Consider the following 72,089-nt stretch of genomic DNA (forward strand, 5'->3'; position numbering starts at 1 on the left):
GATTGATATAGAAAGAATATGAAACATACAAGATGTTATGCTTGTAGCATGTTTGGGCATATAGCAAAAGAATGCAGGAGAAAATTTTGGCCAACATACAAAAAGGAACAAACATCATCACACTCCAAGGTATGGAAGAAGAAGGAAGGACAATGAGAAATATGTGGCATAGCTTAGTATACAGGAAAAACAGATTTAGAAGGAACTGAAAGTATCAAATTTCAATGACTTAATTCTCATATGCAATTATCATGAATACAAGTCACATATATACGCAAGTTAGAAGATGCACAATCGCATATATGTTGGTTTGATGAAGAAGAAGTGGGACATACTCAGGAAAATAGGTCTGATATGCTTCAGTCAATTATCAATTATCTTTTCTATTATGATTGATGATTATTACAGTCTATTGATGATATGTATAAGCTGTTTATGACTTGATGTATAACTAGTTGATGATGATGCCTTGATGATGTTAGCCTCACTCTCTTTAAAATCATTAATAAATCCAATTATTAAATTAAATCAATAAAATCATGAGAATTCCTCAAACTAAGGAGTGTAGTTTGGATAAGAGATTCTCTCCAACTAGCTCTCCTAAATTAGTGTGTAAGTTGAGAAATTGTCTCAACCAAGTGAGTCTAAGACATATGCACTATCTTAAGACCACTTTCTCATGTATTTAAATGTATTATTAAATTTTTTGAATAATGTGAATTACATGAGCATGAGAGACCACATGATGGCACTCTGCCTTTTCCTCCAATTTATTTTTATGTGTTAATTTGTTGTGCATATGGTTATATGGCTTTGTGATTCTTCTTCAAATGATCCTTACTGATATATGCAATGATAAGATTTGATAGTGAAAAGTTGGCACAAGTTCAGGGGGAGAATATTCTATGCTTCCAATTATGCATTGTTGGCATTATGTTTAGAAGTCTTTGGTACTTATGTTGTTGAAGCGTTTAAATGATACATCATGCTATGTTGTAGTCATGAGTTGCCTATATTGAAATCTCAAATGATACTTATATTGCTTCAGCCACATAGTTGTTATTTAGATCAGATTTATGGATGATTGTGGATAACCGTTTTGATGATGCATACAGTACATATGATATGTTGCTTACATGGTGATATTCATAAGGAAAAGAGAAGTACAAAGCTTGAGTACACAACTTCATTATTTGATGATGAGTCACTCATTTCTTTTATGATGTTGTCATCATGCCTTCAAAGATGCATAAAGTTCACATGGTGCAGTTATGATGCAGGATTCCTATAGTTCTTGGCTCTCACATGGTTGAGGATTGTTGATGTTGATGGTATCAAGAAAGCTTGACAAATGAATATGACCCCATGGTTTGCTAGATACATATTTCTATCTCTTTGATGCATACACATTATGTTGGATACATGAATGATTACTTATGTCACATATTGATAAATATTGTTGTTTGGCCAAGAGAATGGTGTTATTACAGGTCTCATGAAGAAATAGCTATTTCAAGGCATGGATATTCAAAGAAATTGCTTCCTTAGTCACATAATGATGATTCCTTCTTACTTTATGATGATAGGTTTGATACTCACATATGTTGATTATCATGGTTAATGCTTATCAGATGTGGGATGTTCCCTAGTGATGATACATGGTTGATATATTGAGGGTTCTTGTGGAAAGATCATGCAGTTCTTGATGATGATGTTATGATCATAGATGATGACTATGGTGTTTTCACATACATATGATATGATGTGAATGATTTTGTGTTACTACTTGGAGATATGACATATGCTTAGTTGATTCATGGAAGGTTATGATAAGGCTCTTTCTACTAAGGAAACGAAGCAAGTTGATCTTGATGAGATCAAGAGGATGAGTTGATATCTATATGTGGCATACTTTGTCACAGGTTGATGATATTTACTTTTTCATATCTTTGGAACTGATGATGGACATATATAGGTTGCAAGTCTGGATGTTGCTGACAGATGCTTATCATGCAGATCACATATGGTGTATGATAGTTTCTGATGACTATCATGGTCTTGTTTAGATCTTTGGTATTTGTTATAAATGTCATATATATCACTCGATGAAAAAGTCATATAAAGGCCCATGATGTAATAATATGTCTCTGTTTTTCATAGTCTTTTAATGATTCCTTTTGGTCATATGATGTAATTTATACCCCCACTATGCATGGGAAGGATGATGTAATAATTTCTATATTTAAGTCATGTATAAACATTTGGTATATCCCCACTTGGTTGGGAGATTGATGTATGTATGACTCATTGGTGATAGGAAGGTCATACTCACATAGTTAAGTTATAGAGTCATGTTATTCTTTTAGAAAATATATTTACAGACTCTGCATGTGCTCTGGGGGAGCATGGATGGTATAGTGCATCTCAGCATGAACAAAGGGGGAGTTTAATTAGAGAATTCAGCATATGCCTAGGGGGAGAATGATCAATGTTCATATTCAGCTGTTCAGATATGAAAGTCTTCATTTTGGTCAGCCCTTACCCTTGATATCAAAGGGGGAGAGTATCTTGGTCCACCTTTTGCCCTCGATGTCAAAGGGGGAGAGTATTTTGGTGTTGCTTGTTATCTCTAACAATTTCTACAACTTGTAGTAATCAACACCAACATGGTTTCCATCAAGTCCAAAGGGGGAGATTGTTGGCATTATGATAAATGTTTTGTACTTGATGGCAACCCACTTGTAGCAAAACAACTCACTTGTATACGGTAACTAGATGAATCTACAACAGAGATATCAGAAATGACAGAATGTATGGCAGTTGTTTTTACAGATGTGACAAAATGCAGGGCGGTTCAAAGGAATCATTTCAGATGTAATATGGCAAATCACATTATAAAAAGTCTATTCAAAGGGAAAAATTAATTGTACAAAAGAATAGGATGAAGGAACAAAGTACTACAGATCAGAATCAAGAAATTGAAGAAAGAGAATGGTTTAAGAAGTATACGTTGGTTCACCTTGTCTAAGTAGTGTATACATGTGGGCTCATGGAATAGAAGAAGTGTATACATATGCATGCACTTTCATAGAAGGAAAAACATGTATGGGATGGAAAATCAAGGCTTTTGTCCGAGGTATTGGTCTGAGGTTTTGGTCCAAGGTATTCAGTCTGAGGTATTTGGTCTGAAGTATTGGTATGACATTTTGGTCTGAGGTTTTGGTCCGAGGTTTTGGTCCAAGGTATTGGTCTGAGGTATTTCGTCCAAGGTTTTAGTCCGAGGTTTTGGTCTAAGGTATTGGTCTGAGGTATTTGGTCTAAACTATTGGTATAAGGTATTGGTCTTAAGTGGTTTTGGTCCAAGGTATTGAGAAAGGCCTAAAACTATATAAGGAGGAGAAGATCAAAGGGATAAGGGCACAAGTAATGAAGATCTTATGAAGTGTTAGATCAAAAGCAAATATGCATGTTATGGGTTTCTGATGCTTTGCTTGATCTAGACTAAATATGCACCTGACCATTTGATGATGGATCATATCTAATGATGGATCAGGATCATAATGACTTATCATTATGTCATTTGATAATGGATGGGCTAGATCTAATTGCTAACACATGTTTTATCCTTTATATGTGATGATCTATGTTTGTCTGAAATCGGGAATTGCAACGAAGTGATAAGTAAGTATTTTCATATCTATACACTGGTTCTCTTTGGTGAAGGTGCGTATACACACAAGTTCATCTCTTCCAAGTAGTGTATGCAAAAGAAAAGCTTGATGTTCAAGGATAATTGATTTATCAAATCAGCGCTATTGTTTTACTGTTGTTTGTCAATGGAGTCTTCTTAGATCCAAAACTAAAACTTAATGCATAAATTTTTTTTGTCTCATTGATTAATTGATTGAGAAAGAAGAGTGATCCTTATTGCTATCTGTTTAGAACTCTGTAATATGATAGTAGATCTTCAGAATATCACTGATTGGTACAGTGTGTGGTTCTGAGGTTTTATGATTCAGTATCTTTAGAGGTATATGTAGGTTGGGCAAAAGGAAGTAGCATATACATGCAGGTTTGCTTTCATTAAAGGAGCGTATACACTTTGACACGTGCCTTTTGAGAATACAGTTATTTTTGGTTGTTGATGCAGTGTTCTAGGTTTAGATCTATGTATTGGTTACAATGATCTCTCTGTTCTAGTTGATTGGTTGAATTTGATTAAGTTTGAATGAATGGTTGATTCAGTGGTGTCATAGGTTTAGTGATTTTTTGATTCATTTGTTTCGGAGGTTCAGACGTTTCAGTGATTGATTGTTTGATCAGTTATATCAGAGATTGATGATTGGGTTTCAGTGATCGATTAATGAAGATGTATTTGATGGTTATATTAAAGTGTTGATTGATTTTGAGCTTCAATGTTACTAATGGCTCCACTATGAAAATTTTATGAAACGTGGCCTTCATATTGTAGTATTCTGTACCTGGACTATCCAGTGTGAAAATTTATGAAACGTGGTCCCTGGAGGATGCTGAGGGTTGGATCCTTCAGTGAAGAATTCGAAGCTTCCTTCCAGTAGGGGCCAGTGATTTGATCACGGGGTTGGAGCTCCCTTCTAGTAGCAACTGGATAAATGAGTGAAGGTTGGAGCCTTCTGTAGGTCAGAGCCTACATATTAGTAAACATATCGGCTAGTGCAAGAACCAGAGGGTTGTAGATCCCTTCTAGTAGAAGCTAGAGAATGAGAAAAGGTTGTAGCCTTCTGCAGCTGGGTACCTACGTACTGGTATGAGTCTACACCAGTACAAGATTGTAAACAAATTTTCTTATTATTAAATAAGACAGAGACGATAGCAGCAGGTGGTTTTCACCAACATTGGGTTTCCACCTTAAATCTTGGTGTCCATGTGTGTTTCTTATGAGTGATGGTCTATTCTGCTATTTCTGCACATGGTTACTATTTAATGTTTAATAAAGTATTGATGCACTGATTAAAGATCAACATATGATGAATTAAATGAATCATAAGTTCACTGGATATACGTTGGTTGCCTAAAGAACAATTGTGTGCACACGTGAGTTCCCTTCACTGAAGTAGTGTATATAAATTAGAGTAAGAAAAGAAAATTCTATTGAGTCGACTAATACTGATTCACCCCGGTCTTATTATTATTTCCAACAATTGGTATCAGAGAAGGTCCCTTGGCAGAAGCTTGATCGCTTGAAGGAGATCCGTAGTAATAATGGGAAATAAGCTAAAGAAGAAAGCACCTCAAAAGAAGAATACATCTCAAAGGAACTGTGATAGTGGGAGAGACGATTGGCCATTATGTAGAAGCAACTCTTCAAGTTCAAAATCACCTCAAAATGAAGATGAACAAGAAAAAGAACTATCATGTATGAATTTTTTGTCCTCTGGTGATACATTTCTCTGTTCATTTGAAGATAATGAAAGTGACAGTGAAACAATTGAATTTACTTTTATGGGTGAAAGTGAAAGAAATCAAATAGAGGCAGAATTTAAAAAGCTCATAGACATAATTAGAGATCAAAAGGATCTAATTGATAAAATGGAATGTGCCTAAAAAGAATAAGTTACGAGGTTAAAAGCCTAGTTGGAGGAAGGAAACAAAATAAAGGAGCAGTACAAAGAAAAGGAAGATCAAAGTCAAAGGTTGTAGGATGAAGTGACATCATTGTGAATTGAAGTGAATGAAAAGGACACAACAAACAAGGAACTTATAGAAAGAACCAACTATTGTGAAGGTCTTGAAGCTATAGTCGTTTCTCTAAAACAAGATCTCAAAAATTCAAATAAGCAGAATGAAGAAATACTCCAAGCATTTGAAGAAGAAGAAAATGAAGTTCTCAAATTAAGGCAACGAGTGGAAGAAGGAAAAAAGCTGAAGAAATCATGAAGAAGTAATATTTTGGAAAGGAAGAGCAATATCAGGTTGAGGTAAATACCCTAGAAGGTAAATTATAAGAAAATGATAAACGTTTACGATTTCAAGATAGTACAAAGATTTTGGATGATATTCTTAGTAGTCAAAGGTCTTGTGCCATCAAATATGGTCTTGGTTTTCATAAAACTATTAAAGGTGAATCTAGCTCTCAAACTAAAGCAAGGAACTCTAATGAAAAATCTGAAATGCTCAACAAGGAGCTAAGAGGTCAACCCCATCAACAACCAAGGAAAGAAAGTATTCAAAAAAATCATTTACTCCTAAGTATGGAAGTGATAATCGGTTCTTTCATCTAATGAATAATGTTGAATATTTTATATGCCATAATTTTTTACATGTTGTAGCCAGATGCAGAAGTAGAATGATTCAAGCTAATAACTATCACATGGAAAGATCATCAACTTCTAGGGACTTTAAGGGATATTTTTTTTCTTGCAATATGTTTGGTCACAAAGCCATTGATTTCTATAGAAGGAATATGAAACATACAAGATGTTATGCTTGTAACAAGTTTGGGCATATAGCAAAAGAATGCAGGAGAAAATTTCGACCAACATACCAAAATGAACAAACATCATCACACTGCAAGGTATCGAAGAAGAAGGAAGTACAACCAGAAATATGTGGCATAGCTCAGTATACAGACATAACTGATTCATAAGGAACTGAAAGTGTGAAATTTCAGTGTCCTAATTCTCATACGCAGTTATCGTGAAGACAAGTCGCGTATATACATGAGTTAGAAGCTGCACAGTCGCGTATATGTTGGTTTGATGAAGAAGAAGTCGGACAGGCTAAGGAAAAGGGGTTTGATATGGTTCAGTCAATTATCCATTATATTTTATATTATGATTCATGATGATTATAGTTTGTTGATGACATGTATAATTTTTTGATGACTTGATGTATAACTAGTTGATGATGATGCCTTGATGATCCTTACTGATACATGTAATGATCAGACTGACAGTGAATAGTTGGCACAGGTTCACGGGGAGAATATGCTATGCTTCTAATTATGCATTGTTGGCATTATGTTTAGAAGTCTTTGGTACTTATGTTTTTGAAGTTTTTAAATGATACATCATGCTTTGCTGTAGTCATGAGTTGCCTATAACGACATCTTAGATGATACTTATATTGCTTGAGCCACATAGTTGTTATTCAAATCATATTTATGGATGATTGTGGATAACCTTTTTGATGATGCATAGAGTACATATGATATGTTTCTTACATGGTGATATTCATAAGGATAGGAGGAGTACAAAGCTTGAGTGCGCAACTTCATTATTTGATGATGTGTCACTCATTTCTTTTATGATGCTATTGTCATCATGCCTTCAAAGATGCATAAGGTTTATATGGTGCAATTATGATGTAGGATTCCAATAGTTCTTAGCTCTCACATGGTTGAGGATTGCTAATGTTGATGGTATCAAGAAAGATTGACAAATTACTATGACCTCATGGTTTGTTAGATATATATTGCTATCTCTTTGATGCATACACATTATGCTGGATACATGGATGATTACTTAAGTCGCACATTGATAAATATTGTTGGCTGGCCAAGAGAATGGTGTTATTATAGGTCTCATGAAGACATAGCTATTTGAAGACATGGATATTTGGAGACATGGCTTACTTAGTCACATAATGATGATGCCTTCTTACTTTATGATGATAGGTTTGATACTCACATATGTTGATTATCATGGTTAATGCTTATCAGATGTGGGATGTTCCCTAGTGATGATACATGGTTGATATATTGAGGGTTCTTGTGGAAAGATTGTGCAGTTCTTGATGATGATGTTATGATCATAGATGATGACTATGGTGTTTTTACATACATAAAATATGATGTGAATGATTTTTTTACAACTTGGATATATGACATATGCTTAGTTAATTCATGGAAGGTTATGATAAGGTCCTTTCTACTAAGGAAATGAAGCAAGTTGATCTTGATGAGATCAAGAGGATGAGTTGATATCTATATGCGGAATAATTTGTCACAGGTTGATAATATTTACTTTGTCATATCTTCGGAACTGATGATGGACATATACTGGTTGCGGGTCTGGATGTTATTGACAAATGCTTATGGTGCAAATCATATATGGTGTATGATAGTTTCTAATGACTATCATGGTCTTGTTTAGATATTTGGTCTTTGTTATAAATGTCATGTATATCACTTGATGAAGAGGTCATATAAAGGCCCATGATGTAATAATATGTCTATGTCTATCATAGTCTTTTAATGAGTCCTTTTGGTCATATGATGTAATTTATACACCCACTATGCATGGGAAGGATGATGTAATAATTGTTATATTTCAGTCATGTATAAACATTTTGTATACCCCCACTTTGTTGGGTAGATGAGTCAAATTTGGTATATCCCCACTTCGTTGGGAGATTGATGTATGTATGATTCATTCTTGATAGGAATGTCATACTCACATAGTTGAGTTATAGATTCATGTTATTCTTTTAGAAAATATATTTACAGACTCTGCATGTGCTCAGGGGGAGCATGGATGGTATAGTGCATCTCAACATGAACAAAGGGGGAGTTTAATTAGAGAATTCAACATATGCCTAGGGGGAGCTTGATGAATTTTCATGTTCAGTTGTTCAGATATGAAAGTCTTCATTTTGGTCAGCCCTTTACCCTTGATATCAAATGGGGAGAGTATCTTGGTCCACCCTTTGCCCTTGATGTCAAAGGGGGAGGGTATTTTGTTGTTGCTTGTTATCTCTAACAATTTCTACAACTTGCAATAATCAACATCAACATGGTTGCCATCAAGTCCAAAGGGGGAGATTGTTGGAATTACAATACATGTGTTGTACTTGATGGCAACCCACTTGTGGCAGAACAACTCACTTGTATATGGTAACTAGATGAATCTACATAGCTAGGTGAATCTACAAGAGAGATATCAGAAGTGACAGAATGCATGGAATTTGTTTTTATAGATGTGAAAAAATGCAGAACAATTCAAAGGAATCATTTTAGAAGTAATATGGAAAATCACATTATAAAAAGTCTATTCAGAGGGAACAAAGTAATGGTACAAAAGAATAGGATGAAGGAACAAAGGACTATAGATTAGAATCAAGATATTGTAGAAAGAGAATGGTTTAAGAAGTATACGCCGGTTCACCTTGTCCAAGTAGCATATACAGGTGGGCTCATGGAACAGAAGAAGCATATACGTATTCATGCACTTTCACATAATGAAAAGCTCGTATGGGATGGAAAATGAAGGCTTTTTCCTAAGGTATTGGCCCGAGGTTTTGGTCTAAGATATTTAGTCCAAGGTATTTGGTCCGAAGTATTGGTCCGAGGTTTTGGTCCAACGTTTTGGTCCAAGGTATTGGTTCGAGGTATTTGGTCCAAGATATTTGGTCCGAGGTATTTGGTCTGAGTTATTTGGTCCGAGGTTTTAGTCCAACGTTTTGGTCCAAGGTATTGGTCTGAGGTATTTGGTCCAAGGTATTGGTCTGAGGTATTTGGTCTGAGGTATTGGTCCGAGGTATTTGGTCCAAGGTATTGGTCCTAAGTGGTTTTGATCCAAGGTATTGAGAAATGCCTAAAACTATATAAGGAGGAGAAGATCAAAGGGATAAGGGCACAAGTAATGAAGATCTTATGAAGTGTTAGATCAAAAGAAAATATGCATGTTATTGGTTTCTGATGATTTTCTTGATCTAGACTAAATACGCACCTAAGTGTTTGATGATGGATGAGATCTAATGATGGATTAGGATCATATTGACTTATCATTATGTGATATGATAATGGATGGACGAGATATGATTTCTAACACATGTTTTATCCTTTATATGTGATGATCTGGGTATGTTTGAAGTTGAGAATTGTAGCGAAGTTATAAGTAAGTATTTGCAGATCTATATGTTGGTTCACTTTGGTGAAGGTGTGTATACACGTTGGTTCAGCTCTTCCAAGTAGCATATGAAAAAGAAAAGCTTGATTTTCAAGGATGATTGATCTATCAGATCAGTTTTGTTGTTTTACTGATGTCCATCAATGAAGTCTTCTTAGATCTGAAAGTAAAACAGAATGCATAAAGAGTTTGTGTCTCATTGATTAATTGATTGAGAAACAAGGGTAATCGTTGTTGCTATCTGTTTAGAAATCTATAATATGATAGTAGATCTTCAGAATATCACTGATTGGTATAGTTTGTGGTTAATACGTTTTATGATTCAGTATCTTTAGATGTATACACAGGTTGGGAAAAAGGAAGTAGCATATACACCTAGGTTTGCTTCATTAAAGGAGCGTATACATTTTGACACATGCCTTTTTAGGTTACAGTTAGTTCTGATTGTTGATGCAGTGTTCTAGGTTCAGATCTGTGTACTAGTTACAATGATATGCTTGTTCCAGTTGACTGGTTGAATTTAATTAGGTTTGAATGAATGGTTGATTCAGTTGTGTTAGAGGTTTATTGAATGTTTGATTCAGTTGTGTCAAAGGTTTAGAGGTTTCAGTGATTGATTGTTTCAGTTATATCAGAGATTGATGATTTGGTTTCAGTGATTAGTTGATGCATATGTATTTCATGGTTATATTGCAGTGGTGATTGATTTTGAGCTTCAATGTTACTAATAGGTCCAGTATGAAAATTTTATGAAATGTGGCCATCATATTTTAGTATTGTGTACCAGTAGTATCCAGTGTAAAAATTTATGAAACATGGTCCCTGGAGGATGTTGAGGGTTGGAGCCTTTAGTGAGGAAGTCAAAGCTTCCTGCCAGTAGCGGTTAGTGATTTGATCAGGGGGTTGGAGCTCCCTTCCAGTAGCAGCTGGAGAATGAGTGGAGGTTGTATCCTTTTGTAGGGCGGAGCCTACATACTAGTAAACATATCGGCTAGTACAAGAACCAGAGGGTTGTATCTCCCTTCCAGTAGAAGTTGGAGAATGAGAAAAGGTTGTAACTTTCTGTAGGTGGGTGCCTGCATACTGGTATGATTCTGTAGTAGTACAAGATTGTAAACATATTTTCTTATTATTAAAAGAAGACAGAGATGACAGCAGCAGGTGGTTTTCACCCACATTGGGTTTCCACCTTAAATCTTGGTGTTCATGTGTGCTGCTTATGTGTGATGGCCTAGTCTGCTGTTATTGCACATGGTTATTGTTTAATGTTTAATAAATTACTAATACACTAATTAAAGATCAACATATGATGAATTAACTTAATCATAAGTTCACTGGATATGCATTGGTTGTCTTAAGAATAGTTGCGTGCACACGCGAGTTCCCTTCATTGAAGTGGCGTGTATAAATCAGAGTAAGAAAATAAAATGTTATTGAGTTGACTAATACTAATTCACCCCCTTCTCATTATTATTTCCAACACCACCTATTTCAGTTCAACCCCCACCATTATTTCTTTCAGTGTCCTTAATTGTAGCAAAATTTACTATTTTTGGTATTTTTTGGGTTGAAAGTTGTAGTCCTCAAGATATATCTTTCTAATGACATATCATACACATCAAATGGAGATTGTATTCTAAAGTTACAAGATGAGGAAGTTGATGTACGAATTTACCCCAACAAGGCACAAACACGTTTGGCGCTTCATCTCCTAGGGTTAGGTTTTTATATGTTTAGGGTTTTCTATTATTTCTCATTAATAAATAGGCCTTCGAGCTTCATTGTAACATAGTTCAACAGGTTGTAGCATCCACATATCTTCCCAGAGATAAGCTATGATCACCTGAGCTAGTTTATGTCCATTCTACATGTAAACCGTTTTCAGTATTTTGTTATTAATGAATTGGTGTTTCTTTTTGGTTGTATCTCTATGTTTGTGTTCATGTATGTATTTCATTTCATTCCTTCATAAATTTGGATCACATAGGCCTTCTTCTATGCAGTTGGTAGGCTTATAACCGCACTCTTAAGCCTTTCTCCCAGCGGTTATGGCTTGGACTAGGAGAAACCATCTCTACTCATATCACAATTTGCCAAAACAATATCAGATGTTTATTCACGTCTAGAATCCTTCCTTTAACATTCAAGTGTCTTCTTTTCAAATAATGATAGGTGTTGGGATCACATCAAGGTTCTCTCCCTCTGAATGAAAAGCTTCTTCAATCATCATCATTCATGACACCAGCCTCTCTATCATAATATTTCCATGCTACAAAAGAAATTTTAGATCACAAAATATATCAGGTTCTTAGACATATATCATAACAAGTCATCGTCATGTCACCAAACATTCATCAAGGGTTAGTGTCATATAATATTATCTTCATAATTCAAGGATCATAATCATAACATCAAGGCAGGGCATCCAATTCTACCATTTGTTGGAATTACTAAGCTTAATAAAAACTTACCAATATCAACTAGAGTATCAATCTTATTGTCACAATTTCATCATTCTTATCATGAGCATTAACAATAGGATCATGCTACCATATATAAAAATCAACGTATCTAGCTTTCTTTATGAGATCAAGAATTTCACCATGACTAAAATGTAAGATGCTTACCAAATATAAAGAGCACCAATATATCACATGTAATAGAAATCAAAATTTCTTTCATATGCATCCATGAGGGTGATATTGTTATCATACCTCAGGGCTTACCTCGCCATCTGACATTGCAGTTTACATATGTTTTAGTATTCATATACCTTTTCAACTAGTAACACTTATTTGGCATTGGCAGTTGTAGCAGTTTGTGAACTTTCCATTAGCTCTTCTTTTCTTGCACCTAAGTTGATCCTCAATAAGGATATTTTTTTCACATCTCATCTAGAGGTTAGAATTATACATATACTCAAATATTCATGCAAGAAGAAATAATCAAATAAAAAAGAATAATGTCATAAAGAAATAACATAATTCTAAAAGATAGTTATCTTTAATGAGAGGTGATCATCTCCCTCTTAAGCTAGACTTCAAGAGTTATTATTGTCCATAACAATGTTTCCATCCGCTTCCTCAACAACCAAGGCTAGAAAACCTAACATAAGGCTAGAAAATATTCACACTAATCATGTTACAAAGTTTCAAAATACTTACCTTTAATGAGAGGTGATCATCTCCCTCTTAAGCTAGACTTCAAGAGTTAGTATTGTCCATAACAATGTTTCCATCCATATTTCCATCCTCTTCATCAACAACCAAGGATAGAAAACCTAACATAAGGCTAGAAAATATTCACACTGATCATGTTACAAAGTTTCAAAAATCAAGCCATCATCTTATCCAGGGTTTTTTCCAAACCCTAACCTCAGGTCATCCATCTAACCTTAATAACCATATCTCCTAGGGTTTCCTTCAAACCTTAGAATTCTTTTAGGTCTCCCTCATCTTCTCTTGCTTCCATTAAAGGTGTATTCTAACAGGTGATCTCAATGAATTTTCTTCATCCCAACTCTAATTCCATATTAATTTTTCTTAAGGCTATATTGATATTTGCTTTAGATAATTACATTTCATTATTTACACATTGAATTCACCCCACAACATTATAACATTATTCAAAAACATATGTAATTATGTACAAATAATAATATCATCAACAATGCAACAGAACATAAATGAACAATAGAATAAAATAATTCACACATAGAGACACCAGGATTGGCCAGAGACTAGGGAAAAACCCCACAAGGTGGAGAACCCTTTAAACTTTTTCTTCTTATTATATTTTCATTGAACGTTTCAGCAAAGAGAAAGTATAATGATCCATATATTCAATTAGAAAAATATTCAGCAAAATCAACTAAAAATCATCCAAGAGATGAACCCAACAATGCCAATAATCAAAACCCTGATTCAAAAACTTGTAGTCAACTGTCAAATTCTACAGACAACTAAAAAATTAAAACCCTAGTTTCCAACCACACCAAGAGTGTACATGCATGTGGCTAAAACCCTCTAATCTCACTCATTATCTTGCGTGCCTGTGGTTGTGACCAAAAAATGCTTTTCTCATCACTGCAACTAAAAACCAAAACCCTAGATCTCATGTGCAAGCTTCAGACCCTGCAATTTTAAAACTATACGAACTAATCTCTACGATGTACCTTAGACCTATGTGAGCCAAACCAAAGAAAGAAGAATGATCATGATGATTTCCAAATTAGGTTCACTTGATTTGTATTTATAGCAATTCATGGGTGTATAATTTCTCTTTTGGGCCTACCTGTCTTTTTGTGCACATGTGGGCTTTTCTTAAAAAATACACTTTCCCTTGTCCAAATTGAGCTCTTCAATAGTCAAAATTGGTCCCCTTGAAAATAGTAACATAGTCCCATGGTTGGAATTTTCCACTAAACTTCCACAAATTTACAATGGACTTCCAAAAATCACTCCACGTACATCAATGGGAACTACATCTAGTTCTACTTCATTAATAAAATCAGGACTGATAGCAAATCTAACTTTGCACTATTTTGTTACCTTTAAATCTGCATCCTTATTTCCCATCCCAGTGGATATGGAGTTGGATAATCAAAAACTTATAATCCAATTTTTTTTCTAGCTCTACTAGAATGAGATTTGCCTACAATCTTGTCTAAAACGAAGCATCAATCTTTGTCCCCTTGACTTGTATCTTTATGTGGAAGAGTGATGGCTCTATGTATTATAGCAATAATGATGAAACTCCCAAAGGTATCAACTTTAGTTGTCAACCTAGGGTTCATACAAAATAAATATGGGTTGACATTATATGTGCAGCAAGCACTATCTCCTTCTTTAGCTAAATTTTATATAGGTGGAAGTACTAAGATGAAATATAGTTATACAAAGACCATTTAGATTGTTTTATGCTACAGGAAGAACTTGAAATTGTGGGGAATGAAAGAAAAAAGAAAACCTATGCTAATTGAAACGAAGGAAGGAAAACCATTTTAATGGCAATGAAATGAAAGCATACCTATTCTATTGCGCAAGGAAAGAAAACACACTGCTAAAGTAAAAACTTGTAAATAGTAAACCCTAATTCTGAAGGAAAGAAGCAATTTATACAATAATATAGGTCAAGGAATCTACTTGGCATTTGTACTTCAAAATTTAATTCTCGGGGATCTAGGGACAATGTAACACATCAAAGAAGGTGAATCATGAGTTGTATGAAAATATGGGTGAGTTTCGAAGGTGAATTGCAAATAGCTATAGGAGTCTTTGTTTGTTATTGGAAGTTGTCCAATGAGAAGAAAAATATTCTAAAGGAAAGGTTGCAAACAAAAAGAATCTAAAGAAAGGCTAAGAAATGATATGGCAGTCATGTCCAAGTCACCACATCAATGGTAGTAGGGTTTATTCAGTAATATTCATGATTTGAGGGTTTCATGTAGTTGCAAAACATGGAGTGCGCAGACACAACACTACAAGGAAAAGACCTTTTAGCGGAGGTTTTTATGGAATCCCCTATAAAAATAGCCCAAAAATATGTTTGTAGCAGAGGTCACTAGCATAGGTTGGTGGGTGAATGTTTTATCATATATTTTTTGTATGATGCATCTACAATCTACAAATGCATCAGTGCTTTACTATCTCTACAAGCATTAGTGTTGCATATAACATGGTGCACTGTGGAAAATTTATTTTCATAAAATAAAAATAAAAACACAGAGTGCTAAATAACACAATACATTGGTGCTTTAATAATTGATAGCCCTAGTTTCATTCATGTAGTAAAATTCCATGGTCCATATCACGAAGGAGCATCGCTACAATTTTTAAATTTTAGAAAAATGCAGTGTTATTTTCCATCGATGTGTTGGTGCGGTAAATATATTAAAATGCCTTGGGTTGTCTTCTAAAGATCACCTCTAGGTAGTTTTAATTTTTAAAATAGAGTAGTGTTATAGTCAAACAAAGTATCGATGATGTATTTGTATTAGAATGCCACGAGGCATCTTACGAAAAGCACTGCGATATATTTTTTAATTCAAAAAAATGTGATGCTCTTGAATCTATTTTGCATCGCTGCGGTTAGAGTAATGCATAGAGGAGGGTTAAATAAAAGAAATCCCCTGACTATAAATTTCATTTTTACCATATACACTATTCGATAGCTCTGAATAATTGGTGCCACTCTTTCCTCATGCAAGCACCCTGATGTGAATGCTTCTCTTGCTCAGCATCCTTCTATACCATGCTCACTGCCTAACTTTCCAATTTTAAAACTGTGGTGAATTTTTTTTTTCTCAAATACATGTCAACAATGCCTCCCTGATGAGAAAATGTCTAGGTAATATCTATATTTCTGTCTAATTTAATTTTTTATTAGACTATAATTACAAATTAGCTTAAATTTTCCATTCTTTATGAAAAAAAAATTCACTACGTGGTGGTCTCGATATGTTTGGTTCACACCGATAGTGGTGCACGCTATAAATTTATAGGGTGCACTGCATTCCGATGGGTGAACATAACACATTTTATTGTTGTGATGTGTTTTGTAAATTCACTCGAAAAGTCATAAATTGTACATCGATGTGATACTCCTGATGTGTTTATATTTACCAAACGCACTGCAAAAATAATACTTTAAAATATAGCTATAGCTTGGAGCGTTCAATAACATGAATTTTATGTACTGGTGTGAAAAAGTTATACATGTGCACCAGTGCATAAGTGTGACGTACCAAGATGAAAATATAAATTTTTTAACAAGCAGCAGTGTGTCATACTTATGTGTGCACTTATATTGATGCAATTATAATTGAAAGAACACCAGAGCCTATGCATGACTGTATTTTGAGTGCAACGATGATATCTTTTTTTGAATTGAAACTTATATTTCTATATTTATAATTACATGTTTCATTTAAATAAAAAATTTGTATTTTGCGTATGAGGCTAATGTATTTTATATGTCAATCATGTAGCAAAGACGCCAACAGAGGGAGCAACGACAGGAGCAGGAGTAATAGGTGGACCCTACAATATGGTCTGACCATGGGAGGCTATAGAGAAAGATAGGGATTTATACCCTCATCCTATTACTGCAGTGATCTGAGTGATATTAAGGAATGTAGGCCTCCTCAAGTACCATGAGGAGGCTACATCCTTAAAGGTGCACTCTATCTTATTGGCGCATTTGATCCATTGATGGAGTGCCCAATAGAAGGATTTCCATGACGGTGTTGGGGTGTGGTATAGGCCCTCTAAGGAGGACATATACTTTATTTCTAGCCTATCCAAGGGAGGGGAGGATTTTCCATAGTTCCCTGATGTCCCCCATGGGGTTATAGCTAAGACTTAACTTTCCTACACTTCGAGATATGTAGGGCCTCATGCAGTGCATCCAACAGATTTTTAGGTGAGTGGTGAAAATTACATATTTATTCTTTTGCTGTAGAGGAGATTAGGTGCCTCTCATTATTAGTCAGCAACATTGAACACTCTAGTAGTGATGGGTAGCACATTAGTTGCCCTCTTTTGTATTAATTTGATTTCTGATTTAGGAACCACGTTGTATCAAATGGTCACCCATTTTTTTGAGGCATTTTTGTATGGCTTTAAACATATTCCATGCATTGAGACATAGGAGGGTGACCTTCCCTTTCACTTCAGATCTTTTTTGTTTATTTTTTGAAAGGTTTCCAGAGACAAGGCCTACATTTAAATTATTCCCTCCTAGGTTTATCACTGAGGTCCAGATGCACATGTGGGGGAAATTGATGCCCAAGAGGGGCCTGTCAGAGTATCTAGCTAAGATTTCCACTGAGGCACTGGTGCTATTGGCCAATGAGTATGACCATGTGTTTGTCACGTTGGAATTTCCATACCCGAGGATTGATTGGAGACAATGTCCCAACATACTCTTCACAATGGCAGAGCCTCTAGATGATAAAGGTAATATTAATGTTTTCTTTAAATTAATCTAGTTTCATTTTATTGTTTTAATTAATTAGAATAAAATTTATTCTAACACATTCATTAACTTATTTTATTAAATTTCTTAATGAAATTGTCTAATTATTGTTGTGTACTATTTATTTTATAAACTTCAGCACATTCAATGGGGACATGCCTCCTCCTTCACCCGATGCAGCAGATGAGGATATGGGTGAGGCTCAAGAGGGTGAGGCACATCCTCAATGGGTCATGGGCGTCCAGGGCCATAGGGCTGGTCTGCGATTTCGAATGGGCTACTATGGTAGATTGGCCAGAGTTTTGGTCGATAAGGGAGTCTTCCTTTTGAGGGCTCAAGATATCAGCGTAGATTCTAGGTTTGTGGATCTGTATAGGGAATTTATGTGCGAGATGATGTCTCTTATGCATCATATCATCAAAACTAGTCGGTACTGGTAATGATGAGGGATGCAGTTCATGTAGTGATAGATACATCAGATGAGGGTGGTGATCATGATGATGATGATAATGGTGATCATGATAATGATGAGGAGGGTGGTGATCATGATGCTTATGGTAATACCACCCCATCAGATTATGGTTGTTAAGGTGTCAGTGATCCTTTTGTTAGTACACATCCTCGTAAGTCACCTAATGATAATATGCGAGAGCTAGAGGATGTGCCTTATGTATCTCCTGACAGAGTAGACCAACGACCTCCTCCTCCACCTCAAATTTCAATAGACCACGTTGAGTTAGTAGTTTACCATCCACCATCTTCTACCATAGACCGAGCTAGCATTACTACGTATGTTGAATCAGATATTTGATTGTAGTTATTTAACTTGTTTGTATATATATATATATATATATATATATATATATATATATATATATATATATATATATATATATATATAGTGCATTTTTTTGTTCATGTTTATGTACATAGTTTATGTGATGGGGTTGATGTGTATATTGTTAGGTCACATTAGATATGTTCATTTAATGTAGTTGCAGATAGATGTGTATGTAATAGTAGTTATTTTACATGAGATTTATATTAATTTGAGGATGTGTGTGCTGATGATGTTAGATTACAATGTTTGTGTTTTATTAGATGTGATCACAATGGTGATGCCCTGTTAGATTATTAGATTTGTGTGCTAGCTAATGACATTTATATGTGTTAGAGGTGTATATGATTAGATGATGGTAGTTAATTTGAATGTGTATCCTAGATGAAGTTTATGTTTGTTAGATATTTATCATCATGATGTTTATTTTTATGAAATAATATTTATTATAAATTATGTATTGGTGAACTTATATCAAACTTTTATATATGAAATTGCAAGCAAAATGGCTTACATTAAAAAAATGCAAAGACATTTTTATAAATTACAAATTTTAGTATGTTTGAAACTATGATTGTAAAATTACGATAAATATTTTTATATTTCTTAGATAGTTCATTGATATTCAATCTAACTTAATTGGTAAAATATTTCAATACTCACAAGGAAAAAATAATTAAAGGTAAAATAATTTAATTAGTTCTTAATAAGACTAAAATGTGTAACTCATTCAATTTTTAATATAAAATATTAGTAATAATAAATTATTCAATCCTCTTGGGGTAGCTGAATTGGCAATGGCCATGGAAATGAAGTATCACCAAATAGGAAGTGTTGGGTTCAAATATTGTGCTATCCCCCCATTGGGTTGAGAATATGGACATGATAAAGATGTAGCCCTACCAAGCTTATAAAAAAAAAAAAAAAAAATACAATTTAACTAATTCAATATTGGTTATAAAATTCAATCTATTGTTAAATTTTAAAAACTTAAGTCATAATTTTTATAATTAATTTAGACTTAATATAACTTAAAAAAATATATTTTTATAAAATTTAATTTATTACTGAAGTTATGACATTTTCAAGCAATTTAAATTTAATATTTATAGTAAATCTTACCAATTTAAATTAGAAATTTCTCTAAAGATGAGGATCGAGAAATGTAAAATAATGCTTGTGAAGTCACTTGTAGTTAGAGACTTTCTCTATTGAAAGTTCTCCCTTAAAGAGGCAAGTGGACTTTTGTCTAGTAATAAAGATATAACATTTTGGTGCTATTTTGGTTCTTTGCTATTGTACTAGTTTAAACTTAACTCTTTCTAATAATAAATATGAGTTAAATAATACAAAAATGATACTATATTAGATTTAAACTTTGAAAAATAATATATTTGATTATTTCTTAATGAACAACTCCAAAAATATTATTTTTTCCACATACTTATCATGAGATAGTCACTAAAATTCATGTTCTCACATTTTTCCTACATAATATTACATCCTGTTCACAATGATAAAGACATATCTACTTTAAATAATTTACTTATAAATACATAAAAATAGATATCTATTTTACATAATCTAAATAGGAAACAAAAATGCATCAACTATATTTTGAAGTCAAACAAATGCCACTTAATCACCATCACAAATGTGACGCGCTTGATATGTTCGGCTCACACCAGTGCGAAAAGGTTATACGTGCGCACTAGTGCATAAGTGTGACACACCGCGATGAAAATTTAAATTTTTGAACCAACAATAGTGCATCATACGTATGTGCACACAGTTTCCTGTGCGATTGGGTTTTATAGTGCATCGAAGTCAGTGCATGACTATGTTTTGGGCGCACTGGTGATTTTTTTTTTTAATTGAAAGCTATGTTTCTATATTAATAAATTCATTTTTCATTTAATAACAAAAATTGTGTTTCATGTATGAGGTTGGTGTATTTTATATGTCAATCATGTAGCAGAAACATCAACAAAGGGAGCAACAACATGAGAAGGAGAAAATGGCGGACCCATATAATATGGTCTGACCATGGGAGGCCAGAGAGAGGGAGAACACCTTATTTTTTTCCTACAATGCACACTCCAGGCGTCTTAACTGGATCTCAGAGGTCCCTACTACAAACCGCCATGGCACCATGGATTTCAAGAAATGGGACTGTTAAAAGTTTAAATTTTGTTAAATGTTGTCGGTTCAAATGGTAAAATAAGAGTGAAATGTGATGGCAGTGGTATGGAGAAAAGACATCAAATTAGGGTTTCATGGCTAAGGAAAGAATTGAGTAAGGGATATGAGATGAAAAATTTGGGACTTATTCACTACTATTTGGGCATTGAAGTGACCCAACATCCAAAGGACATATTCATCTCCCAAAAGAATTACATTGGAGAATTGTTGAACATGTATGGCTTAGATAAATTCAACCCTCTTTCTACTCCATTGGAATGAAATTTGAAGATTACATCAAAAGAATGGAATGAATTTGAAGGTGTAATCAAGTACAAACAACTTGTGGGAAGTCTGATCTACCTTACTCCCACTAGACCAAATATTTCATTTATTGTTGGGGTTCTTTCTAGGTTTATGCAAAATCCTTGTGAAGGACATTTGTTTGCTACAAAAAGCGTTCTAAAATACATAAAGGGAAATTAAGACTTTGAACCCAAATATTAATAGTAGAATGACTTTAATTTGGTTGGATACTCAAATTCGTACATTGATGGGGATAAATAAAATGTTGTGTTGATTGTAACACCCCAACACACATTTACCCACTTTTACAATCTCTTCTGAGTAAACATGATTTAAGAGTTACGATGCATAACCCAACATCCAAGTTTCAATTATGGAAGTGGGGCCTAATATCTTGGCACTTTATTGCAACCTCCTAGGGACACTTGATCAACCAGATGTCAGAAAACACCCACTGGTGATCCTTCCATAAGCTAGAACATTCTTTTTACCTAACTTTACAACCTAATTACATGCACAAGGAATCTCTTGTGTGGCCACAACTAAAATTCCCCATTTCTGTGGGTGCGGCCAGCGACTTTGTTCCGGATTTTTAGGCTAGTCTTCAGGCCACTACCTAGATCTGCCCAAAACATTCCAAAAGTATATCATTTAGCTACTAGAGCCTCAAGAATCATTTTTTTGGCACTAATCATACTAAAACTTACAAAACACACAAAATTCATTTATGCAAACACTTTTTAGGAAAAATACCTGTAGCTCATAAATGAATATATATTCTGATTCAATACATTCATTATAGAATCATTAAGAAGACTTGTTGTCCTCTATTAATAGCTGCATCAACACCCAATAGCTCATGTATTCATATAAGATAACTAAGACCCCATCAAACCATTAGTGGATACATAATAAGAACATATCATATAATGATAAATATACCATGCATGTAACCAACATTTAACCAGAATAGAACCATGACAAACCAGTCATAAAATCATACATAAAATCAGAACTTGTGCTCATTAATCTCAATAAGAATCAACACATAATAACATATGCAAATGCCAACCAAGTTAGGGATTTCAGCCTACCTCCCGACCATAGATTAGGTTGTACCAAATATTTCTTTCAGCCAAACACCCTTATGCCATATTCCAAGCATGAATGTGGGATCTCATGGGATAAACCAAATATAACCAAATAGGAACTCTGAAGGTTAAACCACCTCCACCCTCAAGCCACAGTGATCTCACCTAAATCGATCCAGAGATCACCAAACCAACACAATCTTGGATGCCTCAAAATTTCTTCACCATACCCAAAGGAATTTTCCTGTCTCCACCCACTTGTCAAGGGCTTCCCGGAGAAAACCATAGCCACCCCCAAACCTTGGGATTTTCTTGAGAGAACCTCACCTGGATCCAAAATCTTCTCACAATCCAAAGATTAATAAAAAATGAATCCCAACACACCATGGATATATAGGAAGTGGAAAGGCAAGGCTATAACCACTGTGAATTCACAAAAATCCCATGCCAATGACAACAAAATAATCATGTAAACCAAAAGTATGAATCATTCATTCAAATACCAGTAAGGAAATCACACTGCAACCTATTATGTGCAAAATCCTTGTTGTAGATTCTCTTCCAACCTTCTCCTTCCGCTCCTTTACTTTCCTTTTCTTTTAATGTCTAAGTGAAAGATAAAATGTCCAAGTGTAAAAAAGAGTGATTAAGATATATCAAGAGTAGCTAAGAGTGACTAAGAGACTCATAGTATTTTCTCCCTCTCCTTTTATTTTATTTTCCTTCATTTTCCTTCATTTTCCCTTACATGCATATTATTGTCTCTTCATCTTATTTTTCTCCTATTTTCCTTTATTTCTTTCATTAATTTCCATTTATTGTCCTTTGCCTTTTTTCAATTCCAATGCCAATTTCCATAGCCAATAATTAACCACAAGTGATGCCCTCTTTAATTTTTCTCCCCTCATTCAACTTGGAATATGTGTATGATGACCTTAGTCTTATATTTCCTTCCATTTACATGTAAAATAAACCTGAGGTTGATACAAACCCCCCCCCCCGCCCCCCCTCTTGGGGGAACACCGTCCTTGATGTTTTTATGACTCTTATGACTAGAAAACCATTGAACCTGACAAGCGTACTTCTTGTGGAGATTTATAACAAAAATTGATGAGGTATTTACAATGACCAACATACTAAAAAAATTACCATCATATTTCTTATTGGAACTTTATAACACAACTTGATACAATATTTTAAATATACTACTTATTGGATCTTTATAACACAACTCGTTGCAATATTTATAATACACACATATACACCAAAAACATTTGCTTCAACCAATCATCTCCCATGTAGGTTCATCAAGCCAAAAGTTCTTCCACTACACTCTAACTTTTTCTACTTCTCGACGCTAGTGAATGAGTTGTTTCCACTACAATATGCATTGTGGCTCTAGCCGGAACTCTCCCTCTAGTTCCACCTGCAATACAAACCAATAAATCAAATGATCAACATCTTGTACATATATTTTAAGCAATGAAACATGGAAAACATCATGGAATTTCACTGATGGAGGTAGAGCAAGTTTGTTGGCCACTAGTCCAATTGTTTCAAGGATCCTAAAAGCCCACAATACCAAGGATCCAACTTGGCACATGACCCAATACTCAAGGAGATATTCTTGGGATTGATGCATAAGTACACATTATCCCTAACCTAAAACTCCTTGAATGCCATATGTTGATCCGCATAACACTTATGCCTATCTTGTGTTTCCTTTAAATTCCTTTTAATATCATTCATCTCCTGCTCCATATCTACCAACATAGTCGGTCTAATCAACACCCTGTTCACTGGATCACTCTAGTCAATTGGAGTATTACAACTATGCCCGTAGAGAGCCTCAAATGGACTCACCTTCGAGGATTCCTGACACCCATTTTTATAAGCAAACTCTACTAGTGGAAGACACTGCTACCACTTCCTTTGTTGAGGCATGACTACATCCTCAACATATCCTCATGAATCCGATTAATACTCTCTGTATGCCCATCTTTCTATGGATAATAAGTTGTACTAAAAGCTAGCTCTATCCCCAAGACTGCAAACAACTACTTCCAAACCTTGTAATTAAACTTGGCATCTTTATTTGATATAATCCTCTTGTTAACTCCATGCAACTTCACTATCTCCCTGATGAAGATTTGAGCAACCTCACTAGCTCAATTAATAGACTTTACTGCAATGAAGTGAGATACCTTTCTCAACTTGTCAACCACAACCATGATGGAGTCGTGATGCCTCAATGTCCCAGGTAATCTTGTAATGATGTCCATGGAAATGACCTCCCATTTCCATTCTAGAATCAAAATATGATGCATTAGACTAGTTGGATGCTTGCATTCAGCTTTCATCTGCTGACAGTCCAAATACTTAGCAACAAAATCAACTACTTCTTTCTTCAAATTCGGCAAGTAGTGGAACTTCTTAACAGTTTTTAAAGTCTTTTGGTATCTTGGGTGGCCTGAATATGGCTTGACATAAAACTCTCTTAAAATAATCTTCTTCAACTCACTATTATCTAGCACATAAATCTTGCTCCTAAATCTGACCAAGTTGTCGAGCAGTAAAAAGGGTCTTTTTCACCTCTATTTACCCTACATTAACTGTCAATCCAGGAATGATTTGTTATCTCAAAGAGTGTACTCAGTTTGAGGTGGCCATTTTTTAGAGTAATGCTAGTAGTATAGTGCTCTAAATACAAGAGTAAATGGATGCTTGGGATAAGATCTACTTATAAAAAGCAACTTAAAATTCAAATCATGCATTCAAAAACTATAGCAATTTATCAGTCAAGGGTACAGTAATGGTAACTCCTCCCTCTATAAACTGATGCAATTTAAAGGAAATCAAGGAAAAGATCATCAATCTGGGAACTAGACAACATATGTCAATGTTCACTATAGTCTCAGATTGTTCAGCACACCAAAGTAATGACAATTCAAATGACAGGAAATGGAACAACAACTACTCTTATGAACAGGGTTGAACAACAAAACCTTAACCTACAGAAATGAATGCAACAGTCGTTATATCCTACAGGAATTAAGTAACAATCCTTACTCTAAAGATGAATTGGACAACAAATGGAAATAGAATGGAAAACTAACAGAAATGAAATATAGAACAACAACTTGAATCAAATATAAATGTACAGCAAACCAGGTCGAATATTACACACGGCACACTTAATATTGAAAGGAACAGTAATCTGAGCTTTGATATAATGAGTATACATCATAGTTATAAAGGAACAACAATTGTGATCATGATGGAACAATAATCCCAAATGAACAACAATCGCATTTAAGTGTAAACCATAGATAAATACAGTAATACCGATTTATGAATGTACAACACGGTTAGTCTGTAATTGAACAACAATGGAAATCTGTAAGGAACAACAATGTTATATCAATGGTTAAAGGAACAACAATGCGATATAAAGTTAGAATGAACAACACAACATTCCTATTACAGAGAAAAACATTACTTAGTCGAGTATAAACGAAATATAATAGAACCATTATGTAAAATAGCAAGGCACATCAGATTACTGAACAGAGCTAATAAAGAAGATCAAACCACACACGAATTGGAAATAATGGTACAGGAGCAAGTGTTCCACCAGGGCTGGGCCCTTAGCCTCCAAGGACACACTGCTTGAGATTACTCCAGAATCAAAGATGGAACGGCAACCAGATTTATATATTAAAGCATCAAAATAGAGTTACAGCGAATCGCTCTTCAAAGAGAGTTGATGATCAAAGTTTTAGATACAAAGGAGAATTTCATAAAAAGCAACAACAGTTCATCCCCGAGCTAGCAGTGTTGCCCCTTCTTATAACAGTCGAGCAGAGATATCAACGATACAAAAAATCATTAAGATAGAGATCCCTCAAGATCAAAGGATCCTGAGGGATTCACCAAACTATTAGTTATTAGTTATCTTCTTGTTCTCTTGCATCAATTTGGAATCTCCTTTTCCTTTTCCTGGCTGATATGCTCCAATTTGGATCACCTTGTTTGCATGCGATTCCTTATCAAAGGGACAACAGTTAACTTTGTCTTGCCTTTTCCCTTGGGATGTTAATCTTCTGTTTTCTCCTTTTTCTACATAAGAAAAGGGGAATTATTAGTTATTTCGTGTTACATACAAATCTTCTAGATTTTATCATAATTTCTTATTATCTACCTAGTTCATGATGTAAAGAGATTATGATTTTTAAAGAAAAGATGAAAAAAAAAATGATATTAACATACCTTCTCCAATGCTCAACACACACCCCTGCTTACCCTTTTTCATGCCCTCATGAAAACATTGTAGTTGACATGCAAGGCAGTAAGGGAGTAGGTTGGAGACGGGATCTCATGAGGTGGTCTACAACCATGATGCCTAGCTAGGTGTTCAAAAAGATGTCATGACTAACTCTCAGGCGTTTCATACAAGGCTTGGTATCCTGGTGCAGGGCGCCAAATAACCGAACTTTGGAACCTACAGCCTAACCAAGATGGGCCTTCTCTCAAAATAAGGTCACCATAGAGACCCAAGCAATCAACAGCTACCTTAAAGTACTCATAGTTAAACGGTTCCCTAAGTTGGATATTCGGGTTAGAAGTCTGATATCGGAATTTGGCAGCTGCAATGGCAAGGTCCTTGATGGTAAAGAAGTATTCTATCCCTTGTTGATTGATTTTTGTATGAATAGGTCCTAATTCCTTAATCATGCCTAGAGTCCTCATTAGGTTCCTATATTTATTCCACAACTGTAATGGGTCTCTAGGGTCAGCTCGCACCCATAAGTCTAATCCATTTTCTTGTCTTTGAAAGGCATTGTAGGCTTTAAGCCATTTTATTTGATTAACACCAAAAGAAATGAATGCCTGCAGTTAGACATCCCCAACGAAAGCGCTCGGATTCTGCTCTGTTTCTTGATCTAACACAAGGTTGTGCAAATAGAATTCACATAATAATCTTTGAACCTTCACCCCATAGTGCTTACAACAATTTATGAAATCATCAATAGTGTTTATTTATATTGGGGCTCCTGCTTTGACAGATTTAATTTTCAATTGCAAATATCTTTCCATTAAAAACAAGGCATAGTTCCTAGCAGGTGCTCTACATGCTAGGATGTCGGTATACAAAGAGCATAAGGTATCCATTTGTTTGATGACTACATCTAGTCTATGAGTTACCTTTTTGACCCTTTCTTCTTCCTTTCTCCATCCTTGAAAGGCCTGGCTTTCGGATAAGTTGACGTTCCTCAGTTTTTGTTGTAATTTCTCATACTTTTCTCAAGAGACAGTCTATTATGTAAGTTTCTCTACTGTTTGTTGGGCTTGCACCAGATCTTTTTGTAGAGTTACTATCCTTGGATCACTATCTCGTATAGTAGTTGTAAGCAGGAGGTTTACTTGAATCTTCTTATTGCATCGTCCTGTATTCATGATTCAAATTTCCTCAGAGGACTGTGCCTCTGTCTAAACTTCTTTGTCACAGGCCAATATATTATTTGTTTGTACTTCGACATGGGTGACAGCCGAATGCTTTTCATTTTGGTTTTGAATGGTAGGATGGACTTGAGTCCTCCTAATCTTTTTCTTAAGGGGTTTTGCTAGAGTGGTTGCATGCTTTACCACCAAGGTCCTTTTTGCTTTATTCATTTTCAAAACCCTAATTTGTTGTCGAAGTCGTGCTATCATGTTAAGTAGCCTTTGTTGTTCTTTTCGTAATCTTTTAATTTCTTCTGTTTTCTTGGAAGGAACAACTGTTCGTTTACTCGGGCCTGGACTTTTGCCTTGACCAATTTCCTGGTTTTCTTCTTGGGGTGCTTCCTCATTATTCTGATCGGGTTGTTCAGGAGTAGAAACCCTAGCTTGTTCTGTTATTTCTTGGGTAACTTCTTCTTCCACCCCTTCTCCTTCATGAAATTCTTCTAGTGTAGTCTAACTAGGAACAGATTGTTCCTCTTCTTTATCTTCATCATTTTTCTCTCCCCATATACTTTCATCATGGGCAGAGTTATTCTCTTCTTCTTCTCCCTCATCACATAATTCTTCGGATGCACTCTTATCATGAATAGAGTGCTGCTGTAGTCTTTCTTTCTCATCGCATAGTTTCTCGGATGCATTTTTGTCATGAGCAGAATGCTCCTTTGGTTCTTCTTCGATGTGGAGGTTTAATGGGCTGAGCGGTTGAGCATAATCACCCAGATTGGCCAGAATTTGGGCCAATTCATCCTCTTGCAAGGATTTTGCAATGGGCTTCCTTCACATTGCTCTATTTCTTCCTCCGCCTACCCAAACTACTCAGTATCTTCCTCTGTTTCTCCTTCATCATTTTCCTCCAATTATTTTTCGTTTTCCTCTCCTTCCAATTGTGGGGGTTTCTCATCCCCTAAATCATATATTTCCACTATTTGACTAGTATTCCCTTGGGAATTTTCCAGCCTCCCTCTGATCCATGCCAATCTAATGGATTTCCTTCATTTCAGCGGTCTATTCGATGTACTAGCAGCATGTTTTCATTTTGGGGCTGGCAAAGACAATCCCCCATCTATTGTGAAGATTAGTTCTTCCCAACTGCCCTGTGGCTTACTACTGATTCTACGTGGTGAGATTTCTTCATGCTTCGGGCAACATCGTGTAATAAAGAATTTAAAAACGTAGGAAAATTCACAGTGCATTTTTGTTTTAATACGGCTAAAGTTTAAGGTGGTGTGGTCTTACCACATATTTCCTGCCTTCAAAGGTGATGTAACTCTAGATGATTCTTACCAATTCTACCCTTGGCTCTCCTAGTGCTGCTGGTAGAACTCCCTTTCCTCTTACATTCAGGTTTTGGCCTTCATCTTGGAAGATTTTTATGACGTTTTGCAGTCTCTCCTTCTTTGGAGTCCACATAGGTCCAGTGGCTGGCAATCCCAAGACCTCTACAATTATGTCGTCGGTGACTATTATCTGTCTCCCTCTTACCATGGAGTGATGTTCTTGCAAGTTCTGCAAAAATTCAATTGCTACGGTCTCGTTGGATTGTTGTAGACGACTGAGATAAACTATCCATCCTGCCCTTGTTAGGATTTCTCGTGTAGCATCAGAGACTGTCAATACCTGTGGTTCTCTACAAATTGATCTTCCTCCCATGCTTAGGACACTGTAAAAATGTAGAGATAGTAATGGAACAACAGGTTGTTCAAGTTATTAGTAAAAACAAAGAAAATGACGAAACAACAAGCTTGTTCAAATTTCGAATTACTTCTAATTGTTGCAGAGCATAGCACAGAGATAGCTTTGGAATAGCAAGCCATGCAAATTGGAAAGAAATATACCATTAAGCCTTTCTATTCTCGAGTGAGAATTCTCTGAATAATAGTCTGACACGTATGCCAGCAAATTATGAGGTCACCTGCTCCCCCCTGTAATGTGATAGGCCATCCTCGGCCATCAAATGAGGGAGCGACATGCTGAACTACCATGGTATAGAGTCATAAAGGAACAACGTATACCGAGATGCCATGTTTACAAGAACGAGCAGATTGCCAAAATCGAGGTGTATAATAGAATCTCTCAATAAATAAGAGAATGTCGTGATATGATACGAGATTCAAAGGATAGGACAGCTGACGTGCACAAAAATCTAATGTGATCATTATCAAATTTTTCCATCTTAATTGATTGTAATAGATTTTGATGTATTAAAGGTTTGGAGGGATTATGTGCATAATCTTATTTCGACTGATTACTAAGATATAAGAAGAATAATGGTTTTATAATTACTATTGGTGTATAAGGAATGTCACTTCAATACCATCAATAGAGCTTTGTTGCTCACAGGTGTCCATAACCTTGACAGAGTTGTTTATTTCACCCATGGAACCATGATCCTTTGTGTATTCTTAGAAAAGTGTTGTACAATGTCAAAATGGAGGCCATTATGCTGGCTTGGTAACCAGATAAATCATAATGACATTCACTAGGAAGGAGTGAAACGTGGGCAAGCTGGCTCATGATGAGACCTCCTGTTCCAAGGACTCTTTATTTTTTCTGATGTGCCTCTTGGATCATATCCCTAGTGTGGTGGACATAGTGGGAATGCCACTTCACTTTCTTCCTTATGATCATGGTAGGCTGGCTCTTGATGAGACCCCCTATCCTTCATTTGACAAACCATGTTAGCAAATCATATAAATATTTTTCTCTCTTTTTTCTCTCTATAAAGTAGTTTTCCTATTTATACACAAAGGGTGGTTCAGCACTTCTTAAGAGTAGGAATGGTGGAAGAAGTCTTAACATCTCAATAGAAAAATGTACCCTTTGTTCTTATTCCTTAATAATGATCAAAGAGGACTATGGGGATTTAGAAAAGAACCATCATGATAAAGATAACTAATCATATCAGTATTAGTAGAATAATGATAGCAAAGTGATCAACAGTTGTGTCCTTTCCTCTCTTTTTTTTATCAACTGAAAGCAATTTCTTGTAAAGATAGCAATTTTATGTAATTTTCTGATTTTAGTATCCTCTAGTTTTGTATTCATTACATAGGTGTATAGTTGTTCTTTAAAAATGGCCTAAATGATAAAACACAAAAAGAAGAAAAAGATAAAGCAGGTACTATGCACAAAATCACAAGCAAAAGGAAGAAAAATACTTGAAACGGTTGTGCATTGAGAGGAACAACAATTGTCCCTTAATTGGAACAACAAAGAAAACAAGCGCAAGTAAAAGAAATGCTAAAATGATAGCCTTTCAAAAAGGAACAACAGCAAAATGAAGGTGTTGTTCCTTTGAAAAGGAATAGCAGAGAACACAAGTGTTTTTCCTTCAGAAAAGGAACAACAGAAATGAAAGTGTTTTTTCTTCGGAGAAAGGAACAGCAAAAACAAAAGTGTCATTCCTTCGAAAAAGGAACAGCAAAAACAAAAGTGTTGTTCCTTCGGAAAAAGGAACAGAAAAAAAAAAAAGTGTTGTTCCTTCGAAAAAAAGGAACAGTAGAAAACAAAAGTGTTGTCCCTTCGAAAAAAGGAACAACAAAAAATGCAAGTGTCGTTCCTTTGGAAAAAGGAACAGCAAAAACGAAAGTGTTGTTCCTTCAGAAAAAGGAACAACAAAAAATGCAATTGTTATTCCTTCAGAAAAGGAACAGCAGAAAGTGAAAGTGTTGTTCGTTCAGAAAGAGGAACAAAAAAAAACAAAAGTGTTGTTCCTTCGGAAAAAGAACATAAAAAACAAAACTGTTGTTCCTTCGGAAAAAGGAACAGCAAACAATGCAAGTGTTGTTCCTTCTGAAAAGGAACAACAAAACAGCGAAAATGTTGTTCCTTCTGAAAGGAATAGCAGAATGCAAAAGTGTTGTTCCTTCGAAAAGGAACAACAAAATGGTGGAACTGTTGTTCCTTCGGAAAGGAACAGCAAAATGCAGAGGTGTTGTTCCTTGAAAAAGGAACAACAAAGTGGTGAGAATGTTGTTCCTTCCTAAAAGGAACAGCAAAATGCAAATACAAAAATATGTACAGAAAATAATTTACGCTAACAAAACAAAGGAATTATGTACAGAATGTAAGAACAATCAAATCACTTAATGAACCAGAGGTGAGGAAGATTTCTCTTCCTCCACTAGAATCTACATGTTGGAGTCTTCGCGGAGTTGCTGATAAAAGGATTCCCGAGTAAGTGGTTTGCGGTATAATCGAACTCGGTGGCTGTTTTCCTTAAAGGTATGTCCGGATCCATCAATGGTGGTTAGAGTAATGGTGCCATTATCATGTACCTTTTGGATTTCGTATGGTCCCAGCCAGTGAGCCTAAAGTTTCCACGGAAAATCCTGAAATCTGGAATCGTATAGGAGCACCCAATCTCCTTTGCAGAAGACTTTCTTTTTAATGAGGGCACCATGCCATTGCCTCGCTGTTGTTGGATCAACATAGTATGTTGAAGGGAAGAGAGCTTGATTTCATCTAGCTCATTGATCTATTGTAATCTATTAATCTGGGCCTCATTTAAATCTAGACCGACTTCTTGTGCTGTTCGCAGTGTTTGTATTTCAAATTCTATTGGAAAGATGGGTTCCTTTCCAAATACTAGCTGGTATGGTGAATAACCGGTAGTACTTCTCCATGTTGTTCTGTAAGCCCACAAGGCTTCCGGCAATCTTGTAGCCCAATCGCATCTGTGTGACGCAATGGTTTTTGTCAGGATTGCTTCTATTATTTTATTCGTGCTTTCTACTTGACCATTTTCCTATGGGTGGTATGGAGTAGTAATTTTATGCTGGATATGATAGTTTTTTAGTGTTGCAGCAAATTTATTACCAACAAACTGTGGTCCTCCATCCATAATTATATCTCTTGGGAGGCCATATTGCACAAATATGTGGAACATGAACTACATGACGGAATCCTCTATAGCTCTCAGCAATGCCTCTGCTTCAACCCATTTGGTGACATATTCTGTTGCTACCAAAATATATGTTTTCTGGTTCAATGATGGGTTAATTGGACCAACAAAAGCGAGGGCCCATTGTTCGAAGGGTTTAATGACTAGCTGTGGGTTTAGGGGAATTTCATCGGACTGTGCAGGGTGTGCTGCTCTTTTGCAGCTATCATAACCTTGAACGAACTTCTTTGCATCTTTGAAGATCATGGGCCAATAACACCCAGTTTACAGCACCTTGTGACCAATTCTCCGATCCGCAAAATGTCCATCACATGGTCCGTTGTGACAAGCTTTCAAAATTTCAAAAATTTCATCTTCACGGATGCATCTCCTAATGTGCATATCTGCCCCTGTATGGAACAGGTATCCCCCAATCCAAGAAAAATGAGTACTACGCTGGACAATCTGCTTCCGTTCATTGCGGGTCAGATGTTTTGGTAATTTGCCTACTGCTAAATAATTTGCAATATAAGCATACCAAGGTGTTTTAACAGTGACAGCGAAAAAATGTTCATCTGGAAATTGATCTTCAACCACTACTACATCCACTGGTTTTGGCATTCGTGAGAGAAAGTCAGCTACATGATTTTCTTTTCTAGGTCGGTCCTTTATTGTGATGTCAAATTCCTACAATAAAATCAGCTATTTGGTTACTCTACCATTTTTGATTGGTTTATTTGCTAAATATTTTATGGCAGAGTGATCTGTATATAAGATAATAGGATATCCAGTGATATAATACCTAAATTTATTGACAGCATGTATTATAGATAAAAATTCGTTTTCAGTAACAATATAGTTCAATTCAACAGGAGATAAATTCTTGATAATATAATAAATTGCATATGGTTTTTTATCTTCTTCCTGCCCAAGGACTGCTCCAATAGTTGTGTCTAAAGCATCTGATGAAATTTGAAATGGCAGGTCCCAATTTGGACCTCTGAGTACTGGGGTTGTTGACACAAGCTTTTTCAGATCCTCAAAATCACAGTCACATTTATATGTCAAAAAAAGTCAACATTGCCTGTTAGTGGATATAAAGGTGCAGCAATATGAGAAAAATGTTCTATAAATCTTCTACAATAACCAGAAAATCCAAGAAAGCTATGTACCTCTGTCTGAGTGGTAGGAGTGGGAATTAACAAAATTATTTGAATTTTGGCCAGATCTACTTGTATTCTAGCTGCTGAGATATAATGGCCTAAAATAAGTCCTTCAGTCATCATCATATAGCATTTTTCATGGCTCAAGCAGAGCCTGGTGGCAATGCATCGCTACAGCACTTTTTCCAGTGTGTCCAACGCTGGGTCGAAATCATCTCCATATGGTGTAAAATCATCCATGTATACTTCGAGCGCTTCGTTTATTAAATCTGAAAAGATGCTGAGGATAGCCCTTTGAAATGTGGCAGGGGCGTTGCATAGGCCAAAAGGTAAAACTTTGTAGGCAAATGTTCCCCACGGACAAGTGAAAGTAGTTTTGTCTTGGTCTTCAAGGGAAATCTGAATTTGATTGTATCCACTGAAGCCATCTATGAAAGAAAAGAATTTCTTTCCTGCTAAAGTATCTAATACCTGGTCGATGAATGGAAGGAGAAAGTGGTCTTTTTGTGTTGCTTTATTTAGCTCTCTGTAATCTACAAAAATCCTCCATTTTCCATTCTTCTTTAGCACCACAACAAGTGGAGAGACCCATTTGCTATCAGAGATAGGGTAAATGAAGTTTACATCTAAATTTTTTTGAAGTTTAGCTTTTACAATGTCTTTTAGATGAGGATTAAGTCTCCTTTGTGGTTGGCGAACAGGTCTTGCATCCTTTTCTATGTAGATGTGGTGTGTAAATAACTGGGGATCGATTCCTTTCATGTCAGGATAATCCCATGCAAATGATTATTTGTATTTTTTCAGTAGTTGGATTAGCTTCTCTTCTTGTTCAAGAGTCAAGTTGCCATTAATGTTTAAAGTTTTTCCTGGCTCAATTTCTACAGTTTTGCTATTTGAGACAGAGGTAGTAGGTATTGTTTGATCATGAGTGTCTTTGAGAGTATCTTCTTCTAATTCATTATCAAATGCTGCTTCTATGATGTGACATTGTATGTGGGATGTAGATTCGGCTTAGCTAATAAAGTTGTTAATGAGATCATCCTCCATTTGATCTTTGAAATCGAGGGCATATTCTATGGTTAATGGGGATCTAATATTTTCAGTGAGGTATGATACAGGATGTTTGTTAGTTGTTATTATTGTGACACTTGGCTAGGCTGGAGGGTATAAAGCTAGATTTTTGATATTAGTGCCTCTAGTTATGGTCATATTGCCTTGTCGGCAGCCAATATAAGCATCAGTAGTTGCAAGCCAAGGTCTGACTAAAATAAATGGATGTCCATCAAGTCAGTTTTTGGGGTTTATTATCATAAAGTCAGCAGGATACTCCCAGGAATCAACAAATACCATGACATCATGCAGTGTGCCTTCTGGCCTAACCACGGATCGGTCAGCCAGTTCTAATAAAGTGGAAGTTGATTCTACTGATGTAATGCCCAGTTTTTGACAAGTGGTGGTTGTTAGGATATTGATTGCAGCTCCTAGATTGACTAAGGCATTTGAAAAGGTTTGTCCATTGATTTGTATTATTAGTATTGGATTTGCTGGGTCTTCATATTTAACGGGTGTTTCTTTTCCTGATAATAGATCGGATAAGGTGCCAACTACTTGGACTTTTGGGTTATTTTTTGTTCTCCTCCTTGGTTTCTTTATACATAGTTCTTTGATGGTCTTGGCATATATTGGGATGTCTTGGATGGCTTGGAGGAGTGGGATTTTTACGTACAGATTTTTAAGTTCTCCCAGAATGTCAAAATCAGGATGTTGTATAGGTCGAGGTATAATTAATCATTCTATGAATGGGGGAGAAGATGTGGTTGCTTAATCATGAGTTTGCTATCTGATCACATCCTCTTCTTGTGGTGGTTGTTCTATAAGTAACTGATTTTCAACTTGAGCAGTTTTGTCTCCCTATGTTTCTATAATGCACCCAGATCTTAATTGAAGGTCATTACACTCCTTTAAATAGGTTTATGGTTCTGGTGTTTCAATTATTTGGATAGACTGAACAAGTCTATTATTTGGATTAGGGTTGGGCTAGGCCAGGAGTTGCGGGCTTAAGTTAGACTGGGGGTTTTGTTATAATGCTGGCAGTGTAGGTTGAGGGAGCGGAATGGTTCCTACTAGCTAATTCATCAGTCTTTGCCAATTTGTCTGCTGGTCTTGACTCTGTGAAGTAGGAGGGGACCATTGTGTTGGGTATACATTGTTTTGCCAATATGGTGGGGCATAGGGAAAATTTGGCCAATTGGGTTGACTTGCTTGATTTGGCCATGGTGATGATGAAGGAAATGGTTGTTGTGACCAATTTGAGAGGGGAGGTTGACTTTGCCACATTGTATTATATTGCTGAGCATGATAGTGTGGAGGCTGAAAAGAAGAAGCTAGATCGGGGAACATACCTGACTATCGTGGCTGCCATTGGCGGCACTGATTGAGTAGGTACACCGGTTCTGGCTCTTCTTCCGCTTCCTTATATACTTCTTTCAATCCAGGAAGTGAGGGACAGCTCTCTGTAGAATGGTACTTTGTACAAATGGTGCAAACTTGAACCACATCTAATGGACACTCTTTGTGGCTGTGTTTCATTCTGCATCTGGGACAGAAGATTGCCAAATTCTGTTCTGCTTCTACTTGGCCTGCATAATATCAAGTTGCATTGTGAAAGTCCCCAATATGTCAGTTTTAAAATTTTCTAATAAATTTCCAATTTCTGCGTGAGTTACTCCTTCTACAGAGATTTTGTTGTCTCTTGTAAACCTGTCATGTTCCCCTGGTTTTATTCTTCTGCTACCTCTCAAACTCCTGATACATAAATCCATAATGTCAGCAAAATTTTCCTGATAAATATCCCCTTTTCCCATAATATTTAGTGTTTCAATCCATTGTTCCTTCATTCCTCTAATTAATGCTATTTTTAATACATTATCAAGTAAGGGTAATGATGCATAAGGAGACCTTTGAAGATTATACTGAAAACGTTCAACATACTCTTCTAATGTTTCATTTGGTTTAGCTACCATCTGAAATATTTCATCTTTTAACTCTGTAGACCTACAATAGTCCTGATATTTTTTTAGAAAGGCATCTTTCATTTGATCCCAGTTATTTATAACACCACCACCCAATCCCATAAACCATCTTAAAGTAGCCCCTTTTAATGTAGAGGGAAATAATTTCAATTTCTATGGATTGGTGGTATAGTCATATCCTCTACACAACACATCAAATTCAAACAAGAATGCATCTGGATCTTCTGATATAAGGCCATGGAATGTAGGGATATGCTGGAGAGGAATTTCTTTCATAGGTGCATTAGCTACAGTATCCACAATGGGATATTGCAGTGTAGAGGTTTGGGTGTTTGGCTGGTTCTCGGCCATTTGGTCAAATATATGCTAATAATCTTCTGGTATGTCTAGGAGGGTATTCCTAGGTTGACGAGGGGGAATGGCTTCAACAAGAATGGCCTTAACAGTACTTCCTTTATTTGGGATGATGAGAGTGCCTAATATCTAGGGGGGGATTCTGATTCTTGAGGTTCTTCAACTTCGTTATAAATGATTTTTGCAAAACTTCCCTTATCTGGGCTACTTAATGGCTGAATTATCCGAAGAGGAGATCTTGGTTCTTTAGTTTCCCCTGTTTCTCCTCTCCCTTCACAGAAGTTGCTAAGGTTCCCCTCTTGCAAATATTTTGGGCTAGAATTCTCAATTTCTTGAAAATCTTGCTCTTCGGTTTGACTATGCACCTCAGCAAAGGCTACAGATGGTGATCCTGTGGCCTAAAGGGAACTAGTAGGTTGTCTAGAAGCAACTTTTCTAGTTCCTACTGAAGGCTAAGATTTTTCTTTCTTAAGGATTTCATCTATAAAGGTCGATCGGCCAAGGGTCACCAGCCCCTTAGCTTTATCAAACTTGGGTAGTGGTTTAGGATTCTTTTCAAGCTTTTTCTGCTTAGTCATGCACACAAATCAAATGATAATTTCTACCCAAAAAAACAGCAACAAATTTTCAGGAAAGCAGGTAGGGGAGTAGGACTATTACATGATCCATACGCAGGTTCTTACCTTCAATTTTTAAAACCTAATTCTCTCCTAGCAGGTTCTTACATTACTTTGGAAAAGAAACAAATGGCTACACTCTTCCCTGGCAACGGCGCCAAAATGTCGAGCAGTAAAAAGGGTCTTTTTCACCTCTATTTACCCTACATTAACTGTCAATCCAGGAACGATTTGTTATCTCAAATAGTGTACTCAGTTTGAGGCAGTCATTTGTCAGAGTAATGCTAGTAGCATAGTGCTCTAAATACAAGAGTAAACAGATGCTTGGGATGAGATCTACTTATAAAAAGCAACTTAAAATTCAAATCATGCATTCAAAAACTATAGCAATTTATTAGTCAAGGGTACAGTAATGGTAGCTTCTCCCTCTGTAAACTGATGCAATGGAAAGGCAATCAAGGAAAAGATCATCAATTTGGGAACTAGACAACATATGTCAATGTTCACTATAGTCTCATATCGTTCAGCACACCAAAGCAATGACAACTCGAATGAAAAGAAATGGAACAACAACTACGCTTATGAACATGGTTGAACAACAAAACCATAACCTATAGAAATGAATGCAATAGCCATTATATCCTACAAGAATTAAGTAACAATCCTTACTCTAAGGATGAATTGGACAGCAAACGGAAATAGAACGGTAAACTAACAGAAATGAAATATAGAATAACAACTTGAATCAAATATAAATGTATAGCAAACCAGGTCAAATATTACACACGGCACACTTAATATTGAAAGGAACAGTAATCTGAGCTTTGATACAATGAGTATAAATCACAGTTATAAAGGAACAACAATTGTGATCATGATGGAATACCAATCCCAAATGAACAATAATCGCATTTAAGTCTAAACCATAGATAAATACAGTAATACCGATTTATGAATGTACAACACAGTTACTCTGTAATCAAACAACAATGGAAATCTATAAGGAATAGCAATGTTATATCAATGGTTAAAGGAATAGCAATGCGATATAAAGTCAGAATGAAAAACACAACATTCCTATTACAGAGAACAACATTACTTAGTTGAGTATAAACAAAATATAACAGAACCGTTATGTAAAACAACAAGGCACATCAGATTACTGAACAGAGCTAATAAAGAAGATCAAACCACACACAAATTGGAAATAATGGTACAGGAGCAAGTGTTCCACCAGGGCTGGGCCCTTAGCCTCCAGGGACACACTGCTTGAGATTACTCCAGAATCAAAGATGGAATGGCAACCAAATTTATATATTAAAGCATCAAAATAGAGTTACAATGAATCGCTCTTCAAAGAGATTCGATGATCAAAGTTTCAGATACAAAGGAAAATTTCATAAAAAACAACAACAGTTTTTCCGCAGGCTAGTAGTGCTCCCTGATGAGCCCCAAAAATGGATAATTATTTGGGCTCATTCAACCTCCTAATTTGAATTAATCCACCATTCTCATTATTTTATTGCATGTTTTTGATTATATTTATGCTAATAGAGTGAATTGGATTAGTCATTATGCCAACAAGTCTAATGGGTGCTTTGTGTAGCCTTTTTGGTCAATTTGGAGACAAAATTGAAGGTCTTAATGAGCACTTGGAAGCCAAATTCGTGGAGAGTATTTTTAGGAAGGTGTTCCCTTCATTTATGGGCCCTTACATCAAATTCTCCACCATCAGCTCGGAGTTAAAGGGCCACCAAATCAATTAGCACAAGGGCAGCCAAGCAAGTCAAGTAGGACTGCTGTTAACTACAAGTTTTGGGCAGCCGAGCCCCTAAAGTTTAGGAGGACTGTTGGGGTCCTCAATTTGTATAAATAAGAAGGCTTAGGGCCTCATTTTGGTTAGCTGGTAGTTGTCCAATGGTTATTCATTTTGTAGGCAGAAGTTAGCTAGTCTGTAGTTCGATTTTTAGGCAGTAGATTAGCTTTGCTTTCAGCACATTTTCAAGTTTCCCTTATGGACAGTTTTGATGTAACTCTTCTTTTCTTGCTCAATAAAGATGAATCCAGCTTTGCACCAGCTCTAAATCTCTCTTAGGAGGCTGTAGCTCTTGGGGTTGGGCCCATCTGAAGTGCCTAGTACCTCCTTTGTTTATCTTTATGTGTTTTTGCTGCATTCTTAGAATAAAATCTGCTATTTATATTTAAATCTTGCTTTGTTATTTAGATTTCTTTTGATGGTTAAAGTAGCTTCTCATGTTTAGAATAAATTGGTAGGATAATAAAAAGAAAAAGGCTCCAAAAAAGGGTCAGCAAACACTTTTGGTTTCACCTCTTCCTTATTGGATCAGGGGCTGGAGTTGGAATAACCGTGCTGTCCCAAACAAAAACACTAGTTTGCTTTACCATGCAATCCTTAGTGTGTTGTTTTCATTTGCAGAGGTTGGTTACATGTTCAGATCTTTGAATTCTTCATTTCATAGTTAATATACATGGTTTCCTTGCAAATAAAGCTGCTGTCCATTCTTGTTACTGTTAGCCAGATCATATTAGGGTAGCATAGCTAGATCTTTGTTTTCTTGCATGTCTTTGTTGGTTCAGTTGGAAACACAAATTGCAGAGCACCTATACCACTTCTCTATCTGCCCAGAATCCCTCAAACCCATCTTATCCATCTCCTAACTTGGTTTCTTGCCTCACGTTGCCACATTGCCCTCATAACCCTACCTTTTGTGCAGTATTATTCCAGCCTTCTTGGAACAAGTCCAGCCATCTACACCTTCTCCTCAACTCCATCCTCCAAGTCTTGAACTCCCCTACACCCCTATTTAACCTCCATACTCATTCCTCCACCTTTTTCCCTCCATCCATGCTCTAAAATTCCATTATTAAACATCCCGTAGAAAAATTACAGAAGATCCTGTAGAAATCCCAGAACATCCTGTAGAACCCCTGCAGACTTCCTGTAGAAGCTCATAAACGCGGTTTCTTGGCAGCCAAACTTTGTGAAACTCTCTGGAAGGGTGTTAGGGACCCCTTAGACCCTCTCTGAACCTTCCCAACCTTTCCCAATCATTTCTCCCCTTGATCTACCCCTGCACAGTAAAAAGCCAGTTAGAAGCACATGCATTATAATTCCAACAACTTGAAAAAAAATACAAAAAGATGTTTTCTTCAGATAGAGGTAGTCTAGACATATGTATTTTACCTTCATAGAAGTAATGGCATCTCTTTCAGTAGTTTTCATGCTCTCCTTTGCATCAGGAGCACTAGCTGGTAGAATTAGGGTTTGCTAGGGTTTGTTTCTTTTTGGCTTTAAGTTTTTTTCCGCAAGTAGATTAGCTTCCTTTGAGTTAGCTTTCATGCATCAGTTAAAAAGCTTCTTCTAAGAGCTCATAGAGGTTGGCTTAAGCCCCTAGTAGACTTGTGCCAGCTGACCAAGTGACAGCTGCGGCAAGAGCTAGTACTTGTGCATACAGCACCGTCGCTTCCAAGTTTGTTACGAACTACCAGGTTGATAAAATTAAAGAAGGGAGTTCCAGGAGTTGTAGCATTATTGCTACAATACTGGGGCCCACCACTCCCCCTTCCTATAATAGTCAAGCGGAGATATCAATGATACAAAAAATCGTTAAGATAGTGATCCCTCAGGATCAAAGGATCCTGAGGGATTTGCCAAACTATTAGTTCTCAGTTATCTTCTTGTTCTCTTGACTGATTTGGTATCTCCTTTTCCTTTTCCTGGCTGATACGCTCCAATTTGGATCGCCTTATTTGCAGGAAGTTCCCTGTCAAAGGGACAACAGTTAACTTTGTCTTGTCTTTTCCCTTGGGATGGCAATCTTCTGTTTTCTCCTTTTTCTACATAAGAAAATGGGAATTATTAGTTATTTCATGTTACATACAAATCTTCTAGATTTTATCATAATTTATTATTATCTACCTAGTTCATGATGTAAAGAGATTATGAGTTTTAAAGAAAATATGACAAAATAAATGATAATAACATACCTTCTCCAGTGCTCAACACAAACCATATGTTGTGAGGTGATACTCCTAATCCCGGTCAACCTCGGCTTGTTGTTGCAATATCTTCTTTAGGAGATGATACTTCTCATCGCGTTGCACTACATGCAAGATCTGCTACTATAAATCTATCACATAGGAGCTCACAACTAAAATATGATTCACATGTACTCTCCTATTGATAGCATCTGCAACTCGATTCTCTTTGCCTTTGATGTACCTAATATCAAAATCAAACGCATTAAGAGTATCCAACCATCTATATTTCATTGCATTCATGCTGGTTCAGTCAAATCAGTACCTCAGTCAACTGCGATCACTCATAAAGATCAACCTCCCGCCAAGGAGATAATGTCTCCACATCTTCAATGCATGAATGATAGCCACCAACTCAAGATCATGAGTCACGTGATTTTTTTCATGCTCTTTCAACTTCCTTGATTCATAGAAAAAAACCTACCCTTCCTACATAAGGACTCCACCAAGTCCTTCCTTACATGCATATGTACAAACCACAAACTCCTTATCAAGATATGAAATATTAAAAACTGGACCATTTGTAAGAAAACTATTCAACTTATCGAAGCTAGTTGCACACTCAGTAGTCCATTCAAACTTGGTTCCCTTCCTCTACAAGTATGTGATATGATAACCAATCTTGGAAAAGTTCTTGATGAACCACCTATAATAACCTGATAGTCCCATGAATGATCTGACCTCATCCACAATCCTTGGAGTTGGCCATACCACGATAACTTTAATCTTTTCTGGATCCACTATTATCCTTTCCTTGGAAACAACATGTCCCAAGTAATGAATCTAAGACTAAAAGAAACTGCACTTATTGAGCTTGGCATATAGCTTATGCTCTCTCAACGATCTCAACATTGTTGTTAGGTGCTTTGAATTATATTATTCATTCTTTGAATATACCAATATATCATCAACAAATAATATCAAACTTAACCATAAAAGGATGTGACACATTGTTCATCAAACACATGAAGGTGGTTGGAGCATTAGTAAGACCAAAAGGAACCACGGAAAACTCATAGTGTCAAAACTTATACAGAATGCAATATTTTAGATGCCTTTTTATTTGATGTTCACATGATGATATCCTGATGTGAAACCAACCTTTGAAAATATTGTTGCTCCCTTCAGCTAATCAAACAAATCATCAATCCATAGCAATGGATACCTATTCTTGATAGTTGACTTCTTTAGGTGCCTATAATCAATGCACAATCTGAGAGTGTCATCCTTCTTATTTACAAACAACATTGGTGCACCCCATGGAGACACACTTTTCCTTATGTATCCTTTATCAAGCATCTCTTTAAGCTACAACTTCATTTCCACCAAATCTGAAGTGCTCATCCTATACAATGCCTTAAATGTCGGTGTTACTGTTGGTACCAACTCAATAGAGAAATCCACCTATTTATGAGGAGGTAGCACTGGAATCTCTACAGGAAACACATCCTGAAGATGTTGTAAGACATGATACTTCCTCAGGACTTCCTCAGGACTTCATCATCCTCATTTCCCTTCCCTTTTTCATTGGAAACATGAACTGCAAGAAACACACACCCCTTCCTGCCGCTGCACTTAGCTTGCATAATTGTAACCATTACTACTAATGTAGACTTCTTCTTTCCCTGAAAGACTCTCTTTTCTCCATCTTCATCCAGGCACTCAATGGTATTCTCATACCAATCTACCATGGTCCTATGAATAAACTGCTAGTCCATGCCCAAAAGCAGGTTATATGCACCCAAAGGAAGCATATTTAGGTGTGTTGTTGTAGGAATACCATTAAGCTCAAATACATAAGACCTCACCCAATGATGAACTCTTCTCTTGGTCCTTGTAGCCAACTGCACCAACCACGATTCTACATGCGCTTGTTTATTCAAATGACACTGATCCACCAGGTCAATACTAACATAGCTATAATTAGATCCAGGATCAATCAAAATGCAAATAAATTGATAACGAAGCTTACCTTCCATCTTGATAATAGATGCTTGATGGTCTTCCTGCATGTTATTAAGTTTTGCATAGATCCAAGTAATGCTTTGACCTACATCCCCAACTGTCTATGCCACTTGAGCACTATATATTTGTGGCATGTCACCCTAGTACAATGGACAATCCTTCTTGTGATGGTATTTACCATAGATTCAACACTTCAACGATTCCCTACTGTTGTCATTATTCTACTGTTGTACAAGCTAACATCCATGTCTTTTCTAAGTTTCACTAAACTTCTTATGGAGGGCTATATTTTCCTTCTCACCTGCATCTTGAGATCTTCTTTTCTTCTTGCGCCATTTTCCTTTAGACTTCTCATTACCCTTCCAATCATGCTTGAGCTCAAGCTTGAGGTTTGAATACTCATAATAATGCTTCAACTTTCTGATGGCTTCTTCCAATTACTAAGGCTCATCAAACTCAATATGATCTTTGAATGACAATGGAAATCCAGTGATGAACCTTTGGATCTTCGCTTTCTCATCCTTGAGATAGGGAACATATCTCAACATCTCTAGACATTTAGTTATATAATCTTCATCTTTCATGGAATTCATCCTAAGCTCATAGAATTCCTTGGCCTTTCCATCATAATACCTATCACATAGGTGCATCTTCCTAAAGAGTCTTTCAAACTCACCCCAAGTCAACTTCTCTTCTCTGATACCTCTAACATTCTTAACATCTTCCCACCATATATATTCTTTTCCTTTGAGACTGAAGGTACTTATCTTGGCTTTCATGCTCTTTTAGTAATAATCCAATCTAAAAAATTTCTTCATCCCAAACAATCATTCTTCTACATCTTCTGATTTCTTCATTTCCCCATGAAAAGTTGGAGGCTTGGATTTCTTGAATTCCTTTGGAAAATACTCGCTCCTCCTATGATGTCGATGGTGATGGGAATGATATCTCCAGGAATAAGAGCTAGAATAAAATCCATATGTACTCAAGGATCTTCCGCCCTTTACTATATCATCTTTGTCCATCATGTACCTTTTCAGAGACCTACAGCCATCCACCCCATTAGTCTTTTCCTCTTTCCTATCTCCATGACTAATCCCTAGTTGTCCCTGCTTTTGCAACTCTGAAAGGCTCTGAAGGATAACTGGGTTGACTTCATCTTGCTTTTCTTGAGCTTTTGCAAGTATTTACTGTGCCTTAATCAACCTATCATTATCTACTTTAAAAATTCTAATATATTCCCTCAGACTCCTCAGTGTATCTGCTAGATCAGGAGAATATTCCTCTCCTTTTTGCTCAACTGACTTCTCCCATTCCATTGATTTCACTTCGAGCTTGTATGGGGAGTCATGTGAATTATAATCCACCATTTTTTTCTTCATATTTGGTCATCTATTTTCCTGTAAACATACCATGTTAGATCAACCAAATATAATACATAATCAAAACCATGCCTCAATGTATCCAAGGGGAGGCTATTTCATCTCCACAAGTCAATCCAAATTAGTACAATATATAATAATAGAAACAACATATCAACATAATACATGAATCAAGATGATAATACAAAATTGTAACAATAACATCATGCATGATAACCATAACCATCTGCATTTATCCTAAGGTCCAATGTTGTAAACCTCACCATGATACCTCTCTATAACACTGGTATCAAAGAAAGGTTTAAAGGGAATGGAACTACTTTGATACCACCCTGTAACCACCGCACCCCACATTTACCCTCTTTTACAATATATCCAAGGTAAACATGAGCTAATAGTTACTATACATGACCCAACATCCAAGTTCTAGTTATGGAAGTGGGGCCTAATATCCTAACACTTTACAACAACCTCCTAGGGACACCTGATCACTGAGATGTCATACAACACCCAATGGTGATCCTCCCCTGAGTTGTAACTTTTTTTTTACCTAACTTTATATCCCATTCGTACACGTGCAGGATAGTGCACGCAGATAGAAGGCTCTAGGCTCATTGCTAAAGCATATTTCATGCACCTACAGTTGAAATTCCCCAGTTCTAAGGGTGTGACCACGAAATATGTTCTAGATGTTTAGGATAGTCTTCAAGCCACTACCTAGATCTACCTATATTCTTTCATAATTATGTCATCCAACTCATGCTTTCATATAAGATAACTAAGATATGATCAAACCTTGGAGTGGATCAATAACAAGATCACATCATATAATGATAAATATACTATGCATGTAACCAACATTTATCCAGAATAGAACCATGAAAAACTAGTCAGAAAATCATACATAGAATTAGAAATTGTGCTCATTAATCTCAATAAGGTTCAACACATAATAACATATGAAAATTTCATCCAAGTCGTGGACTTCCATGTACCACCTGACCATAGATTGGGCTGGAACAAATCTTTCTTTCAGCAAAACACCCCCTGTGCCATATTCCAAGCATCAATGTGGGATCTCATTGGACAAAAAAAATATAACCAAATAGGGACTCCAAAGTTTAAACCACCTCCAACCTCAAGCCAAAGTGATCTCACCTAAACTAGTCTAGTGATCACCAAACCAACACAACCTTGGATGTCTCAGAATTTCTTAGACATACCTAAAGGAATTTTCCTGTCTCCACCCACCTATCAAGGGCTTCTCGGAGAAAACCATCTCCACCCCCAACCCTCGATATTTTCTTGAGACCACCTCACCCATATCCAAAATCTTCAGGCAATCCAAAGCTCAATAAAAAATGAATCCCAACACACCATGGCTATCCAAGAAATGGCTAGGCAAGGTTGCAAAAACTATCAATCCAGGTAAAACCAATGTCAATGACAACAAAATAATCATGTAAACCAAATTCATGCATCATGTTTTAAAATCCTAGCAAGGAAATCACACATGGAAAATGTTATCTACAAAATCCTCCTATTCTAGCTGCTCTTCCAACCATTTCATTGCGCTCCTTTGCTTTCCTTTGCTTGCTTGTATCCAAGTGCTCTTTTCCTCCAAGTCCAAGTGACAATACCTCAATGTCCAAGTGAATTCTAGAATGTCCAAGAGTAACGAATAGTGATCAAGAGAGATCAAGAGTAACTAAGAGTGACTAAGAGAGTCATAGAATGTTCTCCCTCTCCTTTTATCTTCTTTTCCCTTTTGTTTTCCTTAATTTTTCTTCATTTTCTATTGCATGCATATTATTGTCTCTTCATCTTCTTTTTCTCCTATTTTCATTTATTTCTTTAATTAATTACCATTTATTTACCTTTTCCTTTTGCAAATGTGAATGCCAATTTCCATAGCCAATAATTAACCACAAGTGATTCCCACTTTAATTTTTTCCCCCTCATTCAGCTTGGAATACGTGTCCCATGACCTTGGTCTTATTTTTCCTTTATAATGTCCTTCCATTTACATGGAAAATCAAACTAGGGTTGTTACATTGACTTTAGGCTATCTCATGAGTCTTGGATCATCAACTATCTCCTATAGATCATGTAAACAACTAGTTCCATCAAATTCCACAACAAAGGTAGAATGTGTGGAAATTGTAGAAGCAATAAACAAGATAATAGCTAAGGAAAATATTTGAATATTTGGAAAAGAAACAAGTGAATTCTTCTCCTCTTCTAGTTGACAATATTTTTATAATCACATGCCCCAGAATCCAAGTTTCCATGATCAAACCAAACACATCAAAACTTATATCATGTATATGCCAAAACTATTCATTTAAGACATTTCTCCACAAATGACCAAAGTGCAAACATCTTCACGAAAGCACTTGGAAGAGAAAAGTTTGACAATTACATAATGATGCTTGGAGACCCCTTTGGCCTGGGGGGTAATGTTGGATTCAATCCTTAGGGATTTTATATTAATTGTAAATATTGTAAATAATAGAAAATGAAGAGTCATAGGTGGATAGGAAGAGCCAATTGACCTTAGGATATGAAACCAAAGCTCCCATGAATTGTTTTATATAGGATATTTCTCATTAATGTGAATCATCCAACATTTAAGATATTCCTTTTTCACCACTAAGGCTTAATCAAATTAGCACAAGTTGATGTCGATCGTAGCCTTAATAAAGCAAGTGTTTGGAGTTTCAGGGTTTTTTGAAATAAATTATAGGGGATATGAATATCAATGTAAATATACTACTATGGCTATGAAGTCAAGAGGAACCAAGTGGAAAGATAAGATCAAGAAGAAAATACTCTTAAGGTCAACTATATGGTACTTGTGAATTCAGGAAAGAGGTTAGAAACCTATAAGCTAAATTAATTCCTTCTCTAATCAAGGGAAATAATGAAATCATTGTTTCACTAGAATATACCCCTCCAATGAGAAATCCCTCAATCACAACATCAACTATGGCATGAAATGATTCAAAACCCTTGATAAGGAACTAACAAAGAGGATTAAAACTTTCCCCGAGCCAACAAAGGAGAAAGTGTGAGAACAACCTCTAGACATCCATGCTCCAACTAACAAAGTTTCCCTTCAAACGGATCAATCTTAGTAGCCTTGTGGTCATCTTGAAGAATCATAATGATTCCTTTAATGATGTAGAAAAAATAACTAAGAAATAAAAGCTTCTAAGTCGAAATAATCGACCACACAAATAAGCCTTTAACACCAAAACTACTCCAATAAATATATTTCCATTAAGGTCCAAGGAGAGGAATTCTCTAGAAATATAGTCATGGGTGAAAATAAGGGAGTGCATCTTTATAGGTGATGCTACTCTCCCTTTATAATAAAATAATAGTTCTTTGAGTGATTCCTTAAATCAAGCTAAGCAAATCAGAATGCCAACTAACTAGGTTATCACAACAATAAAATAAAAGGTTGTCAAGCCACATGTACAATGATAAGATGAGTCAAAGAACCAAAACGGGGGTTGGTCCACCAAAGAACAACACAAATAGTCCAAATTGCCACGTATAACCTCAAAATCGTCCAAATTTGGTCTAGATATTCAACACCCAACATGGAAGATGGATCAAAGAGTGGTGAAGGGTACTTTCAAGTCAACAAGATTCCAACATCCCTCCTCCTTTGATGCAACAACCTTAAAAGTGTTGTATGATATTTATTTAAAGGGATCAACATTAAAAGAACAACCCCATAAGTTATGCTAAATAAAGGTCAAACAAGTCCAAACAGTGTCCCAAATGAAGCCCCATGGTCATACCTTGTGTCAAGGCACTCCTTGAAGCATGGGAGATGCCCCTACAAGTCAAAATTGGGTCATTAAATCTTCATCTAGCCAAGTGACGTCACAATATAATGAAATTAATCCTTATTCTACCTCATTTTTTCTTCAATTCAATACTTTAAGGAAATTCCACATCATCCAATCCATATCAAGAGAGTGCTACCTTGTCCTAATCACCTCTTCAACTCATCAAGTGTTGGAACAATACCTCACAATTGACACGTGTGAAAATTGGTCCTTTTCCCTCTACATCAGCCCATAAGGTGAAAAATGAGGAAAACACTCAATAGTGTTCCACGTGGCATGGATAGGTGTTCTCCAATTTTCCATAAATAGTTCCAAAACTACCTCAAGAGGTGCGACCTAATATAGGTGAAATGCGTTAGAAAATGTAAAAGTACCCAAAACACAGAATGTAACGACAACCCATATAGGAGGGCTATGCCTTTCCACAAACTGCTTTGTTCACCAAAAATGTACTAGGGGAGGGCCTACTAAAAGGATGGATAACAAGTGGCTCCAATTGTGGGACATGTTCTCTTCTTGGGAGTGTGTGAGAACCTTTGAATATTGTCAATGTACATGTAAGCTCCACATAAACACACCAATAAGAAAATTGTTATGCTGCTGTCTGAGTGGACTTATTTTGATTTCTACGAATTGATGAGCCTCATTGCTGCGTAATTATATGGGCCTTAATTCACCTCCTAGCTTAGTCAAACAAAATTTTCTCACAACTTATTACATGTTTTTGATTATATTTTGTTTATGAGATGAGTTAGAGTTGGATATTATGCCTAGTGGACTAATATGCATTGAATGCAAGATTGAAGGAGAAAATCAAGGAATTTTTGCAAATACTAAGGTTAAAACTCGAATGGGACAAGTGAGATGGATTATAATAGGTAAATCCTCCTCATTTACTTATCCCCCATTCAAATATTCCTCCATCCATCACACCAGCTCGAAGTGAAAGCAGCCAAGCCATGAGGATTAGAAGGTAACCAAGCAAGTAAGAGACAAAGAGCTATTTTATCTCGAGTTCAGGAGCTGGGCCTCCCTAATTTTAAGGAATTCGTTGGGGACTTTAGTTCTATAAGTAGAGAGGCCTAGAGCCTCATTAGGATTCATATTTTTATTGTAAAACTCTAAGCTATTTTTGAGCTCCAGACTTGTGAAAGTTCTATGGATGTAATTTGTTGTTTCGATAATAATAATGAGTTTTGTTTTGAGCCAGCATTGAGTCAACTCAGAGGGTTGAAGCTCTTGGGTTAGGGCCAAACCCTAGCAGCCAAGGCTCCTCTTTCTTGTATATGTATGTTTAGTATAGTTTCATAGCTTCATTGTTAATTTGCTTTTAGATGCATTTCCATTACAAGTAGTGTAAATTAGATTGGTTGTTTATTAGTTTGCTTGCATTTATGTCTTACTTCAGTAGCAGGTTAGCAGGGATGAAAGGATCACCATAAGGTTATCATCAGGTGTCTCGGCCTCACCTCCTCCCTCTGGGATCATGACTTGAGGAAGGGACCCTTAAGTAGCCCCAAAAACACAAATTTCTAGTTCTTTTATGAGCTTTGGATTTTGATGTCTTTAAATTAGTATTTGGTTAGTTTTGCAAGGTAGGATTCCATTGTCATATTTTTCATCTTCATTTTTGCAGTAGATATCGTCCATGCTTTCTTTCCTTTCAGCAACTTTCCTCATGCATAATGTAGGCAGTTAGTTCATTAATTTTTCTTTTCTAGTTTATGAGAATGTTTCTTGTTTACATAGCTTTTTGGAAAATATACATGTTTTATACAGAGCAGGTGCTTTAAGAGGAGACTAAGACATCATAGCCAGTAGCCATCTTCCACTCCATCCACCTTAGCCATCCCTTGTGTTCACCGTCACCTTCACTAGTTTTCACCATTTTTCATAGAAATTCTTCCAAGCACTTTGAGCGAATCCAGCCATATACTATCTTTGATGTTGACTTCTAAGTGAGCCTAGACCTTCTTCCACTCCATTCCACCCATCACACACCTTTCCTAGGCCTTCAATCACCTCCAACACCTCACATTTTTCTCTCGGTTGTATCCTATAGGTTTACAGGGAATCCTGTAGGTTTTCTTGAAATGGCTTGTTTTGAGGCCAAATTGATGGAAAACCTCTAGGAAGTCACCAAAAGCCTCCCAAGGGTCTTCCACACCATCCCACCATCTCATAACCCATCCAGCCATCCTCAAACATCCTTAATTCACCTGCCACATCAACAGAAGAAATTAGTTTGCATACTTGATTTTGCATACACAGACAAAAAGGAAAAAATAGATTTAGGTCAGTCTCTTTACTTGCACATTAGTGACGTTTGATGCTTCTTACTTCTATAACTTAGATAGTAGCATTTGGTTAATGTTTATTTATCATTTCTGCAAAGCATAGTTTCTTAGCAGTTAATTAGGAAATGGTGTGATTTAGCATTAAATGTCGACCTTCTCCATTATTGCAGTAGAGTAGCTCTCTCTCTTAGAGTAGATTTGCCTTTCTTCCATAAAGAAATCAAGTTTCTTCTGACTCCATGGAAGTCTGGCTTGAAACCCCAGTGGTCTCTCGCCAGCTAAAAAGTAACAACAGGCAGAACCATCACATTTACTTGTGTATATAGCACTGTCACCTCCAAGTTTGTACGAACCCAGGTTGATAAAGTAGAGCTAGTAGCCCAGGAGTTGCAACATCCTTGTTGCAATACTGGTGCTCATCACTTTTTGGCGCCATTGCCATGGAGGTTTCTAAGTAAAATGTGATTACTTCTTTCTTTTCTTCTATTTCTTGTCTTCAATATTCTACCATTAGCTTATTTCTGCAAAAGTAATCTAGTTGTTTCATTTCTTCTATTTTGCATTTTCTTCTTTCCTTTGCATTTCGCAAGAAAGTTTTCAATTCAGTAAGTAGCTTTTTCATTCAGTCGATAGTTTTCATTCAATCAGCAATTTCAATTTTGCAAAGTACTTTCCAAGTCTGAAAAAAATACAAAAGCAAACCAAAAACATTTGCTTTCATGCCTCGTAGGAATAGGGAGAACATAGGGAAATTTTTGCTAAATACCCCCACTGCATCAAACAAATAGGCTTCCCTCTTCTTCGGTGGCTGCGAACTAGAGGAACCCTTAGGTGAGAAACCTGACATATTTGAAGAACCTACAGGGGGAGAAGAGGAAGAACCCATTCCTACTTAACCAATGGTTGAAAACAGAAATGACAGAGGGAATAGAGAGAGAGTTGAGGGTGCCTTCCCCATCAGGGAAACCAATGGGGACACTAAAATGAAAAATATAAGCCCCTCTTCCCTACCTCATTTCCATGGCTTGACCACAGAGGACCCCGTCACTTTCCTATTTGAGTTTGTTCTTATATGGCGAACCTATGACTATACAGATGATGAGCAGAAGTTAAAAATATTTCCATATACCCCCAAGGATGCAACATTATTCTGGCTCATGGGTTTAACTGGGGATAACACCACAACTTGGGCTCAGATGCAACAAGCCTTTAATAAAAAATATCAGGACTACTATCAATCAAAGGATACTAAAGAGGAAATTTTCAGTATGACCATAGGCAATGATGAATCTCTAGAGGATTACGAAGAAAGGTTCCAGCTTAGTTACAAAAGGGCCAGGTGCACACTTGAGCTTGAGTCACTAAAGTTGGTCCTACTTAGGGGAGTACTAGAAAATCTTCTGGATACCCTACATTTGTTAGCAGGAGGAGATATCTACCAATTACCCTATGAGGATATCAAGACTATCTTTAGAAACCATTCTAAGGCAACTAGGAAAAAGGGTAGGGGTAGTCAACCTATGGTTAGTACATCCTCTTCCAACTCATCCATAAAGGGTGAAATTGGAAACATGTTGGAAGATTTCAAAAGTGAAATGCTCCAAGCCCTTTCCTTGTAAATGGACACCATGCACATTAAGTGAAAGCAGGAGGAAGCAAAGAAAGCCTTGGCCATTTTTTGTCCTAGATGCACCAAGAGGCAAACTAGAAATGAATGTCCATTGAATTCTATTGAAAGTTGATCAGTCTATGAAGAAAACCACTCCATAGAGAAGTTCCCTTCTTTGCCTGGACTCAAAGTTGTATATCAACGAGATGAAGGGGTCAGTGGGCAGCTCTTCTCCATAAACCAAAGGAGACCTCATGGGCCTCGATCATACTAGCAGGGAATGCAAGGGTTGTTCCATGCATATTACAACCCCAACCAAACCACAACCATGCCTTCTTGGGGACACCCTACTCATCCTTTTCAGTCTACACCCCCTCCTTGGTCCTTTGTATCTCAGTATCACTCCCAGCCATCCAGCCAATCATTTCAACCTTATGCTCTACCACAACCTCAGTGGAATTCACCACCCCAGGGGTGGAGGCCCAAATACAACAATTCTCTAGCTCTATTCCCTCCACCACCTGCCCAAACACAGCTGTTGCACTTTTCTCCACCCAAGAAACCCCAAATTCTTTCCCAGCCAAATCTGAACCCGAAAAACAAGTAGGCTTAACAAGTATATGTTGGAGAGACATCATATCCAGCTTATTGTGTGGAAATCCAGGAGATTAACCTGAGATCTGGGAGAGTTCTCCTGGATAACCAACCTCCACTTCCACCCAGGGAGGTTGAGGAAGAAATAGAGGAAATAAATCTTAAAGTGAATCCACCCTTTCCTAAGAGATTAACCCAACCACTCTATCCTACCCCAGAATAGACTGAACTTCTAGGAGAATTGAAAGATCTATGTGTAAAGATTCCACTTCTCCAACCGATAAAATATGTTCCTATTTACAATAAGTTTATTAAGCAGAAGTGCTTCAAGCATCCAGGGAGGCAAAGAAGGGATTCCCCTACCATTTATGTCATTGGAGAATTGTCCGATTTAATGCTGGGGTAGGTAATTTGTTCAAAATATTTAGACCCTAGAAGCCCTGTAGTAGATGTGCACATTAATCGCACCATTGTCCCACACACTTTGATCGATCTTGGGGCTTCCATTAATGTGATGACCAAGGACACCATGCTCAAGCTCAACCTCCAAGGTTCATTGAGGAAGACCAAAATAGTTCTACAATGTACAAACCACTCCATAGTAACCCCTAAGGGGATTATGGAGGATGTGATGGTCTCCATTGACTCTTGGGAGTACCTTGTAGATTTCATAGTTCTCCAGCCAAAGTTTAGGCTTACTGGTTACCCTCTCATCCTTGGGAAACCATGGTTGGCCACTGCCGATGCTTACATTAGCTGTAGAGCTGGGAATATGACCATCAAGAATGGGAATATGTCCAAGCAGTTAGTCATGTACCCTCCTGCTCAGCCTTCTCTAGAGCATGCTTTACCTTTATGGTTGGAGGAGGAGGAAGAAGATGAAGTTTATTACACCCAACTTTATACTTTAGAAACAACCATGGGAGGAGGACAGCAGGATGAGGATGGTTTGATTGAACACCTACTCCAAAGTCCAACTCCCAATTCATTTCCCTTAGAAGATGTAGTAAAGGAAACCCAGAACAATCATCCAATTGACTTATGCTTGGCTGATTCCAACCCACTCCATGTCAAAACCATAGAATTCAGCCCGGAGAGAACCTTGAAAATCAATCCATCTCTTTCTACTCTCCAAGAAGAGAAGTTATGCAACATGCTAAAGGAAAATATAGAATCCTTCACTTTGAGTTACAAAGAAATGAAGGGAGTAAGCCCCTTAGTTTGTACTCACCACAGATACATCAAAGAAGGTTGCAATCTGGCCTGGAAACCCCAAAGGAGGATGAATCCAACTCTTAAATATGTAGTCAAAGAAGAACTGCAAAAACTGCTAGATGCAGGATTCATTTACCCTATCTCCGACAGTGAGTGGGTCTCTCCTTTGGTGTTAGTTCCAAAGAAAAATGGTAAGTGGAGAATTTGTGCTAATTACAGGGATTTGAACAAAGCCACAAAGAAGGACCATTTCCCTCTACCCTTCATTGACTAAGTGCTAGATGAGCTGGCAGGGAAAATATTTTTCTCTTTCCTAGATGGATTCAGCGGGTGCAACCAAATCCAGATCAGCCCGAAATACCATGATAAAACCACCTTCACTTGTTCTTGGGGTGCTTTTGCCTATAGGGTCCTTCCTTTTGGCCTATGCAATGCTCCTGCCACTTTCTAGAGAGCAGTCCTGAGTATTTTCACCGAATTAGTCCATGATGCGGTGGAAATTTATATGGATGATTTTACACATTATGGCTATGATTTTCAAGAAGCTTTGTCTAACCTAGGCAAAGTATTACACAAATGCATTAAAATGAACCCGTCTCTCAATTGTGAAAAATGTGAATTCTTGATGACTAAAGGGACCATGCTAGGTCATTCAATATCTCAACAAGGACTATAGGTGGACCAAAACAAAATAGCTATCATCCAAAGGGTCCCACCTCCTTAAAAACATAGATATGTTAGGAGTTTCCTAGGGTTAACTGGATACTATCAAAGGTTCATAAAGGACTTCAGCAAGTTGGCCTCTCCTTTATTTGGTTTGTTGTCCAAGGAATCTGAGTTTATATGGTCAAAAAGTTGTCAAGAGGCCTTAGACATCCTAAAGGACAAGTTAACCACTACACCAATTCTCTGAGGCCCAAATTGGGCCCTCCCCTTTCATATTCATGTTGATGCCTCACACAAAGGAGCAGCCCTAGGTCAGATAGATGAAAAGTTGCATTATGCTATCTATTTTATCAGTAAGAATATGTCAAAGGATGAACTATATTACACAGTGACCGAAAAGGAACTCTTAGATGTTGTGCATTCATTGAACAAATTCAGGAATTATATTATAGGTTATAAAACATTTGTGCATACTAACCATGCTGAAATCAAATATTTAATGAATAAACCAGATGTGAACGCTCGGATTATAAGATGGTTACATTTATGAAAGTAGTTTGATCTAACTATTATTCATAAGCCTGGTACAGAAAATGTTGTTGCAGACTTTTTGTCTAGAGTAAAGTAACCTGCAGGTGAAGAAGGAATGGTTGATGACTAGTTACCGGATGAGCACTTATTTTCTATTTCATTTCTCTCTCCATGGTTTGTTGATATAGAAAAATATTTGGTATTAGTACAGTTCCCACCGAACTTTTCCTCCAAAGAAAAGAGCAAGATAGTAAGGAAGAGCTCCCCCTTCACTTGGATTGGGGGCAATCTATTCAAACTTGGCCCAGATCAAATCTTGAGAAGGTGTACCAGGGAGAAGGAAGTCTTTGACATCCTTCTGACCTATCATGATGGGCCTTGTGGAGGTCACTTTGCAACAAAGAGGACATCATTAAAAGTATTACAAGTAGGCTATTATTGGCCCACTCTTCATTAGGATGTCAAAAGATATACTAGTTAGTGTGATCAGTGCCAAAGGATGGGAAGGCTTACTCGAAGAGATGAAATGCCTCTGTGGCCTCAAGTGACTTTCAAGCCATTTCACAAGTGGGGCATGGAATTGATTGGGCCTATTGACCCTCCTTCCAAGCAAAAATAGTGCATCATTGTGTGCACTGACTATTTGACTAAGTGGGTTGAAAACAAGGCAATTAAGGCAACAACATAGGAGAAGGTGGTTGAGTTCCTAAGGGAGAATGTATTCTACAAATTTGGGTACCCTAGAGAGCTGGTCACAGACCAAGGCAGCCAGGTTACCTCCAACATGATGGAGGACTTGCTTAGCCAGCACAAGATCAAGCATAGAACCTACACTCCCTATCATCCACGAGCTAATGGGCAAGTGGAGGTGACCAATAGAGCACTGGAGGGCATCTTGACCAAAGTGGTAAGTAGCAGCAGGAAGGATTGGGCAAATAAACTATTGAGGCCACCTAGGCCTATAATACCACATGGAAGACCACCACTGGATTCACACCCTATGAGCTGGTCTATGGGAAAAAGGCCCTGTTGTCCATTGAATTTGAGTATAACACATTAAGGATGGCAACCCAACTAGATCTAGATCTCAACAGTGCACAAAAGTATATATTGCTTTAGTTGATTGGTTTGGATAAGTTCATATTGCAAGCCCTCCTACATACAGAGGTAGTTCAACTTAAGAGGAATATCTGGCATGATAAAAACATCAAGGAGAGAAAATTTCAGGAAGGTGATTGGGCATTTTTATATTATTCCAGGTATAAAGACTTCAAGCGAAAGTTAAGGACGGGATGGCTAGGAAATTTTTTTGTGGAAATATGCCATGATAATGGTTCAGTGCAAATCAAAACCATAAATGAAGAGGCCATTCCTTTACTTGTTAATGAACACCAATTGAAAATTTACAAGAGACATTTATCAAAACAAGAGTTCATTAACGATATCAATAAAATAGTAATGATAGTGGAACAAGTTTCAGCTCCTGCCTCATCAATTCACTGAGAAAATAAAAAAAGAAAAATAAGGACTCGAGTGAAAACCTCCATGAGGCACGTGAGTCCGACCATTGGGTTGAAAACCTCTTGGGGCGGCCCAATGGTGTCAAAAAAAAAAAAAGAATAAAGAAAGGTCCCTAGGTGAAAACCTCTCTTGAGGTGCCCAAGGCAAACATCTAGGGTGAAAACCTCTCAGAGGTAGCCCAATTGTTTTCAAAAAAAAAAATCACGAAATTTCCATTCGCAGGTCAGAAAGAAGGACGGTCAAAAAGAAAAGGAGGATTAGAAAGAGACCACTGTCACTCACATTTTTATTTTACCACTCATTACCATTCATTCCTCCACCATTCCTATCATTTTTTCCCACTCCTTTACTTCAGTTTACAAAGGGACTGTGTTTTCTACAGGATCCCTTGAAAACCTACGGGATCCTGTAGGAATTACAGTGACCCAGAAATCCTACAGGAGGTAGTCCTAAGGAAAATAAATGACTTTATATGCCAACAAATTGCACCCCCTTCATCATCATTCCATTACCATACTGTACTCACCATAATTCCATCACCCCTGAATTCACCCTTAGTAACAAAATCAGTTTCATTTTTTTTTCATTCTTCGAGAAGAAGGGAAGTGGGGAGGAATAGAGAGCATCACCTAAGTATTCCTTCTTCTCCACATTCCTAGTCTTTCTTTCCATCCATGTCACCATCTCAGAAAAGTGTATGATTAAGAGTTATAATGGAGAAGCAACTACAGGACATCCTATAGGAAATCCTGTAGCAGCCTATCCCACATAATACAAATCATAATAGTAACAAGCCTCCAACATGATGATCCAAGAGCAAAAGGAGATCCAAAGCAGCACCACCACTACCATCTTCAACCACAGGTACTTGCACAAAAAAAGGAGTCATCAGAAAACAACAAGAAAGGGAAGAAGAATAGCATGCAACCATACACACAGCAAGCACCTCCAGTATTCAACAATTGCAGTAAGGTATTGGCACCACATGTAAGTATCCCGCTCACTCTCTCACATGCATCATGTAGTCAAAAAAATGTTAAAGTTACAAGTGAGTTGGTTTATAAGAAAAAAGGTGGCCAGTTAACTTGGCCACCTTTTCTTAGTCAACAAAGACAGCACAAGATGTTCTCTCACACGTGGCAGCAGTCAACTCAAAAACAGAGAAGGAGAAGGACAAAAGCAGTTAAAGCTACGCATGCATAAGGTGGGAGTTGATTACAAGGAGTGGGGAGTTATAAGGTGGTAGTGGGGACCAATGGTCCAAAAATGGAAACGTACCTCTGCTGCCAGCACACCACCTCACCCTGAATGACCATAAGAGGAAATAATCATCATCCCCATGCATTCATGCATTCACTTCCTCGAAGCTCACTCTCACAGGTCACTGTCATACCCAAGAAGCCTACCAAAAGAAAAACTCCATTGTTTTACTGCATAGAAATTCCTACAAGATTGCACAGGAATTCCTACAGGATCATGCATAGGAATTCCTACAGGATCATGCATAGAGACTGTCTACAAGATTGGCTGAGAGGTTTTTCAGAGGGGAAAACACAGAAGTTGGCCACTGCAAACACTATGAAGAGGTAGGCTCTATAATTACATCCCTCTTTACAATTAATTGAACCAAAAATCCTCTAATTTTGAGTGAATTTAGCGGCTGTGTAAGTGAATTACACATAGTCATTTCAGTTTTGGTTCTGCATTTGAAAATTGTGTCAACCATCTCATCTCCTCAAAACCTCACCAACCAAGATGACATAAGGGTTTAATAAGAGGGAGCCCACAAAAACTATGAGAATCTACCAACACCCTCAGGTACTAGAAATATGCACCAAGAATAATTGGATGGGGTATTTCAAAAAATTCAGAGGGTATGATGATGAGGTGGCCTGAGATTTTGCTCTCTTCCTCATTCCACTCACCAGAATCCATGCCACTATTGTGGTAAGAGGCCTCTCCAAAGAACTCACTCCTGAGCTCATCAGCAGAGTCACCACACTTTCCCTAGGAATACCATTGAGGAAGGAAGACAAAGGAGATAGCCAGGTTTCCAAAAGGAAATTCTTTTTAGAAGGTGAGGAACCCACTTAGGACAAAAATGGAGTAAGGAGAGAAAGTCTGCCATATCATTGGAATGAGGTAAGATACCAACTTATCAAGTACATTTCATGTGAGGGTAGGTATAATGTAATTTATGGCTATCATTTTAGGCTTCTTGAAGAATAGTGGTTGTAGTTCTAGATCAAGACCCTAGCACAGAGAGGCACCATGCCATTTCAGAACTACAGGCAGTTCATTGATCTTTGTGATCATAGCACACTAGAAGATAGGGCCAAGATGGTTTAGTTTTATTTACACAACATGGCCCTAATAGACATGAATTTATGGGACCCTAATTCCAAGCTAGGATATTTACAGTTGATGGCTTTGGCATCATGAATGAACCATCAGGAGTCAAGGGCCGCAGAGATGAAGAAGATATTGGAAAGAGAGAAAATTGAACCTCTTATGATCAAGGCTGAACAATCAGATCCGATGGCCCTCATCCATACCCATTATTTGATTGCAAATGATCCTCATCTTGCACCTAGAGATCTTGCTGCCCAAGAGCAAGCAATTTCACATTTTGAGGACATGTTCAGGCTATTAGGGGATGATATCATACATGCTCGCCTAAGGAGATGGAACACATTGCCATACAACTTAAAGTTAAGAGAGTACCACTCTCCACAAAGATTGAGAGAAGCACTAAACAGGGCACCCATGTACAAGAAATCTATGGAAAGGCTGAAAGTCAATTGGATTGGCCTGAAACTTAGTCCACCACTACTCTTAGGAATAATAGAAGGAAGGAAAGAAGAAGAAGAAAGGAGGCAGTGGGAGGAGGTAGAAAGGAAAGCAGGCTTCTATGAACAAGAAGAGGAGACCACAGCAGAGGCATGGGATGTCATGGAGGCCACTAGAGCTATGAAGGATATCGATATTGATTGAGCTGCTCAAAGGATGAGCAACACTTTCAGTAGGGGGTGATGATGAGCCTCATCATTGGGTAATTATATGGGCCTTAATTCACCTCCTAACTTAGTCAAACCAAATTTTCTCACAATTTATTACATGTTTTTTATTATATTTTGTTTATGAGATGAGTTAGAGTTGGATATTATGCCTAGGACTAATGTGCATTGAATGTAGGATTGAAGGAGAAAATCAAGGAATTTTTGCAAATACTAAGGTTAAAACTCAAATGGGACAAGGGAGAGGGATTGTAGGAGATAAATCCTCCTCATTTACTTATCCCCCATTTGAATATTCCTCCATCCAACACACCAGCTCGGAGTCCAAGCAGCGAAGCCATGAGGATTAGAAGGCAGCCGAGAAAGTAAGAGACAAAGAGCTAGTTTATCTTGAGTTCAGGAGCCGATACTCCCTGATTTTAAGGAAGTCATTGGGGACTTCAGTTGTATAAGTAGAGAGGCCTAGAGACTCATTAGGATTTAGATTTTCATTGTAAAACTTTAAGCTATTTTCGAGCTCCAGACTTGTGAAAGTTCTATTGATGTAATTTGTGTTTTTGGTAATAAGAATGAGTTTTGTTTTGAGCCAGCTCTGAGTTAACTCAGAGGGTTGAAGCTCTTGGGTTAGGGCCAAACCCTAGCAGCAAAGGCTCCTCTTTCTTGTATATGTATGTTTAGTATAATTTCATAGCTTCATTGTTAATTTGCTTTTAGATGCATTTCCATTACAAGTAGTGTAGATTAGATTGGTTGCTTATTAGTTTGCTTCCATTTGTGTCTTACTTTAGTAGCAAGTTAGCAAGGATAAAAGGAGCACCATAAGGTTGTCAGTAGGTGTCTCAGCCTCACCTCCTCCCTCTAGGATCATGACTTGAGGAAGGGACCCTTAAGCAGCCCTAGAAACACAGATTTCCAGTTATTTCATGAGCTTTGGAGTTTATTGTCTTTAAATTAGTATTTGGTTAGTTTTGCAAGGTAGGATTCCAATGTCATATTTTTCGTCTTCATTTTTGCAGCAGATCTAATCCATGCTTTCATTCCTTTCAGCAACTTTCCTCATGCATAATGTAGGCAGTTAGTTCATTAATTATGCTTTTCTAGTTTATGAGAATGTTTCTTGTTTCCATAGCTTTTTGGAAGATATACATGTTTTATGTAGAGCACGTGCTTCGGGAGGAGACTAAGACTTCATAGCCAAAAATCACCTTCCACTTCATCCACCTTAGCCATCCTGTGTGTTCACCATCAACTTCACTAGCTTTCATCATTTTTCATAGAAATTCTTCCAAGCACATTGAGCGAATCCAGCCATCTACTATCTTTGATGTTGACTTCTGAGTGATCCTAGACCTTCTCCCACTCCATTCCACCCATCACACACCTTTCCTAGGCCTTCCATCACCTCCAACACCTCACATTTTTCTCTTAGCTGTATCTTCTAGGTTTATAGGGAATCCTGTAGGTTTCTAGTACATCCTGTAGGTTTTCCTAAAATGACCTATTTTGAGGCCGAATTGATGGAAAACCTCTAGGAAGTCACCAGAAGCCTCCCACGGGTCTTCCACACCATCCAACAATCTCATAACCATTCCATCCATCCTCAAACATCCTTAATTCACCTGCCATGTCAACAGAAGAAATTAGTTTGCATACTTGATTTTGCATAAAAAGAAATAAAGGCAAAAGCAAATTTAGTTCAATCTCTTTATTTGCACATTAGTGATGTTTGATGCTTCTTACTTCTATAACTTAGATAGTATCATTTGGTTCATTTGTATTTAGTATTTCTGCAAAGCATAGTTTCTTAGTAGTTAATTAGGAAATGGTGTGGTTTAGAATTAAATGTCGACCTTCTCCATTATTGCAGTAGAGTAGCTCTCTCTCTTAGAGTAGATTTACCTTTCTTCCATCAGGAATTCAAGCTTCTTCAGTGAATCCATAGAAGTATGGCTTGAAACCCCAGCGGTCTCTCACCAGCTGAACAGTGACAACAGATAGAACCATCACTTTTACTTGTGTATACAACACTGTCACCTCCAAGTTTGTACGAACCCCGAGTTGATAAAGTAAATCTGGTAGCCTAGAAGTTGCAGCATCCTTGCTGCAATACTGGTGCTCATCACCAATTTGTATTATCTTGGTGAGGGGGCTACTAGGTAAAGTGAGTGATCCAATGCAACCATATTATCATATCCAAGGTATAGTGACATCTTCCTATGTTTTTTTCATCATGTAAAATAAGGAAATGTCAAAATCTGGATGATTGTAGGTTGGTCTCTCCACCATTTCTAAGTTGATTACAAAATTGTGCCACTACAGATCAAGATTAACTCCCATAATATGTTGATAGTGATGAGGGTTGCTACCATATTCTTCTATCCAAACCTATAGAGGGTTGTTGTACATTTCACTTATCGAAGACTACACAAAATTTCAACAATCATTACCAATGCATCCACTATCTTCCAACTTCGATACTTATCCTTTGTTGCCACCAAAGGTTCCTTTTTGTTGTTTGAACTATTGCTCCTAGATTGCTTAATGGAATGAACGAAACTAATGATATTTTTTTTTAAGAAAAACAAATACCTGCCTCAAAGGCCACCAACTTCAAACCCTGACAAAGCTATTCTTCTACGTTATATTGCAAAGTATACATTTGGATAGCCTAACATAAGCGTGGAGACTAAACAACTAACTCAACTATATCCTAGAATACCTTAGTATATTGGTTTACACATACCTGAAGAAGGTTATTATAGTTGTTATCATCCCATGGTGTAGCCTCATACCTTCTAAGAAATTCCAGGATTTGTGCTTGGTGATTTTAACCCTCTTTAAACAGGGGTATCTATAGACTCATTACAACATCTTTAAGAACCATTGTAAGCCTAAGGTCACAAGTCAAAATCCATGTAACAACCATATGAGGCCTTGTAGGCATCCTAGACCCTGTGTCATGTTGAGTCAATATTGTTTTGGTTAGAGCATTCCCTGTCCCTTTGAGTTTGCAATAGTTTTATTTCATCCCTAATAGGATTGGATGGCTTGAGTTAAGCTTATAAGTGGACTCATGGTTTTGTGGAATCTTTGCAGTGTAGGGGTTATCACCAGTGTAGGGGCCAGTCTAGCCCATGTTGGGTGCACCTATATCTTTCTACATGGTTATAAGTCTATGAATATAGCAGTCTCATAGTCAATGACATTGTCATGCTTCCAAATGAAATTCACATTTCCTAAGGAAAAGTGATCCTAGAAGTCCAAAATTCAACAAGGTCCTAGAACGTAGAGCTCAGTGAGAGGATGACATGCCACGTAAAATCTTTACATTCAGATAAGGAATTTTTGAGATATGGGTGGTCAAAGGAAGCCAAATAGGGGTGTGAAACTTTCCAAGGGCATAACATCTAGAGCATTGCATTATTTTGGACAATTGTTATGTCCAAAATTATCTACTCACCAAGGGTAATAAAACCAATGTTATAGAAACAAATATTTTTAATGATTTGGAGATGCTAATTTTGACCAAATTATTTAAGAGTTTGGCCCAACTTATGTGTCAGTGATGTGGACCTTTTTGAGTTGGCTCATATTGTAATGTGGCATTATGAATGAGCATTTAAATAGAATGGAACACTTGGCTTGATAGGCTAACACATTTGAGAAATTGAGGGATGAAAATACACTTATTAATGCATAGAAACTCAAGAAAATATAAAAAATAGTGGTTGGAAAGTCAATATAGCTATTGGAATGCATTATTTATGAAAATATGAAGATAGGGATGAAGAAATTGTTGTTATAAGTCAAATTGATTAGTTTTCTCTAGTGGAGCGAATTACTAAGGGAGAATATTTCAATTTCCAAGGAAAGATAAATAGTAAGAGAAACATTGGGCATTTATAGAAGGATGTTGAGGATAAATGGACATTATTTTGACTTTAAAACTCTTTCCAAGGGGAATGTTGAATTCTTTGGGATTGATCAAGTCAATTCAACCTACTATGTTAGCAAACTCATCAAAATAATTTATTTATTTATTTATTTATTTATTGTTTTTATTTTTTTTACTATTTTCTTTTTATATCTTGAGTCGACTTAGTCTCCAAGGTTATTGTGGATGAAAAGTCAAATAATATTATTTTATTGGAAGGAGAAAACTAGCCGTTATCAATGAGATCTATAAATTGCTACCTTCTCCCTTCCATTAGTTGTTTTTGTCATTTATGCTATGTAATAAAGAAATCAATTGGAAAAATACTCTCTTATGTGTATTGGATTTATTTTTTCTATTCCCATTTTCCTTATTTTCAGCCTTTAATTTGTGCTTAATATACTAACTTGTAGGTATAAGTTTAATTAACACAAAATTGAGATAGTTAAGTGTTTGAAACTAATTCCACAGTGGCCATTTAGAATCATCGATGTTTCGAGTCTATAGTAAGACTCATTAACACAAAATTGTGTTTAATTAACACAAAATTGTTGCAAGGATCCTTTGAGTGGCCTTGTCATGTGGAAGGAGAGGTTCTCTCACCCTTATCTCTCACCAAGAAGATATATTTTCAAGCATTGGACAATCCCTTTTAGGAGGAATCCTCAACCAAATTTGTGGGATATTGGTGAAATTATTTTTTTAGCAACTGGGGCATCTAGAAGGACTAGATAATTCTAGTGGAATTAGAATTTTCTTGCAAGTTATTCTACACTAGTGTGAGTGGGATAGTTTCACCCCCAGCTCCTCACTCATTCCTAGTCCTCAAGATGGAGTTGACTTAAGGAGGGTTGTGATCGAAACTCGACAAATTGGTTAGCTTTAGAAAAAAACTAATGTCTTTCATCTCAACCATTTCATTCATAAAAAATCTTAATAAACTCTCTTTATTTTCCATTTTTTATTTTCTATTTTATTTATACTAGCTTACTATAATTTCCATATCCTTTTAGCTAGTAAACCCTTAGAGAGAAAGTGCAGAGTTTTAAAGCTTGACCAAGGGATAGATATATTTGGTTTTATTGAGATATTTTGCATATTTTTCATCGGTATATCAATTTTTATGTGTATATATTTGCAAATACATGTTGTTATTCTAAATTTGAAATTACAGATTTCACCAAAATGATACTTTACAAGTCTCCAAATACAAAGTACCTTATTGTTCCTTTTTGTAGCTCAGATTAGTTTATATTGATTATTTTTGCATCCAAATCTAAATTTCAAGTTATTTTAGAACTAATATTCATTATTGATAATTGGAATATTTTTTGTATTATTTACCCAAGGGGTCTTGACCCCAATACCTCCAAAAAAGAATTTTCAACTAGCCAAAATTTTCATTTTAGTATTGGTCCAATTTAAAATTGGCCTTAACTGACCAAATTTTAGTTTTTCAACTTTCCCACCCTTAGATGTGACATCTGGGAGTATTTCGAGCTCTTTTGGTTGACTCTTCAAGGGTTTTACTTACTGATTTATGCATTTTTTGCATAAAATGTAGACCTGACAAACAACGTAGTGAGAAAACTTTACGCAGAAACTCACCTAACCAATCATTTAAATTCACAATAATTTATATATTTGGTTATGATATTTTAGATACACCAAACTATATTACTCATACACTATATTTTATTTTGAGGCTCAACCTACTATTAGAAGTTTTATATGCAAATTTACAAACATGTTAAAACATAGAAGCAAGCCTTCATGTTTAAAAATTTGTCTTACTAGGTATTCATTTATAGAATAAACATTTTTTCTCATTAGCATATTTTTTGTAAGCCAATTTCCATCATTTACTTGCTAAGTTCTACAAATTTTCATGTTACTTGTGTGTTGGTTTAGCTAATCTATTGTTGTAAAGTTATATATCAAGCCAACAAGACAAAAGATATTAAATTCCTCCCTTTGGTTGTTAGATGCCATTATAAGGCACTAGAATTCTATTGGTTTGTTGAAGTTACATTTAAATCCTTTGGCCTTGTGGGGGAAGTTGAGGCCTAAAGACTAGAGATTTAGGTCGAGATGACAGTGGGCCTTTATCCTATGTGTGATGGCCATAGTGTGTTGAATAATATTTTGTAGTCTACTAGACAGAGTTGTAACATCTTTTGTAGTCATTGTCGAGGAAGGAATATTTTGATACCCTCGTTATAAACAACAATACCATGGTCTTTTTTTGATATGTGTATTATTACTTTTTGATATTATTGCATTCCTAGCTAACTTGCAGGGTTTCATCTAGTGGTACCACTCGAAACATATTTTACACAAAGGTATGATACAATATCATCATCCCAAGGTATACACATCCATTTTCCCAAGTCTGAGTTTGTTTACAAAAAAATAAAATTTACATTAAAGGCTAGGGTAGAAAATCATCTTGTATTCTTAGATTCATTATATCTTATGAGATCCTTTTGGCAAACCTGATTTGAGAAAAATGGTTGCCCCATGGTTAAACAATATATATAACCCTTTTGATTTCACCAATATACCTAGAAAACCCTATATGTTTCTTGACACATTTAAGAATATTCCCACATTCAATGGGGATCAATCCCAAGGGATAAGGGAGTTTTGGGACAAGTTTGAGCATAGTGTGAAATCTCTTAGAATAATTCATGTTAGTGTTGTTTTAAAAAAAAATTCTTTCTATCATGAGTGATGCTTCAATATGGTTTGAAAATTTTCCAAATAATAAGAGAAATTATATTCAAAAATTTTGTTTTTTGATTGATGGACAAATAAGAAAGATGTTAAGTTTTATTTGAAAGCTTTAACAGGAATAAAAATGAAGGATAATGAAACTATTGATGAATTTAACATTAGATTTGACAAGGCTATGCTGGATATTCCAGAGACACATACACAACCTTGACAAGGTTGTGATGCATGCCAAGGCACTTTTAGTTTCTTATTACATCAATCAAAACCTATTACCTTGGAAAATGCAATAGAAAATCTAAAACAATCAATGATAGTTGGGCCTCATCAATACATGATCCATTAAATATCATGGATATTTCACTGGACATCTCATCACAACATATCTGATAAAATTATAATTAAAAGTTACAAAATATACACTATTACAGTTTTATATCTCTTTAGATTGATAGATTTGTAGAGAATTGTTAAAATCATATGCATGTGAATTAAAACTATGCAGAAAATAGATAACGGAAAAATAAATTCTCACAAACACATTTGACACACAATATGACCTGGGAAATCATTTTGGGATAAAAACCCAGCTGGAAGGTGAGATCGCTCTGATTTGTTTTCTAAATGGAAATATGATTGCGAGTATGCATAAGTATGGCTTGTGTCCCATGGGTTACTATAGTGTACAAACCCTCTCTATGTGCTCTACCTCATATCCCTTTTGGTTATTGTTTCTTAGCTATCAAAAAAAATCACTTGAAAAAATAGAACCCCTTTTCCTCCTAGTGGCCCAGTTATAGCATAGCGTGATAGCCTATTAGTGGTTAGGTTTTACTACATCAACTCTTAATCAGAGTTACAATATATGCTATTTTAGAATATTCTACATCGTAATCACACGACTAGCCCCTTTTACATGAATAATGGGGGTTGGCATGGCATCCTCTCGAATTATGGTGGTGAAAATAGGAAGGTTAACTTCAAAGTGGAATTAATTCTTCATATGGACTTTGATAGACACATTTTGTGTGTCGTTGCAAATGTATCTGTGTGTAGAATAGGAAAAAAAACGTTCCACACCAATGAAGCAAAGTTTTACCGCAAAAAACAACATTTGATGCCTCAAAATTCTACTGGAAGGTTTCAAACCCAAATTTTCCAAATTGGGTCCTTGCGATACAAATGACCTTGAGAATTGATTCCTCCACTTTTTCCACTCTAAAAGCATCAATATGGATGAAAAACAATATAGAAATATAATATGTTTCACAGCTCCCCATTTTTGGAGGTTGTTGGGCCCCAAAAGATTCTACTAAATGAGGTGAGTAAATGTGTCCTCCACCTTCTCTTGGATGTACCATTTAGATTTTCCTAGAATTTTTTGCTTCCAACCCAATCTACCAAGGTCATGTTTCCCCTATATTGTAATTCTAGACCTATTTTTCAAAATTGTATCTTATGTCAACTCTACCTAAGCATCTGGTGCCAAATCCTCCATTAGAGGTACGATCTGATCCTCTTCTTGATATAGCATGGAAGGCTCTTGAAGTTTCAAATTTTCTACATTAACAACTAAGTAAATGTGTATATATGGTGGTAAATTGAGTTAATAAGAATTATCAACCACCTTCTCTAGTATCTCTAAGGGACTATACCACAAAGCCTTGATTTTCTTACCAAGCCCTTGTAGCCTCTCCTTCTTCCACTATAGCCATACTCTACTCCCCACCTCAAATGATTTCTCTATTCTATGTTGATCATGCCTGGCCTTATACTTTTCTTGTAACTTTTGCAGTGTCTCATGTACCTATAGATGGATCTTCCTAATCTTCTCTATAAATATTTTAGCCCTCAAGGTGTCTCCTATAAGATATTCCCTTGCTTCTTGTTTCCCATTTGCAATTTCCAAAGGTGAAGGAATCAAATATATGAAAAATGTTTCAAATGGGGACTTTTCTATAGAAGTGTGGACTGCTATGTTGTAAGAATGTTGTTTATATACCATATTGTCATCTCGAGTCTTCAGATGCTTCTAGTTGTATCCCATCAGAACTTGTACCAAAGTCTTATTGAATACTTCTATCTATCCATTTGTATGTGGATTGAATATTATAGATCTCTTCAACTTTTGTCCATATTCTACCATAATGTAGTCCATAATGCACTCAGTGATCTTATGTCCCTATTTGAAACGATGCTCCTTGGTATCGCAAAGTGCACCTAGACTTGTTCAAAGAACAAGCTTATTGCTTCTTGCTCACTAATGGTATTTTTATAGGGAATCAAAACACACATCTTGCTGAACCTATAAACTCCCATGAATAAGTAGTCATATCCCTTCCTGGTTGTTGGTAAACCTCCCACAAGATCCATGGAAATTATTTCCCAAGTATGGCTAGGTACAATTACAGGATGATATAGACCTTATTTCTTATTTCTTGGATTACTGGTACAACAGAGCATGCATCCTCTTATGAACCTAGATACTTGTTCTTGCATCTTGGGCTAATACACATACCTTTTTAGGTTGGTCATTATCTTAAACCTACACCAAAGTGTCATGCAGACTTGGAGGTGTGAGCCTCTCTAATTAGCTGCAATTGCTCACCTTTAGGAACACATAGTGTATCCAACCTATAGAGTAACCAATCCTAGATATGGTAGTCAACAACGTTGTCACCATTGTGCACATGACTTTGACTTTGTAACTAGTGAAACACCTCCTTGAATTCCTCATCCTCTAAATATGTCTCTCTATATGCGTCGTGGGTGAATGGCTCCATGTGAAAAAGAGTTCCCAAGATGTAATATTTGATGTGGGTGGTCTTGAGAGCATTTTGGCCAACCTGTTTGTGTTTCCCTTCTTCTACTTAATCACTAAATGAAACTATTTTAGAAACCCCATCCACTTGTAATGCCTAGTCTATTGTAGCTTACTCGAGGCTTGTAGGTACTATAATGGTTGGTAATCTGTGTGGATTACTATCTCCTTTCCGATAAAATAGTTCTTCCACTCCTTTATAGCTTGCACGAGGGCATAAAAATCCTTTTCATAGGTAGGTGTTGGCTTAGTGGGCTGTAACCCAGGTTCAGAGTTAGCTGCAGTGACCAACAAAATCCTGCACTACTGGCCCTTTCGGCAACAACCCGCATAGTGCAGGCTGTAGTCTCACCCAAGGCAGTATGGGGGGATGCAAGAACCAAGTTTCTACATCCAAATACTAGTGTGATGTCTTCCAGTGCCTCAGATACACCTTCGCGCAGATCGATAAGCTCTTAGGGCACGTTGCTACAACTTTGTTAAAACAACCTTCAGACCTTCATGAAGGTCTACGATCAGTCCTTGTGTACCTTTAACAATCAATTTTCCTACTTACGCACATAACAAAGAAGTCCTAAATTAGTGTTTGCATAGATTTACTTAAGTCATTAGTAAACGTAAGGGAAATCACCAGAGTCTTCACGAAAGTATTTAAACATGCATTATGCACATTATTAAGACTTATTCAAGAGAATCATGTAACATCTAATCAATATTTCATAAATAGATCATTCATGAGTAGTATATAACATTAACAAAGATAAACAAAAATACTCAGGAATTCTTCAAAAAATTGTCTTTATTGATCTTCAATTCAAGGTTACAGACTCAAAACTACCCTGCGCACATAGCTGCAAGGGTCTACGCACTCAGATGCAGAATCTACCTAGGCCTCAGCGCATCAGCTGTGAAGCCTTTCTTTCCCTATCTAAGTGTAGGAAGCAGAGCCTTCCTTCCATAGCCCCTGTCCTAGACTCTTCAATCAACCCGAATCTCTATCTTTTCTCTGTCTTTCCCTTCTAAGTCTAAGTCTAAGTCTACTTTTCCCTTTGCTATGACTCACTATTTATAGACTTTTCATACAATTGCATGGTCCACGGACCATGGGTGAATCTCAAAACTGAATAAAAAATTTACATAAAACAAGGGCTAAGCCCCTTTGACTCTTATTCATCTATGCACTCTGCATCCACAAATCACGGAGACTTTACATTATTTACAAAATTGTATGAAAACTTGGGTTATATTAACCCCAAACTAACCTATGGGACCCCAGCCTAACAGGCCCCCAACAAAAAGATCGTGAATCGCCCTCGAGTCACTTTGTTGGCACTGCAATCTTACTATGAAGACCCCCCAGCTCCACCTAGATTATTGCAACTTTAGCAGCACTCTGTGTCCTTGTTTGTTGAACTTCCTCGATCAATTTTTCAGTGGCTGGTCCTTCTACTTCTAGCCTCATCATTTGTTGTGTCTACTACAGTCCCTTAAGATTATATTGAATGGTAATCGTGACTTGATAAGCCTCCTCCAACCAAGGCTGCAACCTGCCATTTAGTAAGGCCTCCTTCTCCTGCGCTTCCTCCACCTATGCTAGTGGTTGTTTTCCTTCCTATAACATTACAAGGCATTGTACTAGTGCTAAGGAGCATGCAATCACCCTAACCTCCAGGGAAAATTTTAAGAAGCCCCCCTAAATTTATAAATATAATAAATGGGCGAATCTCCATGGTATATAGGAAAAATGGAAGGCGATTTTATCAATAATATAATATGTATATATAATTTTTTGGCGAATCTCTCACCAGGCATGGCGAATATTTTACTCAATTATAAAATCTTGTAAGATCTTGGCGAGTCTTTCACTAAATAATAAAACTTTGTAAAGTCCTAGTGAATCTTAGCATAAGCTACATGCTGGTTTAATTCCCCCATTTAAATAGGCTACATTCCAGGTGAATACCATGGGTCAATACCATGTGCCATTTTGGTGAATACCATGGGTCAATACCATGTGCCATTTTTATTTTTATTAATTCTAATATTAGGGTT

Source organism: Pinus tabuliformis, chromosome X (genome assembly GCF_031772625.1).
Source record: "Pinus tabuliformis cultivar Carrire ecotype Pingquan chromosome X, CPIR1, whole genome shotgun sequence".
NCBI classification, from domain to species: Eukaryota; Viridiplantae; Streptophyta; class Pinopsida; order Pinales; family Pinaceae; genus Pinus; species Pinus tabuliformis.